General features: G+C 52.3%; 1 protein-coding gene and 1 long non-coding RNA gene across 4 annotated transcripts; one reads left to right on the top strand and one right to left on the bottom strand.

Moving 5' to 3' along the window:
• Positions 1-8388: 8388 nt before the first annotated feature.
• Positions 8389-12477, bottom strand: FOXF1 (forkhead box F1). The gene is made up of 2 exons (XM_007994270.3): positions 11252-12477; positions 8389-9879 (listed from the first exon to the last, which is right to left on the bottom strand). The coding sequence occupies exons 1-2, from the start codon at positions 12381-12383 to the stop codon at positions 9719-9721; spliced, it is 1293 nt and encodes a 430-aa protein (XP_007992461.2). The 5' UTR covers positions 12384-12477; the 3' UTR covers positions 8389-9718.
• Positions 12478-12666: 189 nt separating this feature from the next.
• On the top strand, positions 12667-37233 carry LOC119627673 (uncharacterized). 3 transcript variants are annotated; one of them, XR_005243870.2, is made up of 3 exons: positions 12667-12764; positions 31877-32388; positions 34292-37233. It is a non-coding gene; the product is annotated as an uncharacterized lncRNA (long non-coding RNA). The 3 variants fall into 3 exon arrangements; XR_012093002.1 differs by lacking the exon at positions 12667-12764 and adding an exon at positions 13841-14138 and having other exon boundaries at positions 32201-32388; XR_012093001.1 differs by lacking the exon at positions 12667-12764 and adding an exon at positions 13841-14138.
• The last annotated feature ends 27959 nt before the right edge of the window (positions 37234-65192 follow it).

Genomic DNA, 65192 nt, shown 5'->3' with positions numbered 1-65192 from the left:
GACCACAGGCAGGCGAAGGTGCAGTGGGACTCCAGAAGCCAGCAGTGTGGGCTGGCCAGAAGGCAGCAGCAGCCGAATCATCACGCCACCTTAACCAAAGCACCACTGGGATTTCCACGGGTTCTTTTCTCATGCTTGTCACTGTGCATAGGTGACTTTTTTAATTTTATTTTTATTTTTATTTTTTAGTGTTACTTAAATCATTTTTGGAACGATAGGATAAAAACCTTGTATAACATTTGTCTACTTCTAAAAAATTTCTAGAATGCTCAGGGCAAAGGCTTGGTGTTCCACTTACATAGGCAAATGTGTCTGTTCCTGAGTCTGGCTGCACAGGTAGGATCAGCACCCAGGCTGCCCCGGGGGCCAGCCCCCAGCACACGCTCCCAACTCTGTAAGGAGGAAAAATGCTCTCCCCAGTTTTGCCAGTGAAAAGACTGAGGTCCCGAAGGAAGAAGTGACTTTCCCCCCACCTGGTCCCACAGCCAGTGCTGGCAGAGCTAAGCCCAGTAAAGGCGGCCTCCGCAAGCCAGTGCCTGTTTCACAGCCGAGGTTACTGAAATGCAGAGAGGAGTCAGTTTCCCACGGTGCCCCTGTGTGCAGGGAGTAGAGCCCCGGTTGCAGCAGCAGCTGACCACAGGTTGAGCCACCAACACCCCTGTGCCTTCCTTCACGGGGGATTGTCCGCTGCTTGCCACCGGAGGTAGGAAGAGGCAGACAAAGCCAGGGGTGTTTCCTGGAAGAGAAAAGCAGGGTCCTGTGGAGCAGTGGGGGCTTCTACCAGATCACGCGGTGCACAGTGCAGAGGTGCGTTGGCGACCAGGGCTGCTCAGTCAGAAGCCAGCAGGAGTCCCTGTCTTGTGTGCCCTGAACCCATCAACTCTGATCTGCACATCACCACCCTGCGACCTACGGCCAGCCCACCGTGCAACAGCCCCGCACGACCTGCGGCCAGCCCATCGTGCGACAGCCCCGCACGACCTGCGGCCAGCCCACCGTGCGACAGCCCCGCACGACCTGCGGCCAGCCCACCGTGCGACAGCCCCGCACGACCTGCGGCCAGCCCACCTGCGACAGCCCCGCAGGACCTGCGGCCAGCCCACCGTGCGACAGCCCCGCAGGACCTGCGGCCAGCCCACCGTGCGACAGCCCCACACAACCCTGGTCCTGTTGCTGGAAGTAGCCCCATATTTGATTGCATTTGTAGATGAAGAAACTGAGGCATAGAGTATTGACTGCTTGTTTCCTGGTGCATTGCAGAGCTGCAGGTTCAGGGCATCTGGGAGCCCCTCTTCGTCCACCTCTCCCTGCCACCCAGTGCCCCAGCAAGTCCCCATGACTTTGCCAATCTCAGTGGTCATCCTGTGTTTTTACCAGAGACCATCTGGGCACTTGTTCAAACAAGCAGAGACGTTTAGGGAACCCACACTCGCATTCCCGCGAACACGGCAGCACTCCTCGTGAATGGAACCTTTTATTTTTGATGTCCATAAATTGCAGGGATCGGAATGGAGCTGACGTGTGACCATGTGGTTTGGGCGTTTTGCACTCTGCATGGTTTGGAAGCAATGAGCTTAGGCCCTGAGTGCCGAATTGTGAGCAAATTAACCATCCCTGCCCACCTTGGAGGGTGAATTAGCTCACTTAAGTCTTAGAAGAGTCCCAGGAAGCACGTACTACTGTTTCCCTTTCCCAGATAAGAAAGGTGTGGCTCAGAAGGGCTTTGTGACTCCCTGCAGTCTCACAGCAGAGTCAGTCATAGCACCAAGCCCCTCCCTGCAGGGCGGAGAAGATTGTCCTCCGGAGAAACACCAAGTGCTCATCTCTTGACCACAAGCCGGGCCTCAGGGGTAACGAAGCCACCGCAGCTTGTCAGAACAGAGAGACCATTTAATGGTCGAAGAGTGCCGGGCTGGAGCCAGGCACACCAGGGTTTGCACCATGTCCTGGCCGTGTGGCCTCTAAGTGCTTGCCCTCTCTGTGTCTGGTGTCTCCACTGTAAGCCTTTCACAGATCATTACTTATTTAAGCCTCACAGCAATGCTTACCATCGTCCCCACTGTACCGATGGGGAAACTGAGGGGAGCAGAAGAGAGACACCTGTGCAGGCTCACGAAGTTCAGAAGAGGTGGAGCCAGGACTTGAACCCAGGCCCTGTGACTCCAGTGCTCTGACCCACTACCTCCCTTATCTGCTCCTCGTAGAACCACGGGGTCCTTGAGGGTGCAGGAAGATGTCTCCTGTGGCCACTGGAGCACAGCTGTCTTCACTCAGGAATGGGGTTGGAAGTCACTTTTACTTCCTTCGTTTCACTTTAATAAAGTTTTATTTTTTTTATTTGGAATAAGCCACATCATTTGTGTAATTAGAAAAAGACTACTTTGACCCCCTGACCAAATAAAATAAAATAAAATAAAATAAAAAGCCAGCTACCCCTTGACAAAGAGCAAAGGGCCTGAAATAGGGCAATCAGGTTCATTCCTCGCATCCGCGGCTGCCCAGCCTGGTGAGATCAATTTTCCTGATGGGACTGATTTTTTAGGGCCCAACAGCATCTGCGCGAAGTGGACAGCAGGTGGCGCTGCCTCCTCGTAGAGAACCAGCCGAGCGCGAAATCCCTGGGGCGGGTCAGAGGCTGCCCTGCAAGAAGGACCCTGCTGCCCTGGGTCCTCTTTTGTTTCCCAAGAGGTTTCCTGACCCTGAGCTCTCTCCCTGGGGCGGGCATCGCGACGAAGGCCCGTGGGAAGTGAGCCAGGACCTCCTGTCCCTCCTGTCCCCATGGCCCACATTTGCTATGGCCTCCCCCAGCCTCCCCTGGCTGCCTCCTCTTGCCCTGCCCACTTCGCTGGCCCGCCTCCTGCACCTGGACCGAGGCGGCGCAGTCCTCTCTGCTCACCCAAGCTGGTGACCCTGCCGAAGAGTCACAGCAGAAAGCTCAGGTGGGCCAGTGCTTCCTGCCTCACGGAAATGCCATGCGCTGATAGATCACGGCCTGTTTGGGGGGAAGTGTCCAGAACAGAAATGTTGCTATCGTCTTCCAGGGACATTTGCAGATTCAGTATGCTTCCCGGTGGCCCAGACCCCAGACCTGCTGGGGAACACGGGGTGGGAGGAACACGGGGTCCGTGCCTGCTTCCTGGAGTGCTGGTGGTGGTTTCCATAAGATGCCTTCAGCGACTGGTCACAGCACTACAGCACTCTCAAGAGCCCTGGGTGTGGTATTGCTCCTCCCTAGGCTGCCACCCCACGAACATAGAACATTGTCCAAAATAAGTCAGGGAGGATGCCTGCACCTGGCCCCAGCGACCCCCTGCCCCTGCTCTGCCAGGCTTCCTCTTGATTGTGTCACCAGCAAGCGTCGTGCGCCGTAGGATGAGAGAAAGACCACCACAGGGACCCTGCAGACACCGCATCTGGCCAGCTTTCTGCCTCTGCTCAGGACATTTGTGGTCATCCTGGCCTTTGTGTCGTCGTCTCTTCAGGGTGTCCACATGACCCCAGGTGTCCTGATGCCGGAAGCAGCCAGATGGTCCTGCAGGGCATGGCCCTGTGTATTCAGCTTCTGGGCAGCGCATGACCTGGACTTCTGCTCCAAAAGGGACTGCACACTTTCCCACCTCAATGCCAGCTGCTGTGCAACCACCACACGCTTGCTCCCCTGCCAGTGGGTTGGGTCAACAGGGCACTGGGCGGTCCGTCTGTGATCACAGGAATGTGTCAACATGTCCATCACAAATCTAGTCTAGTGCAGTGGTGGACACATAGCCAGGGCGCCGTGTGGAGAGGATAGTTCTGCAGCGGTTCCCCTCTGTCCATCTGTCATTTCATGCTGACAGTGTTTTCTTTTATTTCATTTAAGAGCTTAATCGAGCAATGAACAATTCGCAAATTGGACAGCCTTCCAGCCAGAGTCAGCTCGGAGACCCCCAGCTGCCATGATGTTTTATGCTTGCAGATAGTAGGCGTTCCTCTGCCCCTGCCCACCCCCAAAGCACAAGAAGACATAGAATTGTCAAAGGCCCGTGATTCCTCTCGGCCCTACAACAAGTCAGCATCCTTTCATGGATGGATGCGACCCCTCCCTCGCTGTCCCACCCTGCCGGCCACATGGCCCAGGACACTGCCCCTGGGTTCAGCTGCAGAAGACGCTGGAAAAGGGCCTTCCTCCTTAACACAGAGCCCAGAACTCTGAGGTATTGGTCCCCAGAAGTTTCCATAAACAGTGTGGAAGCGGCCACAGTGCTGTGCAGCCGGCCTCGTCTGAGCACCCACTTCCATCTGAAGCTTTTCTCAGCTGGTCTAAGGGGACCACAGGAAGCAAAGGAAGCTTCCATGGCAGGCCATGGTGGAACCCGTGAATCACAGTCGGAACCCTGAGAGGGGGTGAAGGTCAGGGTCTGAGCTGCGCTGGCTGCTAGGCCAGCCCCTGCCCCACCTGCATGCACCCTCCTGGCTCAGCTGGAAGGCAAGAGGGGGTCTGACAGCATGTGTTCGGAGACTCCGACTCTCTGCGGTCCTGCCCATTGCCGGCTCTCCTCTGGAGGCCGGAAGCCAGCAGAGGCTAGATCACGGACCCCATGTAAACTTTCCTTTTTCCACTAGGCCCTGTGGATGCAGGCAAATGGGTGTCCAAGCGCCGTGTGGAATAATGGCGAGAGATACAGGCTTCCAGGTCAGAAAGTACTGCGTCTGAGTCCAAATTCCATGTCTTACCCACCATGTCGGGAGCAGTCACTGACCCTCCCTGAGCTGAGGGTCTGCCTCCAAAACAAGTAGAGTAACAAGGGCAGAGCTGAGGCAGGAGCAAGCTAGGGTGGACTGGGATGCCCATGTGGGAAGAAGGCCTGCCCCAGCCCAGCGTTCACATGGTACGCCTGCAAATGTGGCCATGGTGCCTGTTTGCCTGGCCTCCAAGTTCTCTCAACCAGCTGCTGCTACAGACACATGGGCCTGATCCAGCAGGCGGGCAGGAGGGGGCAGCAGAGGCCGCTCAGAGCAACCTTGACCAGCCTGGGAGAACAGACCCAAACTAGCGCTCTCCAGGACCACCCGGCTTATCTGTGAACACCATGGACTCCTGGGCCTCCCCTCCGGAGATTCTAATCAGTAACTGTTAGGGACCCCTCAAATCTTCTGTTTAAACAGACACCCCAGATACTTCTGATGAGGGTGATTCCTGGGCTGGACTCTGATAGTTACCATCAGAGGTGAAGCCACTGGGTTCAGGGGGCTTCTGATCTCCCACTTCCCTGTGGGGTCATCCGCAGGACTCAGATGCCTAGGAGGGGTCAGTGAGGTTTGGGGAGATTCTGGTGGCTGGTGTATGTTGGCATCCCAAGCCCTAACCCACTGTGAAAATTCTCTGTCCAGCTATGTGAGCCATCTTCCTTATCCCTGGGAAGGGAGGGCAAGTCCGTGAAGATGGGAATTTAGCTGTCCCCACACTGGGATCAGAAGTCCCTGAGCAGAGGGCCTTGTAAAATATGGATTTTTCCACCTCTTATGGTTCCCACACCCCCCACAAGCAGACACACGCACTACCACCACTCCACACTGGCCCCACTAGATGTCTCAGCGAGAAAAGCCAGGTCTGACCGGCCACTCCTGTCTGGGTACCAAGGAACCAGGCCACCCCTTTACTCCTGAGAAGCACCTGCCTTCTTAACCACGGCCCGCATAGGTCCACCAGGACTGTACTATTAGCCATGAGGAAACCGAGGTTCAGAGGCGACTTGTCTTGCTCAGGTTGGGGTGGCCACAGAGGAGGAACCCTAGCTCCTTTGGAGCTCCTCTGAGCGAAAGCTGCCTGCTGGCGGGTGGCTGGAAGGCCTGGAGCCAGGCCCTTGTGGCCACCAACCCCGTCCAGCCCCAAAGAGAAAAGAGAACAGACAGAGCACACCTCTGTGGCCCAGGCGCCTTCCCATCAGAAGCGCACACCCCAGGCGCCTTCCTGCCGGGCGACTGGCTCTGCTGGCCTGGACGGGCCCTGGGGGTGAGCTCCAGGAGGCGAAGTCCCGCTTCCTTGGGGCTGAGGGGCCCGGAGGTCCCGCCCAGGCGCTTCTGCTGCCCGGGGCTACAACGGGAAGGCAGCTGAGGCTCGAGTGCGTCCAAGGCGTCGGCACCGCACGGAGAACTGTGGCGTCCGCGGATGTGTAATCCACACGCAGAAACCGTGCTCCAAGCATCTCCTACCCCTGCTCCGGGCTTTATTACAGAGGGGATTTCATGTCAAGGGGCATCTTGACTTGCCTGTTCCAGCGCAAAATCCTTAAAATAGATGAAGAGATTGTGAATTAATTCTACGTTATTCCAGGACAAAAACCCCTAAGATAATACAGAGCGATTATGAATTAATTCTACGTAGGGCGCCTCTGTGCTAGCAGATCCTAGGGGTCCTTTATGCACGCAGGGCGCATCATTTCGCACCAGCCTCAGGAGCCCTTCGCGATTTAAGCTTGTGACTTGCACATGCTGGGCGCGCTTTTGTGGCGTCGCGCAGCGGTGGGAGCTTCACCCGCGACCCCTGTGCCAGCCCAGGACGCAACGGACTCCGAGGAGGACACAGCCCAGCCGAGCGCAGCCTCCGCGCTGCAGCAGCGGCGGCGCGAAATCTCGGACGCGGCTGCGGAGGCAGTTTCGCCTGCGTTATCTGGCCCTTCCGGGCTTGCCTGGAGCCAGGATCTCCTTGCGGGAAGGCTGGACTTTCCCTCTCATTCCCAGGCCGCAAGTCAGGCCGGAAGACCGAGGCCGGTCACCGTCCCCGGGCGGATAATCCGTACCGGTTTTCCTACACAAGCCCCTCTGGGTGCCTCCCGCCCCGCTAGACCTGGACATGGATGTGCTGGGAGAGCCCGCTGAAGCGAAGGCAAGGAGATGAACAGGAAACCGGGCTTTCCCACCGCCCTGGACCCTCGTCCAGCGGCGTCAAAGCCACGCAAAACCACCGCGCACAGGGGCCTCTGGCCCGCCAGGGCGCCCAGTGAGTGGGTGCAGAGGCTGGAGACTCCGCAGAAGAAAACCTGGGAGCTCGCAGTTGGGTTTCTCCTAATCAGCCCCTCTTCCCCAGAGCCTCTGCCCTAACTGGGCCGCAGCCTCTGCGGGAGAGAGGAAGGGGCTCCCAGCTCCTCTAGCCTGCAGAGGCTGACCGGACGCGAGCGCAGCGTTGCCGCGCTAGGAGGCCTGGGGACTCTTCTCAGTACTGGTTTTCCGGGCTCTGGTGGGAGGCGGAGGGTGCAGAGAAGACCTCCGCCCCAGGAGGACCGCCTTCTCCGCCTGCTGCGAACCTGCTCTCGGAGCGCAAGGCCAGGCGCGTGCGCCCGGCAGAGCCTGACCTGACGCTTCGGCCCGCCCGGAGACCCCAAGGATGGAGTCGCTGGCCTTTTCTTGTCCCCTTTATCTCGATTTTATAGACAGCTGTTAGTTTGAGACATTAATTGCCCAGGCGAGTTTATTGATAATTTTGATGTAACAGAGCACCGGAGAAATTACCCCCACGTCCAAAATGTCAACTCTGAGAAGAACCAGGTTCAGAGACTCACGACCCCACGACGCAAGACACTGCGGTGGGTCTGGAAGGGCCGCACCAACAATGTGACTTACTGTGTTTGTTTTCCTCCCTAGCCGGGAATTGGAATAGCAAGAGAGTGGTCAGTGGAAGATACAAGAGTCAAAAAATATTTTTTCCCCAGAGGCGACGAACTGTGACTTAGGAGATAAACGTTACAGGATGGGAAAGGTACCTGTCACCTGGCCCACCAACGGCCCTTTTGCCTCATTTAGATTTTACTTGATTTACTATGGGGGAAAACCAAGAACAAGCCACCAAATAGCTGAAACAAAACAAGACAAAACCAACAACTACAAAAAACCCTTAAAGTTGATTCATGATTTTTAACAGCTACAGCAAGTGAAACCCAAAGTAAAACTCTCATTGGTCTTGTAGTGGCAAAAAATATATATATTATGTACATGGACACATATACATATATGTACATATATATGTATACATATATGTGCACAAATACGGTTTAATTGGTGTTCCCTAGGGGAAGGAGGTCTACAGTGTTCTTTAAACGTTTGATTATTTCTTTAAAACGATCAATGACATTTAGAGGGGCAAAGGGCTCTTCTTAAAAAACAGAAGCCAAGAAAAATAGTTCCTCTTGTCCAACATTTACTTCAAAGTGGAATGAAGAGTGAAAAGAGGAGGATTTGCCAAAAAAGAAAACAGTATTCAGAATCACCCAAAATTTTTAAAAGTCTAGAGATCCAAAGCCTGTTTTTTTCCCCCACTCTATCTTTGGGAGTCTGTAAGGTATTCTGCAATCTCAATCCCAATAAAATACTCATGCAATTTTATTTCTAGTTGATACAATGTTAAAGGCCATGTACAAATGTTATACATTTTTATTTTTGTTCTTTTTTTAGGAAAAAATACACAAAAGGCAAAACATCCTCAAATGGTCCTTTTCTACAGTGCAGAAGGAAATTTCAAATTTCAAATGTGTCACAAATGCTGCACTCTAGCAGCCAAAATACAAAAAAAAAAAAAGAGGGAGGGTAGTCCTTCATATTATATATATATTTATATAAAACATATGGAAATTTGTTTTTACACAGATCGGTCTTTGTTTCAAATTTACAATGGATATCTAAAAAAAAATTCTACACGGCAAATATTGCCAACAAGTTACACCATTAATACTGATAAACGGAGGAGCCTACGCGGTGTTTTGGTTATTAGGGAAAGAAAGTAGAATAAATAAACAGGAGCCTTGCTATAGTTTTTAAAAGTGCCTTAACCTTTCTGCGTCCCCGCAATCCTGAATCCGCGCGGTCACCGGGCCGTCCTAGTCCCTGCGTCGCGCTGTGTTCGGCTCGTTCTCGGACCAGAAAGTTTACAGTAGAGGTTGGGAGAGAGAAAAAATACTCACTGAAAAAGTCTAAATAAAATTCAAGACAAAACATAACAGAAAAGGCTGAAGCGAAGGAAGAAGAGGAACGTGGAAGGGGACGGAGGCAGACGCCCGGACGGCCGCTTGCTTCGTGGCTCCTTCAATTTTCTGTTTAAAGACGGACAGTGGCTTCCGAAATGCAAGTTGTTCGCACAAAGATCCACCTGCGGTCCAAGGAGGAGACTTCCGAGGTGGGGAGGGAGATCCGGAGGGAGATCCGAGCTCTTGTCCCCTCCCGCTCCCCGGAAAAGACAGCTCTAAAGGGAGACTTGCGTATTCCAAGACATTCTTTCAAAAAAAATAAAAAATAAAAAGATAAATACTCAACCAAAAAATAAAAGTATTTGATAATGATTGGTCTCACATGTTTGCCTTTCTTCTAAAAATCTTCCTCCCCTTCTGCCATTGGCCGGAAGGAGGGGGGACCTCAGCAGAACTCCTGTGTGGATGCGGAAGGCCTTCCCCTGCACAGCACCGTCTCAGCCGGGTTCAACAGGATCAAAAACCTTTATTTACCAACGGCTGCAGTCAGATCAGACCCACCACTACCATTTCTTAACAATTTTGAGGGAGTGAGGAAGGAGGTGCCAACCGCAGTGCTGTGTCTTTGCGTTGGGGATTCCTTGCCAAATACTCCTGTTGCGGAGGGGTGGAACCCTTTTCTTCTGCCGACGGTTATACCTCAAGAATAAAGCAGTTTCTTGTGCCGGTCCAGGGTCCCTGTGACCCGCCTGCCTGCACTAGGAGGGCCGGCGGCGGCAGCCTCACATCACGCAAGGCTTGATGTCTTGGTAGGTGACCTGCTGGTGATAGTAGGAACCCCCGCCGGCCGAGTGCATGGAAGAGGACGCCATGGCGTTGAAAGAGAAGACAAACTCCTTTCGATCACACATGCTGGGCGACTGCGAGTGATACCGCGGGATGCCTGCAAGGCGAGGGGACAGGAGGGGTTGGGGGAGCAGAAGAGTTAGCCACGGTGGCTCAGAGTTCAGGCGGAGGAGCAGCGCTCCTGGGGCGCACAAGGCCTGCCAGCCTGGCTCCGGAGCACGGCGGCCTACCCGCCCTCCTCCCGGCCTTCCTGCTGCGCACCCAAGGAAAAGACTCCAGAACACTGGCCACGGCCTCGCTCCCTGCAGTGCCTGCCTGCTGCGTGCCTGTCCAGCCTCGGACCCCGTGCAGGGGCCCAGGGGGAAGTGGTGAGGGAGGCTAAGTGGAGGGCCCCTAACTCTCACGGCCCTCACCGCCAGGGCAGCGCCCCCCCCCCGCCCCCCGCCGACCTCAGAGGCACCCACTGCCGGCCGAGTGGAAGGAGAAGCCAGTGCGGGGCCAGCCCAGGCCAGCAGCAGGGGTGAGAAGAAGCTTCTCCAGAGAACAGGCCCCTGAGCGGAGAAGTCCGCCGCGGATAGGCTGCCTAAGGCCTCCAGGCCTGCGGCCTGCCTCCTGCCTCCTGCCTCCTGCCTCCTGGGGTTGCTGACAGCTGACCCTGGATGGGCCCTGGCGAGCTCACTCCAGCTTTTACCAGAGCTGGGCCTGCAGGCTGTGGGGAACCTGGGGCAGAATCAGGCGGCAAGGCAGCCGCATCTCCCTTGGCAGATGCTTCTGTATGTTTGGGGTGTTGGGGTATCAGGGGTGTTGGGGGTGTGGAGGCCTGAAAACTTGGATCCTAAAAAAAATGGAGCCCCCATGGCCCGGCCTGCAGCTCTGACCCTCTGGGGCCTGGCCACGCCCCGCCCTGCCTCCCTCACCACAAAATGCCCCTGGACTCAGCTGTGGCTCTGCCAAGCCTGGTCCCCTGAAGGCCGGGGCTGAGCCTCTGAGCGCTGGCCCAGCGGCTTTGGGCCTAACTCTTCCGTTCTGCCCAGCCCCAAGCAGAGGCAGCTCTCCAGGCAATGTGAGGGCCACCACCCGGGAGGGAGGGCCATCTGGCCAGGGCTGGGAGCCTTGGGTCCATCCCAGGACCTTTCCAAAGTGTAAAGGGACTTAAGGGACACAAAAGGACTTAGGGCACTGGGGTCTGGGAAATCTTGCTAAGGACCGGCCTACCTGGTCAGGCCTGGAGCAGCCGGCAGCTGGAGTTGGAACAGAAAGAGAAACAGATTGGCCCAAACTAGGCTCAAGAAAGGTAGTACTCTTCAAAGGGGGAGAGGTGGGGCAAAGAGACACCTTGGGGAGCTGGTGCCTCCCCTCAGCCTTGGGTTGCCGACCATAGAAGTGGAGGGGCTCGCCCCTGGCTGGGTCCCGCTGCCACTCAGATTCGACTTCCCGGGGACAAGGACGCCCTCGGCCTCCCCACTCACCTTGCAGCTCGGCTGGGGCGTTGTGGCTGTTCTGGTGCAGATAGGGCTGCTCCAGGGAGTGCGTGGAGAGGCTGCCGGACAGGGGGTTGGCCGCGGGGTTACAGGGGGACAGGGGCTGCTGCTTGATGTAAGAGGCGCCGCTGTTGAGTGCCGCGGAGGCCGAGGGCGGCCAGGCTGCCGCCGAGCCCGAATAGACGGCGTGCGGCTCCATGACCCCGCCGGCGCCGGTGGGCAGCAGCGGGGAGGCGGGCACAGAGCTGTCGTGGTGCGGGTACTCGCCGGCCGCCGTGCCGCCGCAGCTGCCCATGTACGAGTGGCCGCCGTTGGAGGGCAGGTGGGGCACCGAGTGGCTGGGCAGGGCCATGCCGTCCACGTTGCCCGGCAAGTGGCCGTTCATCATGCCAAGGCCGCCCTCCAGCGCCAGGCTGTTGGGCGGGCACGAGAGGCCGCCGGCCGAGCCCTGGAAGCCGTAGGTGTCCGGGAGGTGGTTAAAGCCGAGCCCGTTCATCATGCTGTACATAGGCTTGAGCGCCTGGCATTTCCTTCGGAAGCCGCGCGGCCGCCGCCGAAAGGAGCCCTCCTCGAACATGAACTCGCTGGCCGGGTCGATGGTCCAGTAGTGGCCCTTGCCGGGCCGCCCGAGGCCCTTGGGTAGCTTGATGAAGCACTCGTTGAGCGAGAGGTTGTGGCGCACGGAGTTCTTCCAGCCCTGGTAGGAGCCGCGGAAGAAGGGAAAGCGGCTCTGCAGGAACTGGTAGATCTCGCTGAGCGTCAGGCGCTTGGTGGGCGAGCTCTGGATGGCCATGACGATGAGCGCAATGTAGGAGTAGGGCGGCTTCTCAGGGCGCCGGATGCCGGCGTTGGTCTTCTTGGCCTTGGACGGGCCGGACGACGCGGGGTCCATGGCCGCGCCGCCTCCCCCGCCGCCGCCGCCGCCGCCGTGCGGTGGCTGCTGCTTCTCGGGCGCCGAAGACATCGGGTGGCTGCTGCCGCCGCCGCCGCTGCCGCCGCTGCTCTGCGCCGCGGACGAGCCGGGAGGAGGAGGAGGAGGAGGAGGAAGAGGACGAGGGGGGGGAAGAGGGCGAGGGGGAGGGGGCTGCGCGCGCGGGGCTGGCTGCACCTCTGCCGTCATCGGCGGCCACTTCTCCCGAGCGAGCCGCTGCGCGCCCGCCCCCGCGCTCCCGCCCGCCCTCCCTGAGGAGCTGCTGGATCCGCCGGCGGTTGGCTCAGAGCCCCTCTCTCTCCAACTCCCGCCTCCCCCACCTCTCTCCTCCCTCTTTCTCTCTCGCCCTCCCACAAGGAAAGAAGCCGAGCTGAGGCCGAGGGCAGCCCAGGCGGAGGCCGTGAGGAAGCTACCCCCGCCGGTATTTTTGTGGGGGAGGCACCACCTCCAGGGCTTACGGCCGTGCGCCCCAGCCGGGAGCAGCCCTGGGTCCCCGCCGCCCGCGGCGCTCGGCTCCGAGATTCCGGCCGAGAGAGCCTTCACTTCATCTCCGCTCGGCGGCGTCTCGAGGTCGGCGTAAGACCCTCCCGGAGTTCCCTCCCTCCGTCCCTGCCCCCCTCGGGCCCCCGCGTTGGTGGGCGCTTAAAGAGCCCCCACTCTCGCCGCCCCGCGGCCGCCAACAAAATCCGCCCCGCCTCCACCAACCTGGCGAGCAAGTGTTAATGCGCCCTCCGCCCGCGGTTCAGCCCCGATGCGCGCTGGACCCCGCCTTCCCCGCCCGGGCGGCGCGGCGGGAAACGCGCCCTGGGCCAGGGCCTTCCCCGACGCGCACAGCCCCGTGGCAAATCGCAAGTGCGGTGGCCTCCCGGTCGTGACCATCGCGGGCACAGCCGGCTCGACTCCGGTCCTCTCGGCCGGCCGGCGTAAGTTCCCGCGAGGGACCGCCTACCCACTCTCCCCGCCCCGGGAAGGACTGCGCTGCGCTCGGGATTTTTCGGACTCGCCCAGCAGCTTGCGAGCGGGCGGGCAGCCGCCGGGGCAGAGCGCAGGCGGAAAACGAAAGCGCAGCACGAGTCGCGGCCGCTTTGTCTCGGGTGCCGCGGGCCTGATGGGGGTGAGTGAGAACCCGCTGGCTCACCGGCGACCCAAACCGCACAGGCCCCGGAACAAGCTTTGTGCTCACTCACCCATGCCCGCACACCCTCGCGCTCTTGTGCATACGTTAGCGCACACATACATGTCTTGATGCACATGCAAACCCGGTAAATTACGCAAACAGACGTGTAAACACGCCCATGCGTGTGTGCACACTCATGTGCAGAGGGCGCTCAGGCATGTGCGCACCCACTAATGCGCTCCTTGACACAGAAGCTTAAGGCCCACAGGAGCTTAAGTTCGCACTCACTCCCACTCACGCGTACACACGCCACACTCGAATCTGAACTCACACGTAGTTCAGTTGCCCTCCCCCACTCCCAACACACACTGAAAACCCGCCTATTTGGCCCCGCGGCCCCATTTTCAAAGCACAGGTTCCGATTTCCCGAGAGATGGCAAAGGCCCTGGCAGGAAGTTTACAGGGTTTAACGTAAACAAGTTCTGGGGGATTCTTTAATAATAATAATAGAGAATTCCGCGTGCGCAGGGCGGGAGGGGGGAGTTGGCCTAATGCCCCTGTGGGCTCGGCCTGCCGCCGCCGCGGGGGCCTCTGACACTGCGCGCCAGGCCAGGTTCCTGAGAGCAGACAGCGCGGGCGGGGAGCGCGGGCCAGGGCGGCCCTCGCGCGCCTGGCTGGCAGCCCGCAGGGGGCTCGCACACAGCCCTACCCTTGCCACCTCAGCCCTAGGGTGCGGGCTGGGGCAGTGGAGCCAGGGAAGGTGGTGCGGAGAGCCGAGCGCAGGACTGCGCAGGAGCCCCGGCGCAACGCTGTGCGCACACACCCAGGTGAGTGCTGCTCTCTCGCACCGACTGCTGGGTGCCGGGCCCGACCTCTCTCTCCAGGGTTCCCGGTTGGGAAGAGGGGGGCGAGGGGTGTTTTCGCGGGTCATCGCGAGGAGCCTAGAGGCCAAGCCCCGGCGCGAGCTGGGGCGAGAGGCGTGTGCCGGGCTCGCAGCACTGCCCGCGGCGCGGCGCGTTCAAAGCCCACCCGCCTCTCGGGTTTCTCTGGATTCCTTGTCTTTCGCTAACTACCCGCCCCCACCTTCCTTGCTCCGACGACTTCATTTTCGGCGGGAGACTCCTTGTCGCCTTCGGGGCGCCTGGCACGTCGGTGCGAGGAGCTGGGGGGCTCGCCGGAGCAGCCTGCCGGGCTGTTGCCGCCTCCTCCCCCAGATCCGCGCTCGCGGGAGAAGAGAGCCGCCTTCGCGCTGTCCTTCCGCTGGCCTCCCTGGGTCTCCGCGCTCAGAGAGCCTGGCCCGCCTAGGGAAAGAATGAGTGTGGGACGTGACCCGTAGTGTGTGGTTGTGCATTCACGCAGGTAAACGCTTTCTGGCAGACCCGCTTCCACTTCACACAATCAGCCCAGCCTCCGCGGACACAGATACGCTCCGCACCGCCCACGGCCTCGAACACCCTTCCCAGCGACCCTCACAGCTCGGGCGCCCCCCAACCCTTGGACCAACACACAGGCCTGCCCAACGGGGAGGGCACACTTTGGTTTAAGTGCACACCTCATGCACGCCCACGTGTTCTGCACTGCGCATTCGCCCACGCATAGCCAGGCGCCGCGCGCAAATAATCATAAGTACCGCCGCTCCACACGTGCACACGCGTCCACGCACACACGCATTCTCACATTCTCTATTCTCCCCACTTTTTTTTCTTTCTTTCTTTCTTTTTTTTTTTTTTTTTTTTTGGTTGGCAAATGGCAGTTGCAGATGAGGAGACCCTGGCCTCCGGAGGAAAGTTCTGTTCCCAGGAAGGGGTCGCTACTGCCGACTGCCAGAGCACATCTGGCCTTTAGCAGAGGTGAGCAGGGAAGCTGCACAGCTCTTAAGCAGCTAGGGGTGCAGGACGCACCCTGGGGCTCTCTGCAAGTGGAAATAACATTCTTCCTTCCCCTCGCCCCTCCCCCACTCATGGGGCGCCTTCAAAGTGAGGGAGTCTCTAAAGCATGAACTTGGAGAGCCCTTTTCCAGCAGCCTCCTTCACTCTTGGGCCTTCTTCAGTTGGGGAAGGGAAGCAGCAGGTCCCATCTTTGGCTAACCCGGAGATCCTTTTTTTCTCCCTTTCCACCCTTCTTTCTACCCTTTCACCCGCTCTGACAGCAAGCCAGATCTTACAGGCCAGCCAGTCATGGAGTCCAGGGTAAGAGCCGGCCCAGTAGGCCTGGGAGTCTCAGGAAAGCCAAAGATGGAAGCTCTCCTCAACTGCTAATCTCTACTGCTGGGTGTGTGTAGAAGTGGGGGCGTGAGAGAGGAGGGTAATTAGCTACCAACTCTGTAATTTGAAGGGGACCCCCTGAATTCTGGGGAAAACCACAGTCGTAGCAAGAAGGGCTTTCCTTCATGTCCAGAGACTGCATTCTCAGCTCTTAAAATGTCCCTGAGAGGCCTCCCTTAATCCTACATTTTTAGGATGGAGAAACTGAAGCACAGCATGGACTTGGCACTCATCAGCCAGCGCTGAGAGGTGAACATCTCTCTGTCTGCCCTCTGTACGCCCAAGGACAAAATATCCTGGCGTTTCACTCTTCCAGGTGCCTCTGTGTAGGCTGGGAGTAGAGAGAGTGGGGCTTAGAAAAGAAATGCCTCTGCTGTCACCACACAGCCCTGGCTTCCCAGGCCCAAGGGGACAGAGAGCCCCATTGGAGAACTGATGGTGATAAAATAGCAATGACAACTACAAATACTATGATAATAGTAGGCTCATCCACTGCTGACTAGGCACCCGGCGCTGCTCCTCACTCCACAAACTGCCCTGGTCTGCTCCTTTCTCTTGGCTGTCAATTCTTTGAAAACTAGTCAGACCTGCCCCCTCCCCCAGAAGATGCATATTTGTGACATTCATAGAATGATTTTGAAGGTTTCACCAAATGCCTGGAGCCCATCTGTGAACCGTGAGGCACCAACCATGAACACAGGACCCCGGTTAAATGTCCCTAAGAAACCTGCTTAATATTCCCCCATGCCCCTACCAAGTCAGTATAATTTCCCTCCTCCCTCACAGATGGAGCTCGGCGAGGTCACTCCAGATCCTAGGTCACCCTGCAGAGCCAGTATCCAAACCTGGCCTGATTGCAGAACCAGGGCGTTAAGTGTCCTGACCACGGGGTGGGGTCCGGCGGTGCCCAGGGCAGAGGGGCCGCTCTGCTGTGAACCCCAAAGGCAGGCGAATTTGAACTCTCCCCACCACGTAGGGATGATGCATACGCTCTTTGTGCCTTAGTTTCTTTATCTGAAAAATGGAACTCATCATGGTTCCTATTTCTTAGGGTCACACGGAGAGTTGGACAAGACCATGCACGCAAGGCTTAGGTTGTACAAACAGAAACAAAAACCCCAGGGGCTCAGTTCCAGGGACGGAGGAGAAAATGCAGACAGGGACAGAGATCGCCGGCAGCCTTTTGCTCTTGGATTAAAATCCATGAAGACCGGCCCCCTCTCACCCCAAAACAAATCTGCGCCCCAGCTCCGGCCCCAGGAATCCTGAAATTGGCGGAGAGGGGTTGGCGGGGGTGTGTAAAAACAGGCACGCCTGCGACGTCTCCCACTCCCCAGGCCCAAGGTATTTTTACTAGCTAATTGCTTAAGTGAAGCCGCCCGGGCCGAGAGCGCGCCGTAACCCGAGCGGGGAACCAGATCCCGCTCCGAGGGAGCCCGGGCCGGCCGCGCGGGCGGGGCAGGGGCCGCCGACCACCCACCGCGAGGGCAGCCGCCCCGCCGGCCGCCGCCGCCCCTGCTCGGCATTAACGCAGAGCCCGCGCCCTCCTCGCCCCCGCTCCCTCCAACCCCCTGCGAGGCGAGGTTCAAACGACGCCTCAAGGTAGGGCGGCCAGCCAGGACCCGACGCGGGAGCTAGGCGGGAGGGAAGCGGCCTGTCCTGGGGGCTTCGGAAGGGAGGGAAGGGGGACCCGGCAGGGGGAAACGAAACTTCCCGGCCGGCAGAGGGGAGCGGGAGGTATATTTGTGGGCGAAAGTGCAGCCCTGGGGACTAGGGGACTGTGAGGAAATATCAGGTCCAGCGGATGGATTATAAGATAATCTGTGTACAGATACCTGAGATACTCCTCGCACACTCTAGATGTGCATGCCTCATACTGCTGGCGTGCAGAGGACTGTGGCCCGCACAGCCAGCACAGGGAAGGGAAGAACCCAGGTCTCCCTTGGCAGAAGGGTGTGAGGTGGGCGTCCAGTGTGAGTGGCTGGGCGCACAGAACAGCGAGAACTGTGCAGATATATCAGCCTCTGTGCGGGACAATCCAGAAGGATGTCGGTACCATGCGGTGGTTTCACACCTAATGAATATTTTAAGATGTGAGCAATGCAACTTGTTATGGAAACCGAATATTTGAGTCACAAAATGAGGTGCTTTCTACACAGAATATGAGCAAATGTGTGCACAGCATAATAGTGTTATGTACACAGAATCTTTCAGATGTGTGCAGGATAGCATGTTACACACACGTTACATGTTGCTCTGGGAGGTGTGCACCAAATAACGTATTCCAGACACAGAGTACTGCAGGCTCTGTGAGCATAAAACCTAGGATACACATAGACTGTGTGTGCCCTGCAGTGGGTTCCATGCAGGGTGCACTCAAAATTGTATACAGTGCAGTGCCTGAGGGAACAGAACTCCACGGGAGACCTGTGGATGCAAAACGAATTCTGGCTACAGCACGCTGCAAGGACAGGGTCCACGTGGTGACCAGTACTCTCGCCACCCAGGCATCAGGGCATGGGTGCACAGTAGCGCATGGCTATGTGAAGGGAAGACTGCCCCAAGGTTCCACACCACCTTCGACTGCACGCAGTCGTAGTAAGAAGGCAATAATGCAGTGACCACACCGCAAACGGTTTCCGAGCCCTGTCTGTGCCCTGGCTAGGCATCTCAAGGTCATCATCAGCTCACAAAATCCCACCGTAATGCTGTAAGGAAGATTCTCTTTTGATCTCAGGTACCAGGGAAGCGAAATGACACTCCGACTTTATTTTTGTAGCCATCAAGTGACATTTACCGTCTTTGTGGCTCTGGGAGGGGAGTGGTGGCAGCTCTTGGTGTGGTGTGGAGATGGACGGACAGGTGTGGTGGGTTCCCAGAGGGCCTGTGAGAGGCCGTGTGCTCAGGGCACAGAGCCACCTATCTGCAGTGGGCAGAGGGAAGATGCAGGGGCAGGCGAGATATACGGAACCTGCAGCAGAAAAGTCCCCAAATCCTGGGATCCCCCAGTGTCTGGGGGTGATGGCACTATCAGGAGAGCTCCTGGCCTGAGCCACACGTATTAGGGGGGCTGTCTTCACTTGTGCCTGCTGCTGCCTGATCAATCTCAAACCAAGGCAGTCAGTCAGTATCAGGTAGCGAGCCAGGCTCTGGGTTCCTCCCCAGACTCTTCATGGGGGTACCCCAAGGTGAGGAGGAGAGAAAGGCAGCACCCCCTGGTCTACCCAGCCCTGCCACACCCACTTAGCACAGAGAGGGCTGGGAACCCACCTGTGGGGACCATCAAGGTCAAGTTTGGGGAGCAGCTGTGATGAGGGTGATCCCTGGCCCCAGGCCCTGGCAGTGAATCTCCTCTCAGCTGAACAACATAGAGAGGTTCATAGTTTGGTGATGAAAAAAAAAAAAATGGAAAAAATAAAAGAAAAAAGGGGAAAAAATGAAAGGAAAAAAAGAAAATAAAAGGGAAAAAAGAAAAGAAAAAAAGTCTGGTGCTTGTGCTGCTGCGGCCCGAGCTCGCCCCTTCCACCAGCCCTTTTACCCAAACGCACGCATTTTCCATGATGTTCTTCAAGGAAATATTTGACAACATTGCAGCCCAGGAATCTCTAGCCCTCTTCCCGACGAGATTTTCAGATTTCTTGCATCTGCAGTACATGTGGCTCTCAGAAGCAGAAAGTGCCTCAGACAGTGAGCTTCCCGGTGTTCCCTTGCTGGACGCCCAGCCCATCTGCAGCTCTGTCTTCCCACAGAGGCAGTGCCTGAAGCATCCCGATAGATTTTTAATCTCTGCTTCCTGGACAGTTGTGCTTGGAAAGATGGCAATAATATTTTCCTTACAGCATGAATGTGTGTGTGTGGGGCATGTAAGTTGGGGGGTGTTGAAGGGGCACCCAGAATTTGTTCCTGAGCAAAGGGTCCACATTGAAGGAGATTGATGACCAAAAGGGGCAGCAGAGAAAGAAAGGGAGCGGGCCTGTGACTCAGTGGTTCTCTGTGGAATTATAAGTCCTCCTGAGATGGGGAGGGAGCAAGGCAACAAAGAGAAAATGGATTGGAAGGTGAATGGGTTTCTAAAAGACAAACCAAACCAAAAGGAAAACATAAATTAAATTTCAGTGGGGCAGGTGTCGTGTAGTTTCCGATTTGAAAGAGAGAGGTGCAATAGACGTGCATGCTCACTCCACAGGGAAGAGGAAATCAGAAACCAGGGAGACCCCTGGAAATGGGGACCATGGAAATAGAGGTGAAAGGGGAACGCGCTCAGGTTTATTTCTTAATCAAAGGTAGCAGTTTGCTCCCAGAAATCTGCTAATGTGGACACTCAACCTGTGCCCGTTGGTCACCATTTACGGCTTGTAATGCCCTGTCTATTCCCATTTAGAAGTTGTTGAAAATGAGGCAAACAAGTTTTTGTTTTGTTTTATTTTGTTTTAAGGGAGAAAACAAAATCCACTCAGCCAAGTGATACCAGGCTTGGGAAGGGAGGAAGGGGCTTTACCGGCTCAAAGATGCTGCCCACAGTCCCTGAGAAAATGGAGGCGCCTCCCTCTTCTCACATCCTCCTCCAAGGCTAGTTTGGGTGCTTTTTGTCCCAGCCGGGTTGTAGTTCAGCCACTCCAGGAACCCCTTGAAGGATTTACACTTGGCTGTGTGCAGACATGTACAGACCCACCAGCCTGTTTTGTTTGTTTGTTTTGCAAAATCGATTGGAGAGCCAGATCCTGTGTGCCTGGCATGGGCAAAGGTAACACAGCCCCTGGGAAGTCAGTAAAGAAGAAAAGTTCAGGGTGGGAGCCAGGTGGGTTGTACACAGAACAGAGACACAGGGAGGCAGAGGGACCCCTGCCCACCCCAGAGAGAGACCGAGGATATTCCCTCATCAGAATTCAGAGACATCTAGAGGCTCAGGGACCGGGGCAAGGCCCCAAGAGACATATACAGAGATTGTGAGACAATCAGGGACTCAGCACAGTGAGGGAGGTGTGGATGGAAGGCAAACACGTGCAGAGAAACAGCAACACACACACATGCACAGGCACATACACACACACGCACAGGCACATACAAACACGCACACAACACATGCACACACACACCTGACACAGAGAGAGCATACAAATACAGAAAACACACAAATATACAGGCACACACAGAACACACAAATGCACACACAGGCACACACAGAGAACACACAAATGCACACACAGAGAACACACACATACAAGCACATGCATACACAGAACACATTCACATGGATAGATTTCCTTGGTTGGCTGTAGGGAAGTATCCTGAGAAAGAAGGGGATTTGGGGTGGTCAGAGCCCCACTCCAGAGGCCCCCATTCCTGGCTCTGAGTTTAAAACCCTGCTTATGCGAGAGGGGTCCGCAGAGGTGGAGAAGGGTTCAGTCCTGCCTCTGGTACTAGCTCTGGCCTTGAGCAAATGATTTAATCTCTTGGTGCCTCAGTTTCCTTATCTTACAGTGGGGATAACCTGAGTCCCTATCCACAGAGCTGACATGAGGACCAGGGAAGGAACACCTGAAGTGTGTCCTGCAGGGTCCGGCAGGGGTGGGGGTGGGGAGATGGGCACCATAAACTCAAACCACGGCCACATTGTTAAACAAACAAATATAGGCATTAGTGATAAGGAGTGTGGGTCCCACCTGGTTAAGACTCTGCTTCACAGTTGTGTGAAGTGGGCCGGTGGCTTTCTCTCTCTGTGCTTGGTTTTCCTCATCTGCAAAACAAGGACAATGCCAGCACCTCCTTTCTGGCTGGTTGAGCTGATTACATTCATTAGCAATTGTTAGCTGTGGTTGTTATTGGTGGTGGTGCAGAGCCCCTTCACACCTGGCAGTTTAGGGTCAGGGCCTGGCATAAGCATAAGTGAGAGTCTAAGCTCTCATGTGCCAGTGGATGAGCGCCTTCCACTCTGGGCTCTGGCAGGAGCCTGGGGGTCAGCCGGTGGCCTCCTTGAGCCCTTGGAGAACTCAGAAAGACTTCTCAACACCAAGAAGGTGCACAGTCTCAGATGTAGCCCCCATCCTGCCATGACTGGGCTTGGTCCCCAGTCACCCTCTGCAGTCAACAGAGCCCCTCATTAAGGGGCCCCAACCGCATTGCAGTGGCTGCCCGAGAACTGGGTCAGAATCCCACCTCACTGCCCCATCTGCTGTGTGGTCCCTGAGAAGCTTCTCCACCTCTCTGAGCCCCCTTTCTCTTTTGCAGGCTAGCAAGAATAACAGTCCCTGTGCCCTAGGGCAGCCATGAAGACTAAATGGAAGGATAATGCTGTTATAATTAGAGAACCGCTATCCTTCGAGAACCACTGAGCGCCCACAGTGTGCAAGCACTGTGCTGAGGCATTGCCGTTATTTGGGCAGTTACTGTTCTGAAGCCCATTTCACAGACAGGAAAGCGAGGTGCAGCACAGAGGCAAACAGTAAGGGCCCAATAAATGCTGGACCGATTTTAAGGCACTTCCCTCCCTTCTCCTAAAGTCGAAAGTGCAGACCCCTGTGGCATCTGGACTCTGGGTTGCCTTTGGCAAGCCCAGGAAAAGCTCGGGGTTGGGGGGAGGCTAGAAGAGGGGGAGGGGAAATGTCCTCATCTACTCGGAGGCTCTGGCAAAGTTAAGGCAGGTTTGAAAGCCCTCACGTCCCCCTTCCCCAACTTCCTACAATACCTAAGAACAAAATAACAGCTTCCAGCCTAGGGTCCTGACTGGGACCACCTCCGGGGGAAAGCAGGGGAAGTCTGAGGCCTCCTGGGGAGGCCCCACCAACTCCCACCCCCAATTCCCGGCCTTCACTCCCCTACAGTCCAGTTTCTGAGAAATGACAGGGCGGGTGAAGGGTGGGGGTTTGGTCCTGAACATCCTCTCAACGTCAGCACTCTGTTGCTGTTTTGCTGCGGGGTTGGGGGAGGCGTTCATTCGCCCTTTGCCCCTCCCTGGGTGTTCAGGGAGAATCTTTATTGAAGGCTTTTGCAAGTCAAAGAATTGGAGCAGGAGAAGTTTGAGCAAAGCGGGGCCCTTGGAGCAGCTTGGACTTAGTTCCTCGGAGGTCAGAGGGGCCCCTGTCCCCCACTCTGCAAAGCAGACTTCCCAGGGGAATTCCTGGGAGTAGGGGCCCCTGACTGGCCCAGGCACTGTCTCTACCCGGGGTGTCATAGAGACTGCTCCTGTGCACTTCAACCTAAGGGTTGGAGCGCTCCTAGCGATGTAAATAACGCGCCCTATGCCCGCGTCTTCACGATAATTAGTTTTGCCTCTCACTCCGTGCTCACCTTGTTACCAGCCAGCAGCTTTCTGACCTCTAGATTTAAAAATCAAATGGAGGCGAAACATTAAGTAACCACTCAGACTTTCTAGTCGTTTTATTTTGAAATGTATTTTCTCGATGTTTGAAATACACCAAATCTTTAAACCATTTGATCACACAGAGATCCTAGCGCCTATTCGTTTTTAAAAGTAATTTCCGTGGTTCACTTGGTTTTCATATGTGCACTGCATTTCTCTACCCTAGTGCCAATTAACTCTCATCCCGGGAATTTTTTCTTAATAGTTAGCAATTAATTACCTGCAAAAATTCTATCCCTGACGTAAGTAGATGTATAAGACCCGCTGTTTTAAAAAGCATAAACCTCAAAAAATTTTAAATATTTTGTTATATGCCCAAGGTCAGCATTGATCCTTTTATCTGGCCTCTCCTCCCACCTCCCTTAGGGTCTGAAAACCACTTCGTTCCCACTGTCAGCTGCAGGCAAAACTTTCTCTCCGCGAGGGTCACTGTTTTTCCCCCAAAATTGAGCTGAGATCCATTTAATGCACCATGAAAACTAACTTAATTAGGAATCAAATTCACTGTGTTGTGAGACCAGCGGTAAGCGTCCAATTCTCCCTCCGCCGCCGCCCCCACATTTCTCTGCGTTTTTTGCATAGCCACTTCTGCTGAAGTACGTGGCTCCAGGGCATCCGCCCCTTTGCCGCTGCCCACCTGCCCCTGACTTCTCTCTGTCTCTCTCTCTCCTTTTTAAGCAGCCGAGGCGCACTCTGGTTTTGCAAGTCTGACATTCTTTACGCTGCCTTCCCGGAAAAATTTGTCCAGGGCTGGCGTTCGGCCGAGGCGGTGCATCTGACGCCCGGGAGAAGCAGAGCGCGTTTCTTTCGGCGAGGACCTGGGACCCCCGCGGGTTCCGGGGGCGCCACCCCTTGGGGTCGGCGTTGGGACCTGGCTGCGAGGCGGCTCCGCGGCCATCACGGCGCCGGCGGCGGCGGAAGGGTGCCGGGCAGACTCGGCTGGTGACTGCTGTTCTAGCTCTGCACCCAAGCGCTCCTCTCCACCGCGGTTTGGGCTAATGATGGGTCCTGCCGGCGTGAACGCCGTGTTTATTATACCTTCACCAGCCCAGGGGAGGGGTGCGTGCCTGAGCGCCTGGGGTCCAGGAACGCCGGAGCTGCAAAGCCGAAAACTTTTCAGGCTGGGAAAGGGATTTAGGGGCCCCCTCCCACCACGCCTTTTTCGCACTCGCTTGGCCTTGGTCAAGGGCGGATTCAGCCTGCTTTCAGGCCTCAGGGCCTCGGGGCACCGGGGCGCACCTGGGACCCGCCCCCTTGGAGAGGCACCTTCTGGAAACCAAGGCCCCGCGCGTCTCCCGCCGGTACTGCCCCTAGGACGGTGGTGAAACTGCCCAGGCCCCGGGTATCATGATCATATTCAAACCCCAGCCCCTGCCCGCCCCAGCCCGTGGGGGAGAGGGTTGAGAGTGGGAGGCCTCGGCGCTGTTCTCTGGATGGGACTGAGATTGCCGCTAGACCGTGACACCTGGGTGGGACTCCGAGGTTCATGAATCTGGGGTGCCTGGAACCGTGCTTTCCCCCGGAAAACCCAAGAAATGCACTTACAGTGCGAGATTGGTTGGGACGTGTCTATAGGGGCAACGGGAAATAGCAAGTACTACGGATTATGTGCTAAGGGAGGGGAAGCAGATCGAAGGTCCATTACTTGCACATTTCTACGACGATTTGGGGCCTGAATCATCCAGGAAACCGGCTTTGTACTGCGCCTGACTGTGCCAGTGTAGACGGAGTCTGGGGCCGGGGCCAGCTGATTTTCCAATGCAGTCCCATTGCAGTCCCCGAAAACCTCCCAATTTTTAAAATTTGGACGGTGCGGGCCGAAATTGGGGTACAGACGGTGCGGGGGGGGCGGGTGGGGGACGCACAGATGTGCGACACCCGGGTTACTGTAGTAAGCTCTATTTGGGGCGGGGCGCGCCCGCGGAGACCCTGCGCGGCTGGAGGGACACGTGTACAGACGCGTGGGGGTGGGGTGGTTGTGAACTCGGGAACGCAGACCCGCGAGAACCGCCAGATAGTGGCTGCGTCCACTTAACCCAGCGGCAGAGACCCCTCCCCATGATTGCTCTTCCTACACCAAAAGCCCACCCCAGCAAGCGTGGGCCTCCAACCCCAGGCCGGAGGTCCCAGGCTGCGTCTCACCTCCCGCCCCCTTCCCCCGTCTCCGCCTTGCGTCCGGCTTAACGAAGACCGCTCCAGTTCCAACTCAATTAGCTCGCTGCAGAGGCCGCCGCCGGCGTAGAGCTCCTGCAGCAATTAGGACCGCGCCGGCTGGGGCCGGGGGCGGGGGCGGGGCGGGCAGGTAAAGACGGAACCAATTTGCCTAAAGGATTTATCAACAAGTGGCTTAACTAGGAATTTGCGTTGACAACTCAGCACCTCTGTCGGGGCTCCGGTGGCGGAGGGCCGAGATGACAGGCTAAATGGGGGGGAGGGGGCGGAGGGGGCGTCCTGGGAGCCGGGAAGACCCAAACTTCAAAGCCATCCGAAACCACCTCGGCCGAGCCCCGCGCGCGGCGTGTGCCGAGTGGATCCGAGCACCCGGGGCGCATTGCCGGAACTCGGGGCTCGGCAAGCGGGCGATCACGGGCCGGTGGGCGCTGGACTGTCTTTCCCGACGAAGTAGGTGGCCGTGTATATTTTTGTTCAAGTGGTGTTTATGTTAATGAAAAAAGGATGGAATTACAAACAGCCAGCCGATCGCGCCGCGGCCGCCGGAGACTCGCAGCGCTCTCGTCCCAGGCCCAATCAAAGCGAGCGCGCTCTCGGCCGCTCTGGGACCTCCAGCAGAAACCTTCTCCCCGCCTCCTCTAACTGGGTGAATTTGTCCTGCCCGCCTCTCTTTCTCCAAGTCGAGAACCCTCTGTTTGCAATCAGCCCCTTCACCTCGCTCCCCCCACCAACCCTCGGTAGCGCAATCAGGTTTGTGGATAAGAAAAACCCTAATTTAACCCCCGCAACTCATTTTTTAAGCAGCACTCAGCTAACGCTTCCGGGACACTCGGATGCGGCTAGAACTCAGTCTCCCTTCTCCCTTTCACCGCCCTGCTCTTTTTCATTTTCATTTTTTTTTTCTTTCTTTTCAATAATATAATTAGCCCGGATTTTGACATTATTTCCTGGCCAGCTGCCTTTTTTTTTTTTTTTTTTTTTTTTTTTTCTGGGGGAAAGCAATTAGATTTTCTAAAGGCCCCATTCAGTCCTTCCATCCCGAGAGAACTTTTTTTCCTCGCCCCCTTTTCTGGAACCCACTGCCGTCTTTTCCTCCGATAGGCAAGGACCCTGGCTGTGCTGCCCTCCTTTGCTTTGGTTAGAGAAAAACCGCCAGCAGGAGAGACAACCCGACTTGCAGCAGCGGGAGAGAGACTGACCCACGCGGCTGGGTGACCTGGGCCGTGGCTGTGGCCCTGGAACAGGGTCGGTGTTGCCTGGGTCAGGGCAGCCAGGATGATACGGGCACCACGCCTTTGGGCGACCACAGCCCGGCGCTTCCAGGTCTGGTCCACTTACTAGACACCGCATAGCTGCGTCTCCATGGTGAAACGGAGCCTCGGCGGGTGTGTAGCCCAGTGGAACTTTCAGAGCCGTGTCTAATCTTTTCCTAGAGGACCTTTGACTGGGGAGATTTGGGTTATCCGCCCTATTTTCCCTGATGGTCGCCATAGTCTGCTTGTGCAGATGCTGTTCCCTCCCTTTCTGGCTAGTTCAGCCCTGGTGTGGGTTCACTGGACCCCCGCCCCCACGCGGATGGAAGGCAGGGCCCAAAGAACACCCGACCTGGGTTTTCCACCTGGAGAGATGGACCTCCTGGCACTGTTGGGACGCCATCCCCCACGCCCTGTTGTGAATCTCTGCTTTCCCGGTTACTACAAAGGAGACCCACACTGCTTCAAACATGCTTTGAAGGCCGGGCTCACCAGCCTGGTAATCAGATTAGCACCCCAGCGGTAAAGAAGTCAGTCGATCCCAGGAAACAACACTTTCACAAGGAAGAGGAGACATCGAGAGATAATTACTGGACCAAATTAAAGTTTTGCATGTAAATTTTCTCCTCCCTGGAAGGAGAGTTTTTCTGAGGGTGGTTCCTTCCAGCTCCTCCAAGGTTGAGGTAGGCAACATGCTCACAGCATAGGGAGTGAGTTACATGGGGATGAGGCATTTCTTTGAGGACTTTGTCCCACTTTCTCTCCTCTGCCACCTCAAAGGAGACCAGCAGACCCCTTGATTGGGGTCTGGGAGGTTGCTGCCCCCAATCGAGGGTCAGCCTGGTGGCTGCTTCCAGGGCCTTGGGTAACAGAGTGGGTCAAGCAGGGGGAGGGCGAAAGACTGTGTTTTTAACTCCAGATCAAAGGATATTGAAGTGGAAGGTGCAAACTAGGTGTGTAGGTGCATTTTTGAGAATAGCAGCATCATAGTTTCCACCGGATACAGCAAGTCCCTAACACATCTCCCTCCCAAATAAAAACGGCCAAGACAGAATAAAGTGCACCTAAGTCACAGTTATCGGGCACCTCGTTCTTTCAGCGAACTATGATTTGTCAAACCCGTGCGCACCGCTGACACTCCCTTGACGGCTTGTGTAGCCTTGACGTTGAGCAGCCGAGGGAAAAATTTGAGAAGAGTCAGGGGCGGGTGCGCGAAACGCCCGCGCTGCCACAGGCCTGAATCCGCCCCTCTCCTTCGGGCAGCGGAGGTCACAGGCTCCGACTGGCCCGTGTTTTCCGTACAGAAGCGCTGGAGTTGCAGTTCCAGGGGTGGGAGGCCGGGTGCAATTGCTCCGCGGAGCCCTTCCTGCTGGGTCAGCCGCCCTGCTCAGCAGTGCGCCGCAATTTGTCCGACAGCGCGGGTTCCATTCTCTGAATAACCTTCAGCAGGTGCCGGAACTGGTCCTCATCCTAGCTCCTTCCGCGCCCTCGCCAGAGGGATAGACACAGGAACGCTTCACACTGGTGTTTAATCTGTCGTGATGGGTGGCGAGGCATGCGCCCAGGTAGCCAGCCTTGCGCTCACTCACTGGGGTGGGGTTGGTTTTTTCTCCCGGTGCTTTGAAAGGAAGGGCGGCAAGCTAAAGAAGGAGCCAGATTGAAAGGGTCGCTCCCCAGGGGTAGGGGGCTCCCTATTCCGGCCACACCGGGGCGTTCCAGGGGCAGCCCTGGCCAAAGACTGCACCTGGCTGCTAGGGCGCCTGCACTCTCGCCTGTCTCAGCGCCCCGGGCGCTGCGGGAGCCGTTTTCTCCACCCGCACCACTTTCTCTGGGACTGGTAGATGCCAGATGCTGAGCCCTGAACTCGCCTGCGAGCTGGTAGGGCCCCTTCTGCGCGTCCCAGCCATTTATTCCATCCTGCAATTAAACCCGAGGTCAAATATCTCCTTAACGACGCTATCAGGCCAGTGGCTCATTATGGCGTATATTTAGCCATAAAATATGGGTTGTAGTGAGGAGGAGATGAAAATTATTGTGTTCTGGGAATGAATCCTTTTAGCAGAAACCAGAGCTGTTATTTACCACGGAGAGCTAAGTACAGGCTCAGTCTTCTAGGCGACCCCAGCAGGATCAGCCGCTCTTCCAGGCCCTTTCCGGCTGTGTCTGTGCCCCCGCCACAGGCCTGGCACCGGCGCGCTGCCTGTGCGCCACTTAGTGCATCCCAGAAGGAGCCGCTCTGGTCGCGGAGGAAGAACATCTTCATGGAGTCTTAGGGCGCTTATGGATGATGTTCTGTCTCAGTTCCCAAATTCGGATCTCCCTGCAGCCCACTCCCTAGTCTGTAGTGGGAAAGCCTTTCGCAGGATGGTAAGATGGTGTGCTAGCCATGGCTTACTGTGGAACTATCTGGAGCTTGGTAGAGTCAGTACACCTGGCTTCTTGAGAGGCTCTACTTCTGACTGCCATGGGTGGGTTAGTAAACCTCTCTTGATGTCAGTGACCTCATCTGTAAAATGGGGGAAAGGCCATGCCTTCTCCTGAAAGCTTAGGAGAATTAAATCCGACGTTAATCTGAAGCCTGTAGCCCAGTGCAGGGTGCAGAGAAGTTTAGTTCGTGGTGACCAAAGGACAAATCACGAGGAAGGGGATAAAAATAAGTCTTTGGGCTGCAGATATGAATGCATGAATGAAACCACTCATGTAAGGGGCTGTCAGTGATTTGGAGTCCAGGATTGGACAGCCCTAGGTTTAGATGGGGCCCAGATCATCACCAGCGGTGCCCACCAGCTTGGGTAACTTTTTTCCCTTGTGCAGGATCCCCACCTGCCTGCAGGGTTGGACAGTCGTGGCTTTGTGGGCCGGGTGGGGGGCAGACCATCACCCTGGGCAGTACCTGCCCTGGAAATCTGCTCAGAGTTGCCGTGATTTGCTGAGATCATGCTCTCTGGTGATCAGTAGTGCTCACCGCAAGAGGAGTTGCTCACACATGCTCTCATTCCCTGCTGCCTGCCCCACCAACCCCGCCAACATCCTGATGTCCAGGTGGCCCCAGTTGGAACCAGAAGCTTCCAGACACACCATTGATGCTCAACTTCATCCTGGCAGTGCTGGGGAGATGGGAATTGTGTGGACAGGGACATCCCCAGATTTAGCCTCTCAGGAAGTGGCCGGGTGACCCACAAGCTACAAATATTTGGACAAACCAGATGAGGGAGTCCCCAGTCTAAATGTTTGCCCAAGGCCTCCAAGGGGGCAGATTAATTATAAGGCTAATGGGCCCCCCAGGCAGGGCAGTTGTGTCCTAGAGGAAAGTGGCCATGTCCCCCACCCCCACTGGCCAAGGCCCAACTTTCTTGGCTTCCAAGCTGGGCAAGACACCAGAACTTCCATCCCTTCCCTATGTATGTCCTGCTTAGAGATTCTGGGAGCTCCTGCCAGATAGATGCAGGCTGTGCTGGGACAAGAACAGATTCTACAGACCCACTCCTGTGGACACGCACACACACACACACCACCACCCAACAAGTACCCTGGCACTACCTTCTTAGGGCAGCCTCCTCATATCCATCTGAATACAGAGAAAGCAGCAAGTCCTGGGCAGCTTTCTGAATTTCAGTCCTGGCAAGGAAAGGATGCCCGTGGCCCTTTCTGGAGTTTCCTGCCACTCTGAGAGGGAGGCACTGGGTGGCAGTGCTATGTGACCGTGGCCACGTCCTGCTCCATCTCTGGCCATCTGTTTCTTCTTCTGGGAAACAGGGATTCTTTGTTAACTCTCCAGAGACCAGGTCTTTTGCCTGTAGCATTTGGTGGTGCCATCATTTTTAATCATTTTGTCTTTCTCTGCAATGTCACCTTCATCACCACCACTGTCACCCTCATTAAGCACACACCAGTTTCTTCACAAGCATTTAATCATCGCACCTCTCCAAGGCAGGTGGTATTGTCCCCATTTTCCAAGTGAGGAAATTGAGGTTCAGAGTGGTTGAGTAACTACCCCAGGGACACACAGCTAGTGAGTGATGCCACACTTGTTACCTCTCTGCATCATTTGTGCTCATTGATTGGTGATTAGGGATCTGAGTGGAGGATTTGTTCTAAAGTGACCCTGGCACCCATGGCTAGGGCAGGGGTTCAGGGGAAATGCAACAGGTTTAATTATGTAGATACACCATTTAACTTAGAGTTTCTATTAAACGATGCTGCAAGATGTAACGTTTATTAGTCAGTTAATATAAATTTGTGGCTTATTGCTATAAAACAATGTGCATTCAGAGCTTGAGTTTCACTGGGTTGCATCCTTTATTCCCCGGGAACTCCGAGGAGGCAAGATAGGCTGCAGGCAGCTAAGGGTTGGACAGACTACTGGGTGACTCCACTCATCTTCCTTACCCTCAGGTGCGTCTAAAAGCTCTAGCTCAGACCAAGAGGGGGCCATGTCCGAAACAGGCATCACTGCTCCGAACTGGCTTCCTTGCTACTGTTCAGGTTGTTTTGTTGCTGGGAGGGTCCCCCATCTGAGATGACAAATGTGACAGATACTCTTGGAAGTACTTGGTCTATTAGTCACAGCAAGAGAATCTGCCACCCAAAGCCTTTATTTCATTGGAAACTTGTTTACTGTCCGGCGAGCTGGCTGCTCTGACGAGGAGCCACAAGTACAATACCCCCATTGTGTCCTTCAGGACCTCAAAATTGCAGTTCTTACACAAACTCAGTTCTTGCTGTGAGAAAGGTTTTCTCTATGCTTCTTCCCCTCCGAGAGAGATTGAATGCTTTCCTTGTGTAAGGCTCAATCAAGCCGTGGAGGCAATAACGGGAGATGCAGGAGGATTAGGCTCCCTCAGGCAATCTTTTCCCTTGGGGGATCATACTTGGGCTTGTTCTTTGGGTTTAACACAGACGCTTACAGCTGACCTATAGGGAGACGGACACTGGGCACAGCCAGCCAGCATCTGGCCACAGGGAACCCTCACTCACTTTGCAAGGCAGTGTCCGATGTTTATGAGGCACTCCCTGAGTGCCAGGCACCAGGCAGAGTGCTGAGTCTATGATCTCACTCAATCCCCAAAGCAGCATAACGAAGGACGCTTCATATGAGAACATGGAGGGAAGGAGAGGTTGTGACTCACCCAAGGGCACCCATTAGTGAGTGGCGGAGCCGGGTCTCACACAGGCATTCGGTTCCAGAGCCCAAGTTTGCAGGGCACCTGGCATGTGCTCATCGCCACCACTGACACTGAACATGAGATGCAGGGCACGTGTGCAGGCTGAAGGAGCGTCGATGATAGTGCAGGGGATTGGGGCCTGGACTGGGCAGTGTTCAACTAAATCACTAAATTTATACACATCACATTTATGGTAAGCAGTTGACTGCAGAGCACCCTAGAATCACTCTTGAAGTTCTAACCATTGCTTTCCAAACAAAAGAAAGGACGGGCGTGTCTGTTTGTTGTGTGTTTTCGGGCTTGTGACTCATCTGGAGCATCTGTTCCTCATAAGAGCACTTTTCCAAACAGGATTTGTGAAGAGGTGACCCAAATTTCCAGACAATGTTGGATGCAAACTGATTTGCCAGCAATTGCATCACTGTCAAAACCAGCTCTGCCCGTGTCTTCCGAAGATACCAAGTGAAATACGTATAGATGTGATTTACATCTGAGAAACCAAGGCAAGAGGCCCTGGGAAGGGCCGGAGGTGGAACAGGACTGGACGGGAGCTGATAAATGGTTGTTTCTGAGTACTGGGCAGATAGGGATTCGTTATCTTATTTTCTTTACTTTCATATATTTCATTTTTTCTGTAACAAAAGCAAATTAAAATCACCTGTCTTGATCTCACAGGGGCCAATGTGGGTTGTGGAGTGAAGCGGAAGCTCTGCAGAGTTCCTTGGTCAAAAGGATGAATTACAAAAGAACCCCACGAACACCAAGAAGAGGAGGGAATCCTGGGCATTTAAAGCCACAAAGAAACTTGATATGGTCCTGTCTCCTTCTCTCAACTGACAGTGAGACACTGAAGACCAGAGAGGGTGAGTGGCTTACCCAGTTTTGCAGTCAGGTTGGTAGGTTAGTGGTAGCACCAGGACTAGATTTCAGAACTGACATAGACTGCTGGTCCTTTTTTTTTTTTTTTTTGAGATGGAGTCTCGCTCTGTCACCCAGGCTAGAGTGCAGTGGCGCGATCTCGGCTCACTGCAAGCTCTGCCTCCTGGGTTCACGCCATTCTCCTGCCTCAGCCTCCCCAGCAGCTGGAACCATAGACGCCCACCACCACGCCCGGCTAATTTTTTGTATTTTTCAGTAGAGACGGGGTTTCACCATGTTAGCTAGGATGGTCTCGATCTCCTGACCTCATGATCTGCCCCCCCTCGGCCTCCCAAAGTGCTGGGATTACAGGCGTGAGCCACTGTGCCCAGCCGAGCCACTGCTGGCCCTTTTTAAAACCGTATCATGCAGCAGAAAAAACTAATTTAGTGTTTGCTGTTTGTCTTGCTCCATTTGGGCTGCTCTGATGAAGTGCCATTGACTCAGTGGCTTGTAAACAGCAGACGATTGTTTTCTTACAGTTTTGGAGGCTGGAAGTCCAGGATCAGGGTGTCGGCGCTGCTGAGTCCTCTTCCTGGCTGTAGGTTTCCATCTTCTTGTTGTGTCCTCACATGGCAACAAGAGCTCTCCAGGGTCCTTTTTATAAGGGCACTCACCCTATCATAGGACTATCATAGGACCTATCATAGGACTCCACCCTCATGAGCAAATCACCTCCCAAGATCCCACCTCCTCATCCCATCACTTTGGGGGTTAGGATTTCAAGCTAACCTAATTCCTATTTCACAATGGGAATTGTGAGGGGCACCAATGTTCAGTCCATAGCACTGTGAAATCATCTAAGACAGGCAGCCAAATGAGTCTCCTGCAACGTATCTGGAAAAAAAGGTGAGCAACACAGCAAACTCCCTGTACATTCCAAATATCCAATATCTGGTTTGTGTCCAGAGCTTCTAGGTCGTGAGCTGGAGTTTTTCATTTTCTCAGGATGTTTAGGGATTTGCTGACGTATCTGTAGATGCAGTGACTGTACACAGAAGTCACACCTCTTCATCTTTTCGGACTCCTAAGATTGTGGCAGGTGACATGACTAACACACCACTTGAGGTGTTTTGAGTAGATGGGATTTGATACAGGGCTTGAGGTGCTTCCAGGATCACTGGAGAGGCTGTGTTCCACACTGGGCCTCCGGAAATGACTCTGGGAGCAAAGTAGGATTGGCACCAAAGAGCTGTAAACCGGAGGTGAGAGGCAGAAGGTTACCACTGGCACGGGTGGACTCAAGAATGCAAACAAACGGGGCACAGTGGTTTATGCCTGTAATCCCAGCACTTTGTGAGGCCAAGCCCAGGAGTTCAAGACCTGCCTGGGTAACATAGGGAGCTCCATCTCTACAAAAAAAAAAAAAAAAAATTTATATATATATATGAAAACTAGCCAGGTGTGGTGGTGTGTGCCTGTAGTCCCAGCTACTTGAGAGGCTGAGGTGGGAGGATCGCTTGAGCCCAGGAGATTGAGGCTGCAGTGAGCCATGATCACACTGCTGCACTCCAGCCTGGGAAACAGAACAAGACTTTGTCTTAAATAATAATAATAATAAATAAAATAAGATGAAAAATAACACAAACAACTCTGGTTGCAATCCAGGGTCAGGAAGGCTCTGCCCACTTGCCCCTTGGCACCCCAAGGTGGATGCCTGGATGCTGGAATGCCACCACAGAAAACCTCGAGTTTCTATGCTGTGGCACCAGCAGGACGCATCAGGAGCTGGTCTCTGCCCCAGGTCTCTTGTGACTGCATCTCATTGGTTGAATCTCATTCACCTCCAGCACCTTGGCTGCAAGGGAGCCTGGGAAACGTTTTGTTTTGTTTTGTTTCACTTTCCAGACTAGGAAGATACATCCAAAAAGGAAGTGATTACGCCACTGCACCCCAGCCTGGGCAAGAAATTCGCTGGCAGTGTCAGTCGCTGTCTCCCTGCACTTCATCCGTCTGATATCCCAGTACCTAGTGCAGTACTAGGCACACACTGTACTTCAAAAGGAAGCATTAGTCTGCATTAATTATCACCAGTGCATTCGTCTGTGTATTGTCTGTTCATTCAACAAATATCTAGTAAGAACCAGGCATTGAACTCGTGGTTAACGAGGAGCTTCCATTCTGGTTGGAAGAGGCAGACGGTAAGCAACATGAATGGGCAAGTCCACGGAAAGATGGTTTCAAATGGAGCTAAGTGCAATGAAGACGGTAAACCAGGTAAGGAGATAGAGAATGACGGCAGGAGGGACACACCTGACCTGGTGCCATTGGAGCCAAGGCTTGCATCGTAAAGAGTCAGACAGGAAACAATCCAGAAGAAGAGTGTTCTAGACAGAAAGCATAGCACATGCAAAGGCCCTGAGGTCACAGCAATGTGATGTCTTTCAGGATCTGGGAGGAGGCCAGTGTAGCTGGGACTGGGGAAGTAGAAATCTGAGAAAGCAGAGAGGATGGAAAGCGAGGGTGGAAAGAGTAGGCAGAGGCTGTGGTGATCTTGCCAGCCTAGTGAGCCGGGAAAAGCATGCATTCTATTCTAAATGGGATGGTTAAGCATTGAAGGTTTTTAATGAGAATGACATGCTCTGTTGGTGGTTTAGACCATGTCTGCAAACTCTCTGATGCTTCTTCTCTGGAAGATGAGGTCTAGGACTCCTCCCTGGAGTTGAGCAGGCCTATGAGATCGTTTGGATGGCTTGACTGGCAGAAATGACTCTGTGTGACTGTCAAGGTTAGGTGAGTAGAGAAGCTTCTGCCTGGGCGCTGTCTCAGGATGCACCCTTTAGGAGCTGCATTGTAAGGAGTCCTTGTAAGGAGTCCAGCTACCCTGGACTCCTTGTAGAGAGGCCACAGAAAGTCATTCAGAGGCTCAACTGGGCTGAAGGTGCAAGGTTTCTTGCTCATGTGGCCATCAGTGGTGCTTGCTGCTATTGGGAGCTCCACTGGACTTTTGACCAGAGCTCCTCAGCTCACCTCTGTGTATCCTTGCCATGAGGCTAAGGCTTCTAACAACACAGAGGCTGGATTCCAAGAGGAGGGAAGTAGAAGCTTTCAGCCTTCTTAAGACCAGGATTCAGATGTCCCAGACTGTCACTGTATTGACTGGAGCATTTACAGGCCAGCCCAGTAATTTTTCCATCTCTGGGCAAGAACAGGTAGCATATGCCGAGGGTAGGGGTAGCATTGTTGGGGACCATCTTTGGAGCAGTGTGCCAACGAGTAAATTGCTGGGCTGCTTTCTACCTGGGGAAGTTCACTGTGCTTGCTTGTGGAGAGTGGATTGTGTGCTCAGAGTCCACCAGGATTTAAGAATCAGCTCCCAGCCCTGCTCCCCTTGCCTCAGCCCGTGCATTAGGGCCCTGTGGTGAGAGCACTGAGCCATTGTGAATCAAGGCCTCTCCCTCAACCTGCATACTGACAGGCGAGAGGAGCTTTCTTGATTTTGGTCCTAGGCTTCTGCCTGTGGGTTGGATTCCAGGGGCACTCCGTCCTCCATAAACCAGTGACAGGTGCAGCCCCTCCATGGAAGCTGTGCACACTTCACCCTAAAGACAGATCCTGCTGTTCAGCAGCAATGTGAGTGGCCCACACATTTGCCCAGCATGAAACCGTTTTCAAATTCCTTTCCAATACACAGTCCCATCAGCCAGTCACATCACGATGACAGCTCCTCGAAACACCTTTTGGTTTGCAGTTGCGTAGCTTAGAAGTAGGAGCCTGCACAACTTCAGGACTTCACAGAAAGAACACACTTTGTGCTTCGAGAAGTTAATTATGGGAATATCTTGCAAGCTGCTGCTCTGAGCCTGTGCACCTGGGGTGTTTCCCCGGAGGTCCTGTGTATGCGGACACTCATCAGCGTGGGGTTTGGGGAAGCCTAGCACTGGAGGCAACCTAGGTGGTGCTCTCCAGGGGAGTGGGTAAGAGCCCCGCAGTGTATGCATATGAGGGGGTCCTAGGCAGCAGTAAAAAGCATTGAAGGGAAAGCATGCTCAGCAGTGCTCTGAATCTGATCAGAGCAACCTGAACACATTTTAAACACAGGGCATCTAGAACTAGGGTAGAGGCACTAGAGCACCATAGACACAAACTCAGATTCTGAAGGTAAATGTCCAAGTTCCAATCCAAGCCCCCTCGCTGACTGACCACGACTCCCCCAAGTTACCTGACCTCTGTGTTTACATCCTTAAAGTTAAGTAGTCAGGAAAGGGGGCTTGGGGCTTGCCACATGAATGATTGCCACTCTCCTTTGCAAAGTATAGTCCCCAAAAACAGGTGGAAGAGGGAAGGGTCCAATCAGAAGGCCGAGTACCAGCTGCCGTGAATATGCCAGAGCCGCTGGCTAGTAATATATAACTCACATCCGGTGGGACAGCAGAGCTAGGGTGACCTTACATTCTAGGAAAGAAAAGATGCCTGTTGTCCTGGCTTTTTATCCAGCTTAAACAAAGATGGGCAAAGAAGATAATTTAGAAAATAGTAGAGATGAGCACAGAGAAAGGGCACAGATGGAAGCACAAACAGAAGGCCAAGTGATGGTGGAGGCAGACACTGGAGAAATGCCTTTGCAAGTCAGGGAATGCCAAGGATGCTGGTGACCCCGGGAGCGGGATGAACCTGGAACACACTCTCCCTCAGAGTCTCCAGAAGGAACCGTCCCTGCATCACCTTTTGGACTTCTGGCCTCCAGAACTACACAAGAAAACGTTTCTGCTATTGGAGGCCATCCAGCTAGTGGTCATTTGTTATGGTCACCACAGAAAAAAATATAGATTTAGGCATCTAATTTGCATATATAGATGTGCATGTGTATTTGTTAAATAAAACATAAGGCATAATAACTCCATGGACAACAATACAACTCATTAAATTGTGTTGGTTAAAAAAATGATAGATATCACCCACACATTTTTATGTGCTGGTAAAGAGAAAAATCCAAGACTACATAGGGTTCCTCTTATTTTAATTATTTTATTCTTTTAAACAACAAACAATGTGGCTAAAGCAAACAGAAATTATTTTTTCATGAAACAAACAGAAAGGGTTCAATGCACTTAAATGATCAAAATGATCAACCATTCCCACCAGCATGGAAACAGGGCTGGGGTTGCAGACAGTGATGTGTGTGGTGTGCATCTGTGGGGTTTGGGGTTTTGCTTATTTTGAGGGATGGGAGTAGAAGCCTTTCCGAGAAATGCACACCCAGGAGCGAGTTCCTGGGCCACAGAGCTGGCTCGCTGCTGACTGACTGGTTCATGGTGCAATCTGGGTTTGGGGGCAGCTTTGCTGCAGGCAGGAGCCTCAACCCTTCGGAATAGGATTCCACTCCTGAGACCTCATCTGTTCCTGAGTCTCAGGACACACCAGCCGGAAACTGCAACCCTTCTGTGTCAAGCAAACAGCACTCATGCCTTTGCAATTCCCCAGTGCTCCCAGCCCACCTGCAGCATTTGGGAACCCTGTTCCCAGTTTTCTCTGTGTGCTTATCTACTTGGATGCCAGACTATTATCATCATCCTCATTCTACAGGGGAAACTGAGGCACAGAGAGGTTAAAGTCAATTTCCCACTGTAGGGACAACAGGACTAGAACCCCAGAGCTCCACCATCCAACTGAAGGAGGAAGGGGGCTTAGCTGCGTGGAAAGGGGATGCCCCACGGAACACACCCTTGGCTTCACCTTCACCTGTACTTGGCCGCCTCCGTTTCCCCTTTCTATCTTCCTGGGCCTCAGTTCAAGGGCCACCTCCTCAGAGGGGCTGTCCCCACACCAGAGCACCCTCCCCCCACTCCTCCCCATTTTGCTCTCTGTGTGGTGCCTTACTTGTCACTGTCTGAAGTTATCCTGCTTTTGTCAGGGTCCCAGGGGCAGGGAATATTCTCTCTTGTTCCTGGAGGTCATTGTCTCCCCAGCACTTAGTGGAGTGCTGGCTCCCAGGTCCTGGGTCTGCATTCTCGTGGGCTTGGGCCCTGACCTCAGCCTCTGACATTTACATCCATGTCTGGAGTGCCAGGCACATCATATTTTACCCTCGATGGGAACAAGACAGTTGCCCCATTTTGATGTAAGAAGAGGCCAAGTCCCTTGGCCCAGGTCACAGCAACAGGTGAATTGAGAGCCTGGCACCCCTGACTCCTGAGTCCCAGGCTGCAGCCTGGCCTGAGGGCTGGGAAGACTTAAGGAAATTCCAAAGGAACAGTTGCTCTTTCTGTTAGAAGTCAATAGCCATGAGACCAGGATGCTGGATGCCCAGGGTCTGGCCATCTGTAGGTTTAGACAGAGATTCCAGAAACGAGGTGACAGGCATGAAGTCACCCCACAAAGGCCAGGCCATCCAAGTAGGACACCCCATGAGAAGGAAGTGGGTTCTGTGCCCACCTTAGCCTGTAAAAACAGGACAGCAGGGCAGAGGAATGAAGAGTCCCCATCCAAGGGCTCTGCGGGGCTTCCACACCATCCCTGAGCCATCCCCCTTGGGCCTCTGGTGAGCATGTGTGCGTGGGACACTAGGACCCTATTTTTTTAAGCCACTGTGGTCAAGTCTCTCCTACAGCAGCTGTATGTGCTTGGTAACTAAAAGGTGCTTGAATGTCTGACTCCTTTTGCATTTCCTTGAGAGGCAGCAGTTCACCCCAGGAAGGATTAGGATGTTATGGTTGGAATGCAGAGAGAAAGCTTTTGATTTCCAAAACAGGCTATTTGAGTCTGTGTCATCCCAATAGCCCCACAGTCCTGCATTCTGACCACCTGCCCTTTCCATAGCAGGAGTCAAGTCCTCTGAAACAGATTGTGGAGTTTCACAGAACCCACAAGCAGAGGAATCCCTGCCTGCACCTGCAATGGGAATCCTTCAGAAGGGAAGGCTGAGAGAAGCGAGGTGAGGCTGGGGTGGGTATGGCTGGGTGGGGTGAGGCTGGGTGGGGTGAGGCTGGGTGGGGTGAGTTCTTAGGGTTGAACCTCATGGGGTAGATGCAGTCTGAGAACTCAGGGAGTCTGAGGACTCTGCGACCTCCAAGCAACTACCCTGAACTACTCATCCATGATTTTTAGATAGAGCCGCACTCTCCCCTGCAAGGAGACAAAAATTTCCGAGATGGCAGAGAAAAATAGTCACCCTTATGTGGGAGTGCCCTGGGGCTGCCAAAGAAAATTACCACCACAAACTTGGTGACTTAAAACAACAGAAAGTTATTTTCTCCTAATCCTGGGGGCCAGAACCTCAAATCAAGCTGTCAGCAGGCCTCTGTTTTCCCCAGAGGCTCCAGGGACGGCTACTTCCTGCCTCTTCCAGCTCCTGGTGGCTCCAGGCACTCCTGGGCTTGGGCAGCTTCACTCCAATCTCTGTCTCTGTGTCTTCTTCTTCTGTCTCTTATAAGGGCACTGTCATAGGACTCAGGAACCTCTCCAAACAGGATGATCTCATGTCGAAATGCCCAACTGATAATATCTACAAAGACCCCTTTTGCAAAGAAGACCTCACTCACAGGCTCAGGGGTTAGGATGCGACCATCTCTTCTTAGTGAAGAGTTGTGAGGGCTACCATTCAGCCCACTATACCCAGCAGTAGCCGTTCCATGCCCTGCAGCTGCAGTGAGATGACAGAAGTTGTAGGAAATTCTTCCATTTTCTTTTCCTGGAAAGCAAAACTAGTGCAGGAAGAAGGGAGGGGAGAGTAGGAGATGTGTCTGGAGTATGGGCTTGGCTGCTGCAGTGCAGATCCTGAATAGCACAGGTCTGAATGAGAAGGAAATTAAGTCTTGCTTGTTCACAGCTCTCCAGGTGTGCAGTGTGCAGGGCTGAGTGGCAGTCCCTGTGCCAGGGATCCAGAATCTCTTGCTGGTTCCTCTGCCAACCATAGGTTGCTGTACCCATCTGCATGGCTCACCTCCAAGTCCTCTTTCTGGCCAAGGGGAGGGATGTCCATGACTAATGGTGAGGTTGTTGCACATTGGCATGGCTGAGAGCCTTCTGGTGCCATGTATTCTAACTGCCTATATTCTATCGGTTGTTCGATGTTTGGGCTGCCACCCCTGGTATATCCCTCCCATTGAAGGCATGACCCAGAAGTTATACCTATCACGTCCTCTTCCACTCACACCCTATTGGCCAGTATTTGGTCATATGACCACAGCTAGCTGCAAGGGAGTCTGGGAAATGTATTCTTTATTGGAGATGGCCATCTGCCTGGCAGAAAATTCTCATAATGGATACTGGGGAAATAGATAACTGGGTGATAGCTAACATTCTCTGCAAAGGAGGGGTCTGACTTTCTGGGACCAGGCTCAGCATCTCTGGCTCTTCCAATGACTGGGAGATTGCTGGAGAAAGGCTGATGGGTCTTTGCCTGGAAAAGCCCTAGATCTTATGGTAGCCTGGATCCTTGAGGATAGCAGTTATGGGACATCGCTGGCTTCACTTTGCTTGTTTTTACACCAGCTGATGCCCACTGCCCCAGCATGACAAGGGTTCATCTTTCTGTCCTTTGAGATGATAGCCCACTCTCTGCCCAAATAGGTGAAGAAAACTGCATTGATTTTACACTTTGGTGCTAGGTACTGTAGCAAGCATTTCTCCATGCATTACTGCTGTTTGAGAAGCTGCAGGAGCTCTCTGGCAAACTGCCGTCTGCAAAATAGGATGTAAACAATCCCCCAGAGTAGCCTGCTCAAGGCCTTTGGGGACCTGGGGATAGCCCCTAGCATGAGTTGGCTGTGGGGTGCTATGTTGCCCAGCAGGCTGTGTGAGGTTACTAGCCATAGGAAGGCAAAACCACCTCCTTTCCTTGGTGATATCCTACTTGCATTGTGTGTTTCAAAGCCTCCTGCCAGACCCCAAACCAAGCACTCACCCCGTCCTGTTCTCGTTGTGGCTCAATGATAACAGAGAGTGGACCTGCTCTAGTCCACTCATTCATTCACTTTTTCAACAGTCATTCATTTATTCAGCAGATAAGAGTACGTTCTAAAGGCCAGACCATGTGTTAAATGCGCCAGGCATCATCTCTGCAGCTAAGCAGTGTGTGATATTATGGATAGACAGGCACAGACATGATTATATCATGCTAAACTATTATGCTAAAAGTAATGTGAATTGGCCAATAAGGATATGGAAATAGGTCCAGCCTCACTAAAACTGTTCAGGAAATGTGAATACTAATCCCCTAGATACCTACTTCTGGGTATATATCTAGAGGAACTGAAAATGGGGCTGAGCTTGGTGGCTTGCATCTGTAGTCTACCTACTGAGGAGGTGGAGGAGGGAGTATCTTTTGAGGCCAGGAGTTCACTACTGTAGTGAACTTTGATCACACGACTTCATTCCAGCCTGGGCGATAGAGCTAACCCATCACTTAAAAAAACAAGAAATGAAAAAACAGAAACTGGATCTTGAAGATATATTTGCACACTTACATTCACAGCAGCACCGTTCCCAACAGCCAAGGGGTGGAGGCAACCCACGCATCCATTGACAGATCAATGGAGAAACCAAATGAAGTAACATTTTTCACCCACTGGATTAATTCTATTATTGGTGGGAGTATCAGTGGCTGAACTCTTTGGTTAAGTAATTTCGGAATAACCTTAAAATTTTAAATGCATGAATCCTGTGATACAGCAGTGTCTCATTTGCAAGTTTTGAGAAACGAAAGGAGGTGACAGGTTGGCTTAAGTGCAACAGTGGAACCGCTTAGCACTCTGCCCAGCAACCAGCTAGCACTCAAGAGGTGGCATAGAACCTTATCATTCCACCAGTGCAGAGAAGACCTCCCTCCCCTCACACCTCCCAACCAGCTTAGTCATAGGAGCAGTGTTAGCAATCAGGGTTTCCAGAGAAACAGAACACACACACACACTCACATGCACACACACAAACAGAATATCCCCTGCGCGCGCACACACACACACACAGAACACCCCCCACCGCGCACACATACACACATACATACACACAGAGGTTTACATGGCTGTGGAGGCTGGCAAGTCTGAAATCCACAGGGCAGGCCGGCAGTCTGGAAACCCAGGCAGGAGCTGATGCTGCGGTCTTGAGGCAGAATTCCTCCATCCCAGAAAAACCTCGGATTTGGTTCATAAGACCTTCACCTGACCAGATGAGGCCCACCCATGCCATCAAGGGTAATCTGCTTCCCTGAGAGCTGACGGACGGTAGAGGTTAAACACGTTCACCACACACCTTTGCAGCAACATTTAGGTGAGTGTTTGAATAGCTGGGCACTACAGCCTGGCCACACTGATGCATAAACCTGCCTGTGGCAGGGGCCAAGATCAGATCACACTGTCCTTGACTGGGTCCCTCTTCCCTGCAGGCCCAGGCTCTGCCGGTATCTGATGTTGAGCCGAACCTTGTAGCACCACCACTTGGGATTATACTGAGGTGCTGACTGACACTTTAAGGTTTTTGTCTTTCTCTACTTCTGAGCTTATCAATGGGACAAAAAGTCAGAGCCTCGGTCCATTGCTGGCCTTTCAGCCACCTGGCAAGCCCACAGTTGGACAGCCTCCTCCAGAGAGGCACCTTGCCATTGGTGAAAGAAGGGCAGGCAGAGAGGATGAGCACAGCAACACTGACTGAGCATTTATTATGCACCAAGGGCCTTTAACCCACTTCTGAGTATTAACTTCTTTAATTATACAGTTAGATACTATTATATTATTACACCCATTTTACAGATGAGGAAACTAAGGCCTCCAAAGGTGAAGCAACTTGCTCAGGTTTTCATGGCTAGAACAGGGAGGGTCAGGATTTGAACACAGGCCCTCTGGCTCTATCTACACTCTGTTCTCTTGATCAGATGTCACTGTCTGTCCCTATGTCAACCTTGGGGCTGACAGCTGAGAGCAGGACAGACACCCAGAAGTCTTAGCCTCGATCCTGAATTCCTCTTTTGACAAATGGAAACCTCATTCCACTCTTGCCGATGCATCTTCTAATCCAGAGCAGAACATAATCCCCATCTCTTTCCTCTGGAATGTTGGGAGAATTTGTGTCTGTCAAATGCTTTGGAGAAATGTGAGAAGAATGTTTAAAATGCCATATCCTTTTTACAAAAAAATCAATTATAGGTTTGCCTCTGGGGTAACCCCAAGACGACATAAAATCTCAAACTTTCATCCCACTGGAGTGAACGAAAATAATTACTCCGTTAGGTTTTCAGCGATTGTGCAATTGCCCTGGATTTCACATTCAAATTCCAACCAGGAGGGAACGGCGATCTTGGAGAGAATTCTAAAGAAGTGCCGCGAAGGCACAGGTCTGTTCCACAGGGCCCAGGCCTCAGAGCCAGCAGAAACTGCAAAGCAGCATTTGCAGTCAAAGCAATTCTGACAGCTCCTCTGGTAACTTCACTCTGCAAACTGGAAGAAATTAGCTCTGACCACAGACCATCCGACAGACCCGTATTTAATAATACTTCCCAAATGTGTGAAGCACTTAGTTTTAGAATAACAGGAAGAACGGAATCGCCTGGAACTACAGATTTGAGTTTCATTCTGCATCACACCCTCCCAGGAGCCTTGCTCCTCTGGCGTCCAAGAAGGGTGGCCGAAGCCCAGTGCCGCTCCCCTGTGGCCCCCGCCCCAGGTCTGGCCTGTCTCAGAGAAGGGTGATGTTGAGGCTCTGTGCCCTGCACCCCTGGCCTTCTCAAGGCAGAAGTCAGGTCTGCCTGGGGAAGGAGCCCACGTGCCAGCTCGAGCCTGGAAACGTGAGTCTCCACAGATTCCACCAGGCTGCGGAACGGCTACAAAATTGCTCCCTTCCTTTTCAGCTGCTCCTGGACAGCTCCAGGAGGCCTTTCCCACAAGAGAGCATTGTGTCCCATTGGAGCCCCCCCCTGTGACAAAGGGGGCCTTTCACAGCGGCAGCTGGGGAGGGTGGGGACCTCGAGGCCCTCTCCTTAACCAGCTCTGGGCACAGTGGCTGTGGCTCGAGCTCCCACTACCTGGAATAGACCCTCCTTGGAGACAAACCCTTTATTTGACTTCCAACAGGGAGCTCTCCTGAAGGAGGCCAGCTTGTTTGTTGAGAAGAGAAGTGGTTGGCTACTTACTGCAAACAGATGATACAAACAGTTCACATATCCCTTCCGGAATAAGGGCTGTGGAGGGATAGATGGGCTTGTGGTGGGAATGGTTTTCAGAAGGATATGCAAGAGATTGATGCTCCTGGTTGTATCTGGGTAGCTGGGTAGTGTGCAGAAGGGACAGGAGGGGAAGAAACTTATACTCTGTCCCTGTGGACTTAGGCATATTGGACTATGTGAACAAATATCTAATTCAAAAATATCCTCGCCCTGCAGAAGTCTAAATATATACTCCCATCTCAGAGAGGGAGGGCGGGAGGGGATGGGAAGTCCTGCTGGCTATTCCCAGAGACTGGGCAGGGTGTGTGTGTGTGTGTGTGTGTGTGCACGCACATGCGCCTGGATGGGCAGGGTGTGTGTGTGTGTGTGTGTGTGCACGCACATGTGAGAGATCTAAAATGTAATTGCTTTCAGCAGAATATGGCCCCACTGTGTAATTAAACCAAGGGGGCTCTTGGCTCCCAGAGTTTAAGCAATTTCATGTGCATTTGGTGATTCTGCCTCTCTCCTTGGATAAAAGTGCTGCTTCTATTTTCACCATACACAATGATTCCCAGACCAGGATGAAGGGTCACCTTCCCTGCCCACCTCGGCATGAGGCTCCCTCCAGCTGGCAATCCAGGAAGGCTGGGCTTCTAGTGGGTGCTGGGAGGGGAGGTCAAAGAGAAAAAATCCAGGAACCTCCACCACTGCTTTGGCCAGAGAGACAGCATGGCAGCTCTGGGTTTCTCTGGACTGACGGGGCCACTGTGTTCTGCGTCATCCGAGGACACACGTGCTCAGCTGAGCCAGTCTTTTATTGCTGGAGGCGTGAGTGTCCCTGCTCTTTGATCCACCACTCCTCTGTGGTTTCTTCTGTGACCCATGGGTTATTTGGAAGAGTGTTCCTTAATTTCCAAGTCTCTTGGGATTTTTTCCAGATATTTTCTTGTTGATGTCTAACTTAATTCCATTGTGGTCGGGGAACATATTCTGGACGTCGAGTCTTCTGTAATGTATTACAACTTGTTTTATGTTTTATGATCTGTCTTGACGAATGTTTCACATGCCCTCACAAAGAGTGAGTGTTCTACCCTTGTTGAGTGCGTATTCTATACGTTCCATTAGGTCAAGTGGTTGCTAGTTTGTTCCAATCTTTTATATTTTTACTGATTTCTTTTGCCTACTTCGATCAACTACTCAGAGGATTTTAACATCTCCAATTATGATGGTTGATTTCTTGGTTTCTCCTTTTTTACTATAAAACTTTGCTTTATGATATTTTCAAGCTCTGTTATTAGGTATATACACATTTACCTATTCACATAGGTTAATATACATGTATATTTATTAATTGTAGGTTAATATGCACATGTATATTTATTAATTATAACATTAACAAATATTAATGTTTTAATAATTAATATGTACTTAATAATGTATTAATTATAACATTATAGTAATATATAATATATAATTATATAAATATATAATATAAATATAAAATGTATAATAATATGTTAATTATAACGTTATAATTATAATTAATAATATATTAATTATAACAAAATATTAGTTTTATTAATTAATATGAATATATGCCAGGGTGAAATTGTGTATATATACAATATATAATATATGTGCATGCAGTACATAGACACACATGTAGAGAGAGCTCACTCCCGTCTCTGTGCCCCATTTTCTCAGTTTTTAGCATCTCCTCCTCTCTGCCCCCTTCCTGGATAACCACTTTTATTCTTAGGATTACTTTATGCACATAAGAGAAAATGCTCTATCTGCACTCTGTTCTACAACTACAGTGGACCCTGAACAATGTGGGTTTGAACTGATTCAACATGGGTTTGAGTCCATGTATCCATTTACATGTGAATTTTTTTCAACCAAACAAGGATGGAAATACAATGTTCATGGATGTGAAATCCGCATGCACAGTGGGCTGACCGTTGGTATCGCGGGTTCCACAGGGCTGACTGCAGGACTAGAATACGTGCAGATTTGGTATATTCAGGGGTCCTGGAACCAAGTCTCCGAGTATAGCAAGGGATGACTGTATATATATTGTTCCTCCTACAAAAAAGTTAGTGCGTCATAGATATCCTTTTGCAGTTTGGCTCTCTCCCTAACAACATACCTTGGTGCTCCTTCCCTATTAGACCCAAAAGAGCTTCCTCCATCTTGGTGGCAGCTGTCTGATATTTAGTCTACTACCGTTTCTTTAACGAAACTCCACTGATGGACATTTGGCTGGTCACACACACTGGCTATTACATCATGCGGCCTCTCTCTGTCCCACCTTCTAGATCGTCTCCACCCTGCTTCCCTGGTCCCCACACCACACCCCAGCCCAAGAACCAGTCAGGTAAAGGGTGCACCCTTTCTCTTTTAGAAGGTGGGGCAAGAGGATGGTGGTGAGCAGTTCTCATTTGACATTTTCCTTCTTTCACACACAAATGCCTTGGCGTTACGTTTGTCTGCATGCAGCTATGCCCTGCAGCCACTGCAGAATGCTCGCATAAGCAGCTCTTCTCTGCACATATCCCAACAAAGTGATGGCATCCTGCAGCTGCTGCTTCTATCCAAGGCACTGCAGCCTAGTCGTCAAAAGCCCACAGCCCAGCTCTGCCAGCAACGTACTGTGTGCTCTTAGGGAATCTCCTGGCTTCAGGACAATGGGATAGTAAGAGCTAACACTAGGAGGGAAGTGCTTATCATGTACCCAGAACTACTCTTTTTTTTTTTTTTTAAGACAGAGTCTTGCTCTGTCGCCCAGGCTGGAGTGCAGTGGCGCAATCTTGGCTCACTGCAAGCTCTGCCTTCCGGGTTCACGCCATTCTCCTGCCTCAGCCTCCCCTGTAGCTGGGACTACAGGCGCCCGCCACCACACCCGGCTAATTTTTTGTATCTTTAGTAGAGACGGGGTTTCACCGTGTTAGCCAGGATGGTCTCGATCTCCTGACCTTGTGATCCTCCCGTTTCGGTCTCCCAAAGTGCTGGGATTACAGGCGTGAGCCACCGCACCCGGTCACCAGAACTACTCTTAAGAGCATTGCATATTTAGCCTTATTTGCTTAAAACAACATTTTGAGGTCAGTCACATTATTTTCTCCATTGTGTCTTTCTGAGTCACAGAGCGGTTAAGTAACTTGTGCAAGGTCACACTGCTCGGCAGAACTAAGATTCAATCTTAGCAATCCAGCTCTGGGTTATTATGAGGGTTCAATGTATCAGTGAGCAGAAAGCACTTGGACAAGGACCCAGTACACAGAATGTGCTCGTGAAAGCTTAGCTCTTGTCATCATGACTTGCCTAAGGAATTAGGATATGGCTGGTCTTGCCTAGGTGGGGAGGAGGGAGAACTGAAAAATACCACTCACACTTAGAAAAGTCTAAGATTCCAATTTACTCTGCCAAATTTTTAAAAGCTCTGGATTAATGGGAGAGGAGGAGGAAGAACAGCTAAAAGCAGCTCCTGCTGGGATCAGATGGGAAGCGCCAGGTGGGGTGAGTGAGCCCGGGTCACCCTGTTATGACAAGCCCCGCCCGAGAAGCCTGGCTTCCCGTCCATCCTCCGAGATCCTGCTAGCACAGGGCTCTGTCAACGTAAAATGTGCAAATGATTTGGCGTCTCCCCTCCCTTGCTTTTCTTTGCAGCAAACAGAGAAGCAAAGAAGTTAGCAAGCTTGTTTTGGCAGAAGAAAAAACACAAAATGCCCAACCACAGATTCTCAAAAATATTGCTAAGCACTAATTTTGCTAACATGTTAGACAGCCTTCGGATCTAGGCAATCTTGTTCCTCAGCTGGAAAGAGTTCCTGCAAGCCATGTGATTCCAAATCCACCCTGGGCATATGGGGATAATGAGAAAATCAGCTCTGGCCTTCCCTGGCCTTCCAGCCAAGCTGAACGGGGGCATTCCCTGGTGCTTCAACCTGGGGCCCACCCAAAGGATGCTAGTTGGCCTGCAGAGGCCTCAGCCCTGCCCTCCTGGACTCAGGTAAGACCCAGAGGTTTCCATGCCCTCAAAATAATTGGTCAGACAAAAACTCACTGCCCAGGTCAAAGTCACAGCACCAGAAAGCCAACCTGAGGATGAAGACAAGGCTCCTTGTTGGCATAGTCCCCTGATTGCCATTCGAGGTCAGCATCTCCATCAGAATGGGCTCAATGCCGAGGCAAGAAGGAGAACATCACTGTTAAGAAGGTAATGAGTCACAAATGCTATTTCGATGGTTTTCTTTGAAAGAAATACACATAACCAAACCAATTTTAATTAAAGATCTTGTCTTTGTAATCAGGCAGCCACAAATGAAGGCAAAACTGCTTTCATGTGGCATAATACACACAGAGCTGAACTAGTTTTCCCATAAAAGGGCAGGTTCTTTTCTTCAAATAAGAAACTAGTTTGTTCCTAACAATATGGGGGATGCAACAAAAAGCTGTCTTTTGCGAAGTATAAAATTGCAAATCCTCCCGTGGAAGCCATTTGTTGATGCTAAACCTATGCGAACGTTTGCCAAACGCACATGCGAGCCGGGATTATCCAACCCTTTGAGATTAGACATGTGATCCTGATTTTTAAGTGAAAAATGCAGCCAGAGACCAAATAAACATACCTACAAGTACCTCGAAAGCTCACATGGTTGAGAAATGATTGTAACACACCCCGGTGTGTATTTCTGAGGAAGAATCAACACGCACCCGGAAACTGATGTTTTGATTTTTAGTTTTGAAACGACGACAGAACTGAAATACCTCCCCTAACTAGGTCCACTGAAACCAGTGAGGAGATAATCATTTTCAGTTAAATATGCATGTAATTAAATAATCCACAGAAGGAAAATGCATTTGAGGTGGGCTGAGCACGGCCAGGGGTTCTTATTGACAGCATCGAATCCTGCCTTGACTAGAGAAAGTCGTCATGTGATCAGCTGTGGCCAGAGAGCATCCTGCAGACAGCTCCTGTCACACCGTGCTGACCGGACTCCTGTGAGTTATATTTAAGCATCTTCAGGCAAGTGACTGACTGTCTTATAATGGTCTTACAAGTATTGAACTTTATTTTCTGGTAATAATCAGAGCACATCATGGGACAATAGAATATACGAGTGAAGTTCTAAATTCAAGGAAGTTCTTATTCTGTGAGTGACAACACTCAGGCAGTGAGCAGATAAAGCTGGCCGGAGGCATTGGCACCCTAATGCTGGGTGGCACTAACCACCTGCCCGGACTGCAAATATCTGTTGGGTTCTTCCCATATCTGATCTGTTCTCGTGTTTGATTAGATCCTGGTGGTGAGAATAGCAAAATCAACTCTCATTCCTATCCCATTTGGGGAGGGCATGATTTGAGTCAGACAGTGTTATCCTGTCTGTGTTATCCAACCCCATGTCACACGATGCACTTTGTAGACAAGCAAGTGTCCCTGGTGGGGAATCCACAACCGCACATCCTCATTGGTTGCAAGGATCAGTGTCCAATATCTACTGTCATGATCATTCTCATTTTTACATCCACAGAGCTTCATAGAATTCTAACACTATAGGTCAAAGCAAAGGTTTTGGCCTCAGAGTGGGCTAGAGTCCACCTCTGACAGCAGCTGTGGGACTGTTTTTCCATCTGTAAAATGGAGAGAGGAGTATCACCTATCTCATGGTGTTGGTGGGATCATTAAACAGCATTCTGATCATGAAACCCTTAGCCTGCTCCCTGCATAGGCCGCACGTGCTCAGTGAGCTACGGCTCCATTTCGTGCTGACTTTACTATCACCGAAGGCAGAGGACTCTTTAACATTTGCATACTAGATCCTTTTCTGATTTATACGCAGTTTTTTTTTTTTTTTTTTTTTTTTTTTTTTTTTTTTTTTTTTGAGACAGAGTCTCACTCTGTCACGCAGGCTGGAGTGCAGTGGTGTGATCATGGCTCTCTGCAGCCTCAACCTCCCAGGCTTGAGCGATCCTCTTGCCTCAGCCTCCTGAGTGGCTGGGACTGCAGATGTGCACCACCATGCCGGGCTAACTTTTATATTTTTTGTACAGACAGGGTCTCACTATGTTGCCCAGGCTGGCCTTGAACTACTGAGCTCGAGCAATCTCCCCACCTCAGTCCACCAAAGTGCTGGGATTACAGGTGTGAGCCACTGCACCCCACCAGGTAAGCAGTTTTAAAAATGCTAGAAGCTTTAGTCATAGAGTTACCATATGATACAGCCTACTCCAGAGGCTGAGGCAGGAGAATCACTTGAACCTGGGAGGCAGAGGTTGCAGTGAGCTGAGATCGCGCCATGCACTCCAGCCTAGGTGACAGAGTGAGACACCGTCCCCCCCCCAAAAAAAGACATATGTCCCCATCACAGTATCGTACAGAGTGCTTCCACTGCCCTAAAATATCCTGTGCTCTTTCTATTCATCCCTCCCCTCAAGCACGGCGGTCACTGATCTTTTTACCATCTCCATGGTTTTAAGCCTTTTTCAGAATGTCATATTGTTGGAATCATACACTATGTAGGCTTTGCAGATGGACTTCTTTCACTGAGCAGTATGCATTGAAGGTGCCTCTGTGTCTTTTCAAGGGTTGATAGCTCATTCCTTGTTATTGCTAAATAATATTCCATTGTCTGAATGTACCACATTTTGTTCATCCATTCACCTACTAAAGGACATCCTGGTTGCTTCTAAGTTTGGGCAATTATAAATAAAACTACTATAAACATTGTGTGCAGGTTTTCTTTTTTTTCTAGATGTCAGTTTTTAACTCATTTGGACTGTGGAGCATAACTGCTGGATCATATGATATGTGTGTGTTTAGTTTTATGAGAAACTGCCACACTGTCTTCCAAAGTGGCTGCACCATTTTGCAATCCCACCGTCAATGAATGAGAGTTCTGGTTGCTCCACATCCTCACCAGCATTTGGCGTTGTCGTTGTTTTGGATTTTAGCCATTTCATACATGTGTAGAGGTATCTCATTATTTTAATCTAATAAACATCTTATTGAAGAATAACACACCAGCAGAAAATTTCACAGATACAAACGAACAGATTTTTCAATAATCACCCACTGGATACAGTTCTGTACCCAGCACCCAGGCCAAGAAACTGACACTAACAGGGTCCCTTGACCCCCTCAGGACCCACATAGGACTACTTCCAATAATTCAGTCTTGTCTGAGAGAATTTGCCTCAGAAAAGTAGAGAGAGAGAGAGAAATCAAAAGACAGACAATCTCACAGAACAAATGAATGAAGAATAACAAAGTAGAAATCTAAGCTTTTTATGGTGCATTATTACTATAAATTCTGGTAATTCTGGAAACAGATGTTATTTACACAGAAATGAAAACAGAGACGTGTTGATTCCATTTGACAACAATGGGACCCCCTGAGGCAATGGATTCATTTATTTGTATGAAGGATAATCTAATAAAATGATTTCCCAGAGCCACGCATAGGATAAGAATTCAGAGTTGCTGGTGCTCCTTTGGCATCTGGTGAGGATTTCCCTGCCCAGTGTCAAGGATGCAGCAGCCATCCAGCCCAACACCCAGCCCGCCATGGGATGGCCTCATCCTGGCCCCTCGCCTTCAGCTGTTCTTTCGGGACTTGTTGGCATTCTGAAAGGGGACAGTCTGAACCTAAGGAGATGAGGGGGCTTAACATCTGGCTGAGGATGTCAACTACGGGGGCAGGAAGACAGGACAAGTCATCCAGCCCTGAGCCCAGCTGAGAAGCGTCTCGCCAAGGCCAAGATGACAGTGATGAATTTCTGCAGGTACAGATTTTCAAAGAGCCTAGAATCAGGTTTTTACTAGTCTTTAAAGTCAGAAGTCTAGGCCGGGCATGATGGCTCACGCCTATAATCCCAGCACTTTGGGAGGCCAAGGCTGGTGGATCACTTGAGGTTAGGAGTTTGAGACCAGCCTGGCCAACATGATGAAACTCCATTTCTACTAAAAATAAAGAAATTAGCCGGGCGTGGTGACAGGTGCCTGCAATCCCAGCTACCGGGCAGGCTGAGGCAGAAGAATCACTTGTACCTGGGAAGCAGAGGTTGCAGTGAGCAGAGATGGCGCCACTGCACTCCAACCAGTAGCCTCTTCCTTTGAATCACAGGTCACACCTTTTAAGGTGTATTTTATAGATGCAAAGCAGGGGTCCTCACCACCCTGAAGAGTCCTGAGCTTCTCCAAACACACTGAACTTCTTCCCACCTCCAGCCCTGAAATGCCTCCTCTCCCGCCTTCCCTTGGCCAACACACACAAACAGGGCACAGCCAAGACACAGACCCCTTGGGACACCTCTCCAATCCCCCAAGGCCAGGCCAGTGGACTTTCTGTGCTGCCAACAGCCCTGCACCAGGATGTGGCACCAAGACCTGCTGTATGGGTTTCGATTATCCTCAGCTGGAAACAGTGGAAACCCTAAGTCACAGCAGCTTAAAGAAGGTAGATTTTGTGTTTTTTTCTTTCACACTGAAGTCTGGAGGAAGACAGGGCAGGGTGGAGAGGTGCGTCTCCTTCGAGCCATTTGGAGATGCAGCTTCTTTGTGTGTTGCTCTACCATGTGGGGCCTCTGTCCCCAGGCACCTTCTCAAGATTGGCCACTTCAGCTTCAGCCGTCCCATCTGCATTCCAGCCAGCAGGAGAGAGGACCACTGAGAGGGAAGGACCCAGGGGCTTGGGCCCACTGTGCTTCTTTTGTTTGTTTTTGAAGTAAGGGCCCTGACACCCTGCGTGGTCTTGTTAGCTAGGGTGCAATCACATGACCACAGCAAGCTGCAAGGGAGGCCGGAAGTGCAGTTTCATGCCTGGGTGGCCACACCCCAACTAAACACGGGGCTTTATTAATGTGGAGGTGACAGCAGACAAGGCGGAAAGCCTTGGTCCTGGCCACACCATTCACGCACTCCTAGGGTGCAGCTCAGTGCCAGAATTGTCAGAGGTTGTTGGTAAACAAGCGTTGCTCAAATGAGTGAATGAATGAGTGAATTAATGGCCAGGTGGAGCCATTCAGACGTGGGCCTTCTTTCTGGAGGGGGTATCGTGGGACTGTGGGCCTTTGCAAAGCAGCCCCAGGGGCCGTGCTCTGACTGGAGTGCCTGAAGAGGGCTTTGGCAGCTTTGATTTAACAGAAGCCCTGGGGTCAGAGGCATGAGGAGGCCTCCAGGCCTGGAGGGATGATTCCTCCCCCAGTCTTTGCCTCTCCAATCCTGAGCATGCAGTCACCCTCTCTGACTTCTGCAGTCCGGGCCCTGCCCAGAGTGTCAGCAGGTAAGCCCGCCCTGTGGTCTGCATTTCATTTATCCTGTGTCAATGGGGCCCCGTTTTGCAGACAGCTGTGCAGCAGGATCATCTTTTACAATCCAATGAGCAGCAGACCCCCCAGACAATAGGGAGACTTGAGGCCGTTACAGCGGAGGTCAAGAGGCTTGGTATCTGGAAAGAAGGAAAGAAAGAGACAAGAGGAGGAGAGACGGGAGGGTGACTCGATGCCCTTGCAGGGGGAGAGGAGGGATGCTCCTGAACTTGGCTGGACCAAGAATGAAAGAGGCAGGAAAGTTGGGAGCCACCCACACACTTCCTGCATGTGACATTGCAGCTGCGGCTCCTTAAGCTCTCCTTGGGGCCTCAACCTGCTAAAGACTCACGTTCCTCTTCCCCTGACAAGGAAATGGGGAGGGGTCTTTGTCTACATCCTTCATCCCCAGCAGGGGTAGCAGGGAGAGAAATCTCCTGAGAGCTGAAAGGGACTTTGAAGCTCCCATATCCAACCTCCTCTTTTGACAGAAGGGGAAACTGAGGCACAGAGGGAGGTCCCAAGAGAGGTGGGGCTCGATGCATGACCTCTTAACTTCCTAGTCACCGATGGAAATCATTCGGTCCCCCCAGAAGGGCCTGTTTTGAAGAACTTGTCATCTTGCCTCCGTGACGTTTGGACCATGAACAGTATTGGATGTCAGGAATCCACCCCATTGGGAGCTCTGCGTACGGTGCTTTCCTATTTCCTCCACCCTGTTTATATCATCGCGGGGAATCCTGCGAGGAACCAGTCATTCCTCCTTGGGATGAGGAAATGGAAGTACCAATGAGTTGATAAGTAACTTCTTGGAAAAAATACCCCTCAATCCCGGGACATCTCGCCCTGGTCCACTCTGGAGGCTGGTCCAGTTCCCTGGAGGCAGTGGCTGCCTACAACGTGGTGTTTTTCACGGCTTTTGCACCCCAGGCAGCTCTTCTTCAGCTGACTACAGGCGTTAAAGTCACCAGGAAGGCATCGCCGAGAAAATAAGCTCCTTTGAGTCTCAAAGAACTAAGTGACCTGCCTCCCCCAAAATCACATAGAGAGAGCTGAGCTGGACTGAGGGAAGTTAGTCAGCCTAGGTTCCAGTCAAGAAGGGTGACACTGTGACTGCAGATACTCCAAACTTCACGGTTTTTTGTTTGTTTGTTTTTTTGAGACCAAGTCTCGCTCTTGTCACCCAGGCTGGAGCGCGGTGGCACATTCTCGGCTCACTGCAACCTCCGCCTCCCAGGTCCAAACGATTCTCCTGCCTCAGCCTCCTGAGTAGCTGGGATTACAGGTGCCTGCTACCACACCTGGCTAATTTTTGTATTTTTAGTAGAGACAGGGTTTCACCATCTTGGTCAGGCTCATCTCAAACTCCTAACCTCAGGTGATCCACCCATCTCAGCCTCCCAAAGCTCTGGGATTACAGGCGTGAGCCACCGTGCCCGGCCTGAGCTTCGTATTTAAAAGGAAGTGCAGGATTACCTCCTGACCAGCTTCCTGCATCCCAAAACCATTATTTTAAAAATTCTAAGTCAAATGCAAAACCTGCTCCAGACCTGCAGGTCCGATGTAGCCTCCCCCGTCAGTAGCTGATCTGAGATCCCAGCCCAACGCCCCCCGCGCTGTCCTCCCCACTGGGGCTGGGGTGGGTCTCACACAAGTCTCCTGGTTTAGGGGGACAGGCTCATGAACTTGGCCTCTTGCTAATTATCCCTCCCGGTGACTTGGCCTGATAACTGTTACATTTGGAAATAAATGACACACTTTTCCTACATCTGCTCCAAATTTGCATTTCAGAAATGAGAGCCCCAAGTTATGTGGTATTATATGGCAATCCGGGCCGGGCCTCGGAGTATGGAACTGATTGGATATTTTGCCTAAATAAGAGGAGTTTCAAACTCTTTCCAGGAAATTGAGTGGAACACCAAAACTGACATCCAATATTAAAGATTATATTGGTAGAGCTGTTACGTAGAGTTCCCTGGCATCCAACATCTGGGAGGAAAATTTAGAAATGGGGAAACTGAATACCTGGTTGGAATGATGCTCATCAGAGCTGAGAAATTAAAATATTACCGTATATACTCCAAGTCAGGCCGCTTGTAAAGGTAGAGCTATTAAAATATGATCAGCTGAGCTGTATTTTGTCTCAGAAATGTCATACACCATTAAAATTGAGAAGACTTTGATACAAATACCCCTGGCAAAGGCTCTGCCCAGTCAGCAGCCATGGACTCGAGAATGTTCTCTGCAAATATACAGTCTCCCCGAGTGAGAAGAGAGCCCACGGGAACCGCCTTGAGTGGCAGGACTCCTGTGATGGCTGGGATACCCAGCACCTGTGATTTACTCTGGCCGGGCTTACCAGCGTCTCACTGTGGGACGTTTCAGGCCAGAGCAGGTTCACTGAAGTGTGAGACCAGGCAGGACTCACTGTAAAATTTAACAGCGCGCCAAAACTCTTGAGAAATAATACTTAGTATAATATTTTAAAAAATCAAACTGGCAAACTGCTGCTTGTTGCCACTGGCTAGCCTGTTATGGGGAAGAAAGTTTTATTGAAACCAGGGCCAGGATTAGGGGATGGCCTGCGAGGCAGGGGTTCTACAAGGTCAGGGTCAGAGTCTGTCTTTGTTTATAATTTTAATATATTTAAATATTTTGTTCATTATAGTTTTCTGGTATTAATTTTATCTTAAAAAATTATCACATTCAAGACCAGCCTGGCCAACATGTTGAAACCCTTTCTCTACTAAAACAGGTATGGTGGTACACGCCTGTAATCTCAGCTACTCGGGAGGCTGAGTCACGAGAATGACTTGAACCTCGAAGGCAGGGGTTGTGGTGAGCCGAGATCATGCCACTGCACTCCAGTCTGGGTGACAGAGCAAGACTCTGTCTCCAAACAAAAAAAAGAGAGATTATCTTGATCATTGCGTTTTTGCGGCATCCATTCAATAATTTTGTGCCAGAGACAAACGCCCGTTGGGCCTCACCTAGTCCTGGCTCTGGCCAGGGAGCAGTTTGCGTCATGCACGCCCATTCCCCTTCCCCAGATGAGGTTTCCAGGTTCTCAAGCTCGGCCGGTTGTAACTTACAGACCCTGTCTCCCTCCCTGCTGCGTTGAACAGAGCGGGGGCCTCCCTCTCACTGCAGGTAGGAAAATGAGCCTTGCAGTGTGTGGCGCTGGGGTGGCAGCCCCTCGGCCAGGCCCCACTAGAATTGCCTGCTCCCCTCATGGTGACTGTGCTCAGAATCCTGCTCCCAGGGAGGGTGCGGAGAGTGCACCAAAGGACACACACTCTCAAGGAGAACCTGGGCCCATCCCGGAGGCCTCCTGCTCCCTTGTGATCCTGGCTTGAGCAGCTTGCTGGGTGTCCACTGTGGGGGCCATTCTAGAGTGCAACTGTTGAAGCAATGCCCCCTTCTCTCCCAGGCCAGTGGAGGACTCGGGGTGCTGGTCGCTGCTGGCTTTTGGGGACCCATAGCCCAAGGCCTCGGGACTCGTGCTGTGCAGTCTGTGGTGTTCCTGGAAAGTCAGTATTGGTCTTGACAATGACCTAGGCTGACTCTGCCGGATGGGGAGGGTGTCCTAGACCTGGTGGACGGCAGAACAAGGCCCTGCCATCATCCACTGCCGTGTCTTGGCAGGTTGTGGCACAGCTCCTCCAGCCTCCATTACCTCGTCTGCAACTGGGTGGGTGGTAAAACTTGCCTGGCCTATGCCCTTGGGTTTTAGCTTGGTGAAGGTGCCCAGCTCCAAAGGGCTGTACACGAATCAAGGATCCACGTTGTCTTGCAGAATTGAGGTCAAAGATGCTAAGCATCTTCTCCAAGATCATACAGCTAGTGAGTGGGGGTGAGTCCTCAGGAAATCCCAGCCCAGGTCTCCTCCTTCATCTAAGTTAGTGTTTCACCAACTGGAGCCTGACTCAGGATACGCCAAGGGGCTTGTTAGAGCAGATGGCTGGGTCCCCCTCCCACACTTCCTTGGTGGGTAAGTCTGGAGTGGAACCCAGGAATTTGCTTTCCTGACAAGTTCCCGGGTGATGCTGGGTGCTCCTGGGTCCTCTCATTGGAAATGTTCTTCTAAGCGTGATTGGGGAGGGGCAGTAAGAGAGAGAAAGCCCAGGGTGAGAGCAGGGAAGGCTGTTACCAGACTGAGTCCCCTCTTTTGCAGGGGACACTTCTAATGCCAGGGAGGGGCACCTGGCCAAGCAGTGTTTCTCCAGGGCCGGCCCTGCCCCCTGTGCAAGAAGCTGCTTTGAAAAGCTGATTCTAGGGCTTCCTCCCAGATCTGCTGCCACGGAAGTGGGCCGGGGGCATGAACACTCATCTGTGGCCCCGCCCAGGTAATGGTAACGCCCACGATCGCGGACTGGCCACGGTTCTCACCCAGGCTCCTCTCAGCAACACGAAGAGCAGGGCAGGGCCATTTTAAGATACCAATTCCTGAGTCCCGCCCCAGGGCCATTTGAACCTGTGTTCTTGGGGCTACCTTAGGCATCTCTAGCTTGCGGGGTGCTCTGGGTTATTCTAATGCATGGCCAGGATTGAGAAAGTTTAGGTTACCGCGTTTTTTCTTTTTTTCCCTGAGCAGCGATCCACTTAGAGAAAATGAACCACAGTGGGTTGAGCTTCCCAAGGACAAGCTAAGGGAAGACCGCTGGTGATAGCTGGTGAACAGCAGCTGGGCGGACAGCCATGTGAAAGGCGGGCAGATTTAAAGAGTCATCGAAGAAAGTTGTATCTGGGGACATGGGGCGAGGCACCGTTATTCTACAGAATTGGTTTTCCCTTCAAACCACTGAGGCCTGGAATGGGCCCAGATATAATAGAATTGACCATACTGCCCACTTACGATACAGACCACGCAGCCTCGTAAACTGCCTTAGGGACCTATAAACTGAAATAACAACTCCCCACCCCCGCCACCACCCCTTCCCTCCGGGCCATTTGTTTGGCTTGGCTGAAAGCGGAGTTCATGCCTGGCGCTGTTACTATTTCGCTGGGTTTTTAGGGTGACTCACCTCCGCGTTGCAAGTTTCCCCTCACTGCCTGCGAAAGAAACCTCTCTGACGTCTGCGTTGCCGCTGAGGTTCGTCAGGGCGGTCGGAGCCCTTGGGCCTGATGGAGGCTGCTGTCTCTGGGCTCGGGCCGCTCAGAGGGCAGCAGTCTCATCATCCTGGGGGCCTTGGCCTTCTGTGTGAGGCACACAGTGTCAGTTTCACGGGTGGGCTTTGGGTCAGAGGGTGGGATCCTCAAGTTCTAGAGGTCCTGCAGTCACCCGGGGCACTGCTTCTGGCTGAACTTGAGCATGGCATTTGGCCAGGTCGTGAGTTTTGCTCAGCAGAGCACGAGGAGGAAGGAGAATGCTGTTAACCTCGACCATTGGGCAAAAGGAGGCACCTCAAATGTGGGGCAAGACGACCTTGGCTGAAATCTGAGCTCACACACAGACCTGCTGAGTGTCCTTGGATAAATTACTTAAAGTAAAAAAAAAAAAAAAAAATTTCACCGTGCCTCAGTTTCCCTATCTGTAAAATGGAAATGATAACCATAGTGCCACACAGGCTTGTTTTAAAATATAAAATGAAGTCAGCCACGGAGAGCAGTCCCGCAACAGTGAGTGCCCGGAAAGTATTCACGCTACCAGTACATCTTTGTGTGCCTCTCTCCACCCCAAACCCATGTTTTATTTTTATTTTTTATTTCATCATTATTATTACTATTATTATTTGTTGTTGTTTGCCGGCATCAGGCTACACCCCTGGAGCCCAATTAATGTAACCCAAAAGCCTCTGTTTCAGGTTTCAACAATGCATGTTTGGAGCCCCCTATGGAAATGCAACTGTCCCTTGGTAACACGATGGGCACACTCAGAACCTAGCAATTTCTAGGTGGATAAAAAGGAGGGATGAGAGGACACTCCAGGGAAAGGGAGTTGCACAGACAGAGGTGCTTCCTTGAAGGTCTGAACTTAAGGGCAGAGGCTGAATCACACATCCATTTGTTCACCCATCCACACATTCACCCACCCATCCATCTACCCATCCATGCACTCACCCACCTGCCCATCCACCATTCCATCCACCCATTCATTCATCCATTCACACACCCACCCACCCACCCATTCATCCATTCACTGACCCACCATAAACCTGTCCACTCATCCATTCACACACCCACCCACCCATTCATCCATTCACTGACCCACCACAAACCTGCCCACTCACCATTCCATCTACCCTTTCATTCATCCATCCACGCACCCACCCACCCATTTATCCATTCACTCACCCACCCACCCACCTGCCCATCCACCATTCCATCCACCCATCCATTCATCCATCCACACACCCACCCACTCATTTATCCATTCACTCACCCACCCATTCACCCATTCATCCATCCATTTGTGCAAACAGCATTCATTCAGTGCATCATGATTAGAAGTCACCATATGCCCCTCACTTAATTCCCACAACGATTTTCCAAGAACTATTATTACTTTCTTTGGACCTGTGCGGAAGCTAAGGCTCAGCAACTCGTTGAGAGTCACATGACTCCAATTGGCAGTGCTAGGATTTGACCTATCAGGTTGGTGGACCTCTCCACACCAGTGCTTGTGACTGTTCCCCTCCTCCTTTGAGAATGACTTGGCATTTCCAAATGGAGAACAGAAGTGGGTGATGCCTCCATCACTTGTGTGATAATGACCTCAGAGTGTGATATCACTGCCCCCGAGGAGTGTTGGAGAGCCCCCCCACAAGCCTGGAAGTTTCCTTCCTAGGGAGGTGGGGTTTGGACTTGGGATGGCCTCAGGGGCCCCACTGGCATTGGACTCCAGAGAGGTCAATTTTGATGCTGGGCTCAGGACCTTTTCCTGGAAGGAGCATGTCCCACCCGTCAGAGTCTTGAGTAGTCATGTCTGGAAACAAAACCACATTTCCTGTGTTTATCAAAGCTGTTATGTAGGATGAGAAAAGACCTAGGTCACCCTGGCCTGGGCATACTCCAAGGGACCAGCCATCCCAAGAAGTAATTTAGGGGTGGTAATGAAGAATTCGAGGTGAAGGTTCTGGGATAGGGGCCAAATCAGAGGCACCCTTGGGACCAATTGTGACTGACTGTCTAAAATGATGGAAGGGAGGTAAAGAATGCTGCTGCCTTCTACTCCTTTAGGGAAGTGAGGAAGGAGGCTCACCTGTGATAAGACTGAGTCCAAAAGTGGAGTTCAACTCCTGCAGGGCCTGCACATTCTATAATGAGAGTGAAACCAACCACTATCATCATCACTGTCACCGTCACCACCACCATCATCATCATTGCCACCATCAACATCATCATCACCATCACTACCACCATCATCATCATCACCATCACTACCACCATCACCATCATTACCACCATCATCATCACCATCACCATCATCACCATCACTATCATCACCACCATCATCATCATTGCCACCATCAACATCAACATCATCATCACTACCACCATCATCACCACCACCATCACCATCATCACCACCACCACCACCATCACCATCATCACCACCACCACCATCACCATCATTACCATCACCACCACCATTGCCATCATTACCACCACCGTCACCATCATCACCAGCACCACCACCATCACCATCATCACCATCATTACCATCACCACCATCATCACCATCATTACCATCACCATCATCACCAGCACCACCACCATCACCATCGTCACCATCACCATCATTACCACCACACCACCATCACCATCATTACCATCACCAGCACCACTGCCATCACCATCATTACCATCACCACCACCATCACCATCATTACCATCACCAGCACCACCGCCATCACCATCATTACCATCACCGTCATCACTAGCACCACCACCATCACCATCATCACCATCACCATCTCCATCATCACCATCAGCACCACCACATCACCACCATCACTATCACCATTTTCACCACCACCACCATCATCACCACCACCATCATCACCATCATCAACATTATCACCACCACCGTTACTATCATCTTCGTGGAAATAACAGTGGCTTCTATTGTTGTTGGAGTCACTTTTAAGGGTTAAGCATGTAGCACAGTTTATTTCTCTCTAGGGCAGGGGTGCCATCACCGCCACTGCATTAACAGGGAAATCGAGGCTTGCAGAGTTGAGTAACTTTTCCCAAGTCATGTGGCTGGTGAAGGGTGCAGCCTGGACCAAACCAGGGACTGTCTGAACCCAAACATCTCAACCACTGGGTTGCATGCTAGGGCTTGATGGACACCGGCTTGTGAATTCCATCAACAGATTGAGAAATTGAGGCTGGGAAGAGGGCATCGCCTACCCAGCTTCTGTCTGAGTAGATGGCAAGAAGTGAGGCTTGTTCATCCCCATGGGTGGTTTCTCACTTCCCTACACACTTTTTAGCCTGAGTCGGTGATTAGCCCCCTCTTTTCCCTTCTGTGAGCAGGGCTAACAGGCTGGTCTGTGCTTATGTGATCCAAGTTCCTGGATTAGGGCATTGGTGGGAACTGAGAGGCAGGACACCCTGTTGGGGTTCAGCCTCACCTTACGTGAATCCGAGGTGTGTGGTCACCTGCTCTGTAAGATGACTATAATAATGATGAGGGTTGGACTAAAGAACACAGGGCCCAGCCCTGGCCCATAGGAGGTGCCTAGGAAACAGCCACTGCCTCCTCCTTTCCCTGGCCTTCGCCACACCCTCATCCATGCGGGGCTTCCCCAGAGCCAAACCTCCTAAGCCAGTGGGAGGTCAGGGCATCGTCATGCCAAAAGGCAATAAAATAAGGAGAAATAAAATGTAATGGGAAGTGTACTCTGGATAAATTACTATGTGCCAATAAGTGCTGGTTCAATCCATTTCACAGGTGGGGACACTGTGGCTTAGGGATGTTTAACTTACCCAAAGCTGCCCAGCAGTGGGTAAAGAGTCTGTATCCCTTTGGGAATCTGCCTCTGCTCTCTCTGGGGCTGCCCGTCTAAGCCATCCTTGGCGGTCCAGTCTGGACCTCCCACTGTAACCATCCAGGCCATCAGAACGACAGTCCCAGCATTAACCCTGGGCCAGCCCTGTGCCTTCAGGGTGCACACATCGGGGCCCCGAGCCCCATGCACATTGTCCTCTTGGTTTAACCAAAGCCCAAGAGAAGCCTTAAAACATGGCTTGACCATTTTCCGGGTCTGGGCAGGTTCCAAACTAAATCCCAAAGACCCACATGGCAAAGGAGGAGAGGAGGTGGGGAGCTCACCCTTCCAGCCCTCCCAGCTGCTGCCTGGAGCCACTTTGTGGGAAAGGCAGCCCAATCCTCTGTGGACTGACACTGCTAGCCCCTGTGTCTGTGGGTTGGGGCTGACCGACCTCAGCCTAAGGCAGCAAATCACAAATGTGACTGTGCGTCAGCAGCACCAGAGGACACTGGAAAACACAGACACTGGGTCTTCCTGCATTTCAGCCTCCACATCCCTCACCCCTGGGGTTTCATGATGTCTGGGGTGACGCCTCAGGGTCTGAGTTCCCAGCAAGTTCCCAGGTGACGCCATTGCTGTGGGTCTGGATCCTGAGAGCCACCCAACTAGTGACTTACCCAGCAGTCTTTCTTAACGGCATCTTGGCCCAGGGAGTCCTGCATATAGGTGTGTGGGTAACTCACTGGGGTCCCCAATCACTGTAACAAACAAAGCCCTCCTTTATACGTTTCTAAATGGGGAGCCACAGAAGGCTGTTTTGAGAATATAACCAAGGCTTCCAGCTTCCACCTGGGCTGAGCTCCTGACTGACAGCCGGCCCTAACCCACCAATGTGTACTGAGCCATCTTGGAGGTGGGTCCTCCAGCCTCCATTGAAGCCGCCTCAGCTGACACTCAGTGGAGTAAAGACTAGTCTTCCTCATAGAGCCCCAGCCTCAGCTTCTCATCTATAAAATGGGCTCATGAACGCCATATGAAATGTGGGTAAAATGCCCTGCATACCCCACGCATCCTGGAGATAAGCACAGACATCGTTATGCAGACGGCAGCTGCCTATTCAGTGGGCACACCCTCCCTCCCTCCTTTCCTTGAAATGTGCTGGCCCCTCACCATGAGTTCTCAGCCCTGTTTCTGGCATCATAAAAGATGGTCTTTCCATGAGCAAGCTTCTATCCATGGTAGCTGGTCAAGAAACTTCCTCTGCTCCCCACCCCCAGCCCTTCCTCATAGAGATGCAGCCAAAATGGCTGCTGAGCAGGGCATGGAACAGCATCATGGCTGTCAAGTTGGCCCTGAACCCCCATCACCAGGCCCTGCACCCCGATGGCCTGGCGGAGAGGTTGGGCATGGGACCTGGTGGGGGACGTGGCGGCAGCTGGTGGGGGTGGGAGGGCTATGTGGAGAGATGTGCATGAATAATCTGGTGACCTTTCGTCTTCTGTGTTTGGGCGAACCTAAGACTGTTTACAATAAACCTCAGGGAGATTTTTCATCCGTCCAAATGGAACAAAGGTTATGTAAGCAGAAAGACCTCAGGCTCAGCAAACACCTGCTCCAGGGGGCCAAACAGAGGGAGTGCAGGAGAGATGGAGCCCCTTGGTTGACTCATGATCAAGTTCATCATAACAGCGGTCTTATGAAGCTGGAAGGCTGCTGGGAAAGACCGTGAGCACTTCCTGGTGCTTAATCGACCAGGCCACATGCAAGGGAGGGCCCCAGGGCCCCTGCATCTGCACACATTAAAACGAGCACACAGCCTGGGACCCCCAAGGGGCTGCCCAACCCTAGCTTTTATTTCAAAGTTACCCTGGTGTCTTCTCTTTAAAAGCCTACATTTACCATGACTGTGAAACTCATGAGCACCCAACGCTTCAAGCCAAGGGCCTGCATATGTTTCGGATGATAGCAAGCAGGAAAGCAGGAGGTCTAATCAGGAATAAAAATCTGAGAGCAATTCATCCCCTTGTTATTGTCTTTCTGCTTTATGCCATCCTTGGCAACTTCTAGGGAGCAATTCTACACCCAGGAATGTTTGCTTAAAGAGGTTGATCTTCCATCTTTCGGTTTTGGTGTATTTGGCTTATAAGATAGGCCATTTTTGAAAATGTAAGATAAGCAGTCCATGTGTTCATGTGGTCTGTGGAATTATTTATTGAAGACCTAGGCTGGTTAGCAACTGTACCCACTAATGATTTGGTAAGTATGGCTTAAGCCTACTTGCCAGGGGTTGGGGAGGATTGATTCTTCCTCACCATTTCCCAAATAGGGACACAGGCTTGGAAATTTGGGAGTTATCTTGACCTCTGGCTTACACAGTATAAGTCCAGAAAGAAGAGAGGGTATGGTTTGTCCAAATGTCTCACTC

Source organism: Chlorocebus sabaeus, chromosome 5 (assembly GCF_047675955.1).
Source record: "Chlorocebus sabaeus isolate Y175 chromosome 5, mChlSab1.0.hap1, whole genome shotgun sequence".
NCBI lineage: Eukaryota > Metazoa > Chordata > Mammalia > Primates > Cercopithecidae > Chlorocebus > Chlorocebus sabaeus.
Note: the sequence above shows the minus strand (reverse complement) of the source record. Positions and strands in the feature narration are given on the sequence as shown.

What these genes read in the sequence shown, in the direction of transcription:
- FOXF1 (XM_007994270.3), bottom strand. Translation starts at nt 12,383, where the DNA reads ATGACGGCAGAGGTGCAGCCAGCCCCGCGCGCGCAGCCCCCTCCCCCT. An exon ending in CGCCCCAGCCGAGCTGCAAG is followed by an intron (nt 9,880 to 11,251) that starts GTGAGTGGGGAG and finishes CTCGCCTTGCAG; the next exon opens with GCATCCCGCGGTATCACTCG.